Source organism: Pelodiscus sinensis, chromosome 2 (assembly GCF_052426305.1).
Source record: "Pelodiscus sinensis isolate ZL-2025 chromosome 2, ASM5242630v1, whole genome shotgun sequence".
NCBI classification, from domain to species: domain Eukaryota; kingdom Metazoa; phylum Chordata; order Testudines; family Trionychidae; genus Pelodiscus; species Pelodiscus sinensis.
In genome coordinates, this window is record NC_143053.1 from 204,035,802 (window position 1) to 204,107,890 (window position 72,089).

At 40.3% G+C, this 72,089-nt stretch overlaps 1 long non-coding RNA gene across 1 annotated transcript; it reads left to right on the forward strand.

Annotated features, from left to right (window-relative positions):
* The first annotated feature begins 32,547 nt into the window (after window positions 1-32,547).
* On the forward strand, window positions 32,548-41,919 carry LOC142826832 (uncharacterized). Its single transcript, XR_012901092.2, has 3 exons — window positions 32,548-32,685; window positions 41,137-41,237; window positions 41,345-41,919. It is a non-coding gene; the product is annotated as an uncharacterized LOC142826832 (long non-coding RNA).
* Window positions 41,920-72,089: the final 30,170 nt, after the last annotated feature.

The following is a 72,089-nucleotide window of genomic DNA, read 5'->3' on the forward strand; positions in this document are numbered from 1 at the left end:
AAATTTCAGGAAAGCATGCCTTGTAGAGAATATTGTTTTCTTTCACACAGTACCACATGGTGGAGTATTGCTTCATCTATAAAACCTTTTCACCTTGTGGGTTACTAAAGAGCTCAAGTATGCCTCTTGGACTTAAATGATCAGATGAAGTTTCTGGTAGGCAGAGAAAGATTGCAGTATATTATATTTCAATCTTTACAACACTAAACAATTATTGCTGCAACATTCACATGTGAGCAATTTTGATGATTGACATAGTCATCATTGAAAGCATGGGACATTTTGATCCAGAAGGGACACTTATGCACGTTGTAAGGCTTAAAACCTGTTGAGTATTATTATTCCAAAGTCTCAACTAAAAGAATAATTGCTTTTCTAAATTAACATTGTTTTAATAGTCTCCTATAATTGGACATTTCCCCCTCACCTCTTGGTACATACAAGCCCCCTTGCCTATGGCAGCTTAGCATTTTTACTGGAAAATTATTCATTTAGATAAATAATGAACTAAACTAAAAACCAGCACCTCTCTCATAGGCTCTGCAACAATGGAAAAGACTATTGAACCAATTGAAAGAGGACTATAGAAGTGATTTCTGTACCACAAGATTCAAACAGACTTTAGACTCCTTTTTACTTAAAGAGCAAAATCTAAATACCTTGCCAGGTTATTCTGATAATTTTAGTATAATTTGGTTGTCCAGTTATTAAAATATTAAAACCAATCTTTAGTTAATATATATTATTCAAGTTTACGATCTGTATATGATCACTATTTACATTTTTGCTTTCCATTCTGTCTTATCTTTTACGTAGGATGATATATATATACATATTGTGGCAGGGTGTTGCCCTGCTCTGGCCCTTTAAGGGGCTGAGACCTGGAGTCAGGGGGAAGCCCATCTGAGGCAAATAAGGAGGGCCATAAGTCTGTAAGGCAGGGTTGTAGGCGGCAACTGGGCAGGCAGAGTGGGAGAAGAACTGGGGGTCCTAGGGAGAAGGGAGAACCCTGGAGGAAGAACAGTGACTTCTCCCCGGAAGGGGGCATATATCTTTTTCAGGCAATTCTCTGGTATTTCTTCTGATCTTGATATAAGGGTTTTTTTAAAATTTATTTAACCACAATATTTGAGGTCTCTACTTTCATAAACATGTCCATACAACTTTCAGCATCTTTGCAAGAAAGCATTAGGTTCAGTTGATTTCAATATGTTTCTAAGCACTTAAAATGTGCTTTTTGTCACTCATTAGACTCAGTTCATTTTGATTATCAGCACCACAGAAGCACTCAAACTTCCCAGGTCTTGCTTTTTAATCTAAAGATAGTGGGAAAGTTTTTGTTACATAATTCATACTCTTCCAGTAGGCTTTACTCAGTGGAGTGGATTTACTTCTATTTTGCTTTTCCACATTCCCCTGCTGTATTTTAAAGTTCCTTAGGATTTCCTTGGTTAAATACATTTTCATTTTATACTTTTGCCTTCCACAGCTGACATTTACAAGTTTTGAGATGGATAGCAGGTTACTGTCTTCTCTGGACATTTATGCAAATATGAAGATGCTTGAAGAAGTCTACAGCCATTCTCCTGAAATTCATATGTATGATAACTAATACTTTTTAGAGAACATCATTTTTCAAAAGCAGGGAAATAGAACAAATCCCACCCTCAGTGTCTTATCCTACGAACCCTTGCTCAGAAGCATAATCCTCATTTATGCATCTTTTCTAATTGACTTAATGGAGACTACTTAAATGCTAAGGGTACGTCTACACTAGCCCCCTAGATCGATCTAGGGAGGCTAATGAGGGCGACCGGAATTGCAAATCAAGCCCAGGATTTAAATATCCTGCGCTTGATTTGCATGTTCCCGGCCAGTCGCCATTTTAGAAATTGACTAGCCCAAAGTAACTGCCCACGTCTACATGCGGCAGTGAAACGGGATTTCAGAATAAAGCCCTAAATTGAATTAGGTGGTATTCCTTGTGGAATGAGGTTTACCACCTAATTCGATTTAGGGGCTTTATTCCGGATTCCCGTTTCACTGCCGCGTGTCAACGCGGGCAGTTACTTCAGGCTAGTCAATTTCTAAAATGGCGACTGGCCGAGAACATGCAAATCAAGCGTGGGATATTTAAATCCCGGGCTTGGTTTGCAATTCCAGTTGCTCTCATTAGCCTCCCTAGATCGATCTGGGGGGCTAGTGTAGACGTACCCTTAGGCTACGTCTACACTGGCCCCTCTTCCGGAAGGGGCATGTAAATTTCAGCAGTCGTCGTAGGGAAATCCGCGGGGGATTTAAATATCCCCCGCGGCATTTAAATAAAAATGTCCGCCGCTTTTTTCCGGCTTTTAAAAAAGCCGGAAAAGAGCGTCTAGACTGGCCCCGATCCTCCGGAAAAAGTGCCCTTTTCCGGAGGCTCTTATTCTTACTTTGAAGTAAGAATAAGAGCCTCCGGAAAAGGGCACTTTTTCCGGAGGATCGGGGCCAGTCTAGACGCTCTTTTCCGGCTTTTTTAAAAGCCGGAAAAAAGCGGCGGACATTTTTATTTAAATGCCGCGGGGGATATTTAAATCCCCCGCGGATTTCCCTACGACGACTGCTGAAATTTACATGCCCCTTCCGGAAGAGGGGCCAGTGTAGACGTAGCCCACGAGTTTAGTCCATTGCATAAGAATTTGCAGAATTGGAACCTATCTGGAAGGGGGTAAAAGGAATTTTTACACAAAGACTAAGAACAGAATATGGTCCAAAGTGCCAACTACAATTAATAAGTTTAGGAAATAGGAGTTATCATCATGCTCCAGATTCTGTCACTCCTGTTTGCACTGAGGTGTACCTTACATTACAACTGCGTTCTGTAGCCATGTCTGCAGCCATTCTCCACTCCTCTCTTATCTGCTGGGGAAGAAGGAGAGTAACAGGCATATACTGTCCAGCTATCTCTGACTGTTAGACCTGACCCACTTTACAAGAAACCCATACAGGGACATAAAGGGGAAGAAGTCTTTCAACTGAGAATAAAATCTAGTCCATTGAAGTTAGTGTGACTACTCAGAGTAAAGCTCTCTTCGTTGTGAATGAGGTTGGTAGAACATGGAGCTCTATTTCTGGTATGGCCAACAATGTGCTAGATGCTGTACAAATGTGAATGATCTCTGCTCTGAAGAGGTTAAGGATGCCTATACTCTACATGTGTTTTGTAAATCAAGTATTTATAGTTTAATACCTGGCCTTTATCTAAATAAGGGCTGCAGGATGAAGTCCTCATTGAGTCATTAAGTTAGAGACTACAGGATTTGGACCCTATCAGCAAAGTTAAATGCAAATTGGAGTTCAAATGGGATTATTTAGCTTCTGAACTATAACAACTATAATTTGCAGCCTTATTGATAAAATTAACACAATGAAAAAGACAATTAATGGGAAATAGTGAACTTTTACTATTCTTCTAATTCATGGAAGATATCAACACTGTATTGTAATAAATAATGAAGTTGGGATAGGACTCAGTCTAAAAAAATTGGTTTATCTTTGGTATTTGTGTTCATTCAGCTGCACTTATTAAAACTATAGGAAAGCAATTCCAAATTTCTCACAGATATAATTCCCAAAGCCTTTAATCCATTTTTTTCTTCTTAAACGATGCTTCACAACTACCTCACATTGTTACATCTTCTGTCACTACTGACACTTAACAAATAAGATCAGAGTATTTTGCTATAAGAAAATGCACTTTTTAAAAGGACATTTGGAAGTATGCTTATTAATATATAGACTTGATATGCCTTATTCTAACCCCCTTATCACTTTTCCTTTTGTGCCATTTTGCCAAAAGTTAGTCCTGAGAAAACTTCAAAAACAAGTTTAAGAAGTAGCTAAGTTGCACACTGGTTTAACATACTAATATTTCTCCTGAGACCAGTGCTAAAATATTGTTTAAGTGATCAGATAAGCTCAGGTTTCATTTCTTTGTGTGTACATAAAACTACTACATTATTTGAAGCATTGTAGCACAATTGGTAGTATTTACACTAGGCCCAGGATGAGACTAGCAAAAGGTTTGGTTAAGGGCTGAAGTAAGGTAGCCAATGCTCTGTATCTAGAAAAGGAATGTAAAGGAAAAAGCTGTGATTTTTTTTTTTAATCTTCATGGTTTAGCCTGTTGAACTTTCACTGACTAAAAATAACTGATTTTGTGACTATTTTGTGTTTTTCCTACTATTTTAGACTGTGTCCCCTATATGTTGCTATGGTATTTGTGATGGGCTGTAGTAGGCCCTCTGAGGTCCCCTGATGAAATCACGGTGATTCTACTACACCCTGTTCCAGGAAAGGAGCTGTTACTCTGAATCCTCCAAGCCTAATTAGACAGACTGCAGGGAAGCAGCCAATCAGAGCTCAGCAGACTCAGCTAAAAGGCACTGCCAGGCCTGAACAGGTCAGCTGATGTCTGGGACCAGAAGGGTGGAGGAGTCAAAGGCTGTGAAACTCCACAGATAAAGTGACTGGGGAGAAATCCTGCTCCAGCAGGGACAGGATTATGAAGCTCTCCCAGCAGAGAATTCTGGGAAAGTGAACCTTGACTAAAGGGAACCAGTCTGTTATAAGCTCTCCAGGCAAAGAAGTGTGAGAGAAGATATTGAGAAATGAGGACAGAAACTGAGACACTCTCGAGGTAAGGAGGCCTGGGAGACACTCTACTCAAACAGGAGCAGACAGAGAGCTCAGTAAGTGATGGAACAGAATAGAAAGAAGCCCAGACAATGCAACAGCAGCAGCTAATAAAGAAAGCAGCACGTGGCTGCTATTTGTAGGGTCCTTCTATCGGGACAGGACTAATGGGTAGGCCTAGATCCCTCCACTGGCCACTGGGGAAGTGGTCTGAGTCCTAAGAAGGGAATAAGACTCAGTACTAAAAGCTGGAGAAAGCAACTAAAATGTAAATAGGATCAGAGATGGGACCAGAGATGGGACTGATGACTCCAGAGAGGAACAACCATTTGGTGAACTGCATGACTTGGCTTCATGCATTTAGACTCTGTGACTTGGCTGGACAGCTGAGTCACTGAAGACTTGAGCCACTGACGGACCCACCTGGCAAGAGCAACAGCCAAGAGAGGGCTCCAGGAACAGAGAAAGAAAAGCATGCATGATCACACCTAGCAGACAAGAGAGGGGCTCATAAGCAAAGAGTGTGCCCTATCACGGTATTGTATTAAAATCATACAGTCTGATTGCTGTCTCCTGAGCTGGCTAGAAAATGAGAGGTATCTCTCCCCAGTGTGCCAAAACTTTAAATAACTAATTCATGCATTCACAGACAGATGATACCAGTTAATGTAGGCTTTCAAGTGCCATTAGCTGAGAGAGAACTGACAAAATGGGCTGCATTGTAAAAGTGAGGACTTCGGAAATAATTGGTCCAATGGAAAAAATCTGCTTGTTGATCTGGAAACATAATTGGGTAAGAAATAACGAGCAAACTTTAAATACTTGAAAAAAGTTTAGAGAAATCCAAAAATTATCTTGGATAAAAATGTGGCTCACTTCTTACCTACCTCTTAAGCAAGCATTGCTAGACAGTTCTAAACTGGTGAAAGAGGAACAAAATCCTTCTCCTTGTCTTCTGCTTCCATATATTATAATCTACCTCCCAAGCCATTAGCTGCAAATATCAGAAATAATGTATAGTAAACAGTTACCAATGATTATATGCAAATTATAAGTACTTTATAGGACTCGTGGCATTGTTTCCCCCCCGCCAACACAACAGCAATCCTCTCTTGCCTTTGGAACACCAATTCCCTACTTTAAAAAGGAGCCTGGAGCCTCCTTCTTAGTTGCTTGGTGGAGTCAGGGGCACACCAAATTATGATTCTGTCTTGGGCTAAAAGTCCATTTTTTAAGGTAAGGGGAAATACTGCAAGCTGTGGGTTTGGGATATGGTAGCAGGGAGGATGTCTGTAAAGAGAGTGAAGGGATGAAGAATCCCAGAAGCAGAAACCTCAGTGATAAATAGTCCTACCTTTATTCACTTTAGTGACAAGCACACAGCCAGAATAGAACTGTGTTGGAGGTTATTGTTACCAGGGCAGAGGAGAATCTGATAGTGTGAAGAGGTTAGAAAATGCTTAGAGGTATGGGAGTGTTTTGTCAGCTCAGGGGATTGGATTAAGAGTCCTTTCACTTGGTGCATCCATTCCACTCCTCCTCTTCCCTATATTTATCATACACTGCTGTTTCAGCTGGTAGACCCATCATCTACTTATTTCTAGCTATCACCCCACTCTTGACTCTACCTTGGGCAAAGCTCAACACCCCTATTTTGGCCCAGAAAGAAAACCTATGAGCTCTTCCACCTAGTAAAGCAACCTTTCTCTCAGTTGAACCCCCAAGCACTTAGTAATAGAATATTTCTGACTAAATGTCATCACTTTCAGAGAAAAAAACCAGCTTGATGTGTTTTCCATACTCATAGGGTCTCAGCCATTTGGCTCAGTAATAAGTATCCAGAAATCTTATGTCACTGCTTGTTTGGCTTCAGCGATAATGAAATATTGAAAACCAAAAAGAAAAACATACATCTTTTGTGAAATGTATTTGGAATCCTCATGTGACGTATACCTGGCTCATCAGACTTATCTCACCTAACTGAAGTGATGCATTCAGTCTTAGTCATGTCTAGTTTATCTTGTCATGGTTTGAAACAGAAGAAACTTTTCATCACAATACTTCAAAAAATTGTAGCCAGACTGATAAATCAATTTGTTTTTCCTTTAAATGAACCACGGTTTCCATAACAGAGGCTGATTTCATACATGTTGATAAATGGAAAGTCTCTCATCACAGGCCTTTATGGACATATTGCCAAGAATCTTACTTTGTGAATTCTTTAACCTTTTAGTCCTCCCAGTACCTGAAAACTTGCAGCTGAAAGCTGTCTTGGTCATTTTACGAAAGTGCTTACTTTGTTAGCTAAAAATGGATCCCGAAGAATGATGAACACTATGTGGGGGTTAATGACATGAGTCTGTGAAAGTGTGCCCGATTTACAGCTTTACCTGCAAGAATGTTACAGCCATACTGTTGTTTTAACATGGTAACATAGAACACAATGTAACAGACATAAAATCTTCAGATAGAAGCCACTCAAAAGGGCCTGCAGTATGCTTACAAGCTTGTTGCCAGAAAAATGCTCTAGGCAAGAGTTAGGATAAGTGAAAAATATTAACAATAGACTTCAAACAATCTTAGGACAATCTTCCTTGTGTGTTCCGAGTACTCTGAGTGACAACATTGAGGTTTACCCTAAGGGGGAAATATTCCTCCCTGCTCTTTTGATTAGACGTTACTGAGTAATGTATAGACACAACAGTATTGCCCCTTTAAGTCAGTAACCAGAGGAGGCATGGTGATATGCAATGGTACAAATATAAACTTGATCCAGACTTTGTTGAAAATAATGAGTCTTTCTGCTGTATTTTGACAAGCACTCTGTGATAATGATGCACAATGTTGCATGTTTATCGAAACGATGAGGTCAAAATGCTCAAAGTTGTGTTCCCTGTAATTTAGATGCCTATGTTCTCAGCAAATGGTCTGACATTCAGAAATGTTCAGCACCCAACAGCTCTCAGGTGCTCAGAAGTTCTGAAAATCAGGCCACTTATTTAGAGGCCTAATTATGGGTTTAGGCCCTAGGGCCTGGTTTAAGAATGTAAGCAGTCTCACTGACGTCACTTTCAGCAGGACCACTCATATGTAGTTAAAGTTAAGCATGTGCCTAAGTGCTTTGCTGGCTTGGGGCCAGTTTTTTTAAGGTATTTTGGTGAGAAGATATATCCCTTTTGGGATTTCTAAAGAACCTACACACCATTAGATTCACAAAGGTATTTAGGATTGACTTCAATAGGAGTACATTGACTTTAATGGGAGGTAGGCACCTAAATATATTTGTGAATCTCAATTCTACTTACCATAGGAGGTAGGTATCTAGACAGTTTTGCAAATTCCCACTACCTGCTCATGTGCATCTGTAAATACCTAAAATGCCTTTAAAATTTGACCCTAGGTGGCATCATTTGAGCTCCCCTCCTCAGGTGCCAAAATGTTGTGGGCCGGCCCTGTTTGAATGCATCCGCTATTGCGAAATATAGAGGACACGCTGTTTTAGCATTCCTTTAAACCTCATTGAACAAGGGATAAGGGATATCTTGAAATAGTGTGTTGTTTTGAAATTTGGCACTGTGTAGAAGAGCCAAATTTCAAAATAGCCTATTTAGAAAAAGAATTGAAATAAGTTGCACAATTTGCATAGCTTATTCGAGCTAAGGATGCAGTGTAGACACACCCTAGTTGAGCAATTAACTTTTTATAGGAGTCAACTGACATTTATGAGCTCTCTTTTCCTGTTGGATCCATGAAGCTCTTCAGATTAGAGGAAACGGGCTTTCATGGCCTTTTTGCCATATTGTATTGGTGTGCATGGTAATGAGCCCTTTTCCCACCATGAGCGTACTTTTCCTCCATTCTTCAGATAGTATGATACCTGGGTTATGAGCCTCTTAGAAATACCTATTAAAAATACTAAGATTCCATGATCTAGTGATCTTTTCTGTTGCATAGATCATCAAGCATGCCTCCAAGTGGAGATGTTCCCTCTAAGCTGCGCAGCAGCACAGCCCTGCAACTTCTTAATGAGCCCAGCCCAGGCAGGGGCTCAGGACTTGCACACGGAGCTGCCTGGTGAGGGGAGAGGCACTTCTTTCTCAGCGACAGCAGCAGCTCCCTGCTGAGGGCAGAACAGTGATCTTTGCCAGCCAGTATGGCAGCTCCATGCGTGAGACCTGAGCCCCTGGTCATCCTCATTCTATATACTTATATCTATATAGATATAGATAGATATAAACTGATTTAAGCAAAACTTTGTTTGAAAATCACCTTCCAAGACCTCCCAAGATAGGATTTTTCATGCCATATTTTGTTTACAACAATTTTAATAATAAAATCATATCCTAAAACCAGGGCTTTTACAATAGACTTCTTATGCCATTTTCAATACTGTTATTGAATAGAACCATTAATACCATTTTCAATAGAACAGAGACTGAAGTGCAGAGAGAATGAAAATATCTTTCCTTTCAATGGTAAAGAATGTTAATGTGATGTATTATATACATTTATCTATAATTTAAATCATGCTACTCTATCTGTATCTCAGAGTCCTACAAAATAAAACTGACACCAAAAATTATTGTGATTGCTTACTAGGTTGGCAAAAAAAAAAAATCATTAGGAAGGAGAAAGTAAAAAAGAAATAATTTGCTGTATATTATTGTGAAAAATAATTAGTAAATACCAGGTAAACCTTGATATTTGCTTTTAAACTATTGATTTAAAATTTCACATACATTTTGCCCCCAAGCAAGAGTTTTCAGATAACTCAGACTTGGTGGAGGTGCTTCAATTACTTTGTTTTTAATTAAAAGATGAGTTACTGGAATTGGAGACTTTACTAGGCCTTCTGTGACCAAAGGCTTTCAGTTCAGTTAAAATCTTGCTGAAACTGGATGGTGGTTTTGCTTAGGGATTCAGATGAATAGCATATAGTTGACTTGACTGATTCAAAAGAAAATTTCATTTTACTTATAGTCAATGACAGATATGAATCCAGGTTTTCAAAGTGGAAACTATTAATGTTCCTATTTATTTAGTATCATTTCTGAAGATTAAGAATAGATTACATTGGACACCACAAAATTTGTCCATAGGATTTTAAACTCTCTTTTCTATCTTGTTTTTTTTGTTTTAAGTTTTATTTAATAACAAGGTGGAGTCCAGGACACCTTAAAAATATTATAGGTGTAAAAGCATATTGGTTTCTTTGTATCAGAATATGAAAGTAAAAAAAATGATATTAAAATATTGAATATGAATTTTAAGTTGACTGTACCATTTTCAAATAAGTACTTCTATGGGTTTATTGTGCAGAGATAACATATGACATCTTTTTATACACAGAAGTTCAAGTTATTCACATATTTCCTCATTATGCTATGCATCATGTAGCATCTCTGAATCCTAAAGAACCATTCCTATTTTTTATTTATTTGTATTTTCCACAAAATAAAAAATCCAAAATATAAGGATAAAGCAGTTCATCCCTTCAACGCTACTCCATAAAATGTAAAACCACCCATATGCATATACAGGAAATACTTTCTAAACATGTTGTGAGATTAGTTTGATAATCTGCTGTAAGGTTACCATAGTGTTTCCTGGACATTTCCTCTTTTTTGATCTTCTGCCCTCCGTCTGGGAAGATTTTTCAAATAAGAGAAGTGTCTGGGGTTCTGTGGAGCAGACATTGCAGTTCAGAAAGAGCTGGCTCCCAATCCTTATTTGTCCCTCTTCTGCAGCTGCCAAATCCTACTCACCCAAGGCCTGGCTCACAGGCCTGGGGAAGGGTAGAGGTAGGGAATCACTGACAAATGGCTGATGCTGTGCCCTGGGTCTGCTCCAGCCACCCTGTCACCATGACAGGGAATGACAGTGCTCTCCCACCTTGAGAGTGAGGCTACAGATCCCCTCCAATATCCTCCCAGGTATCTCTTCCTGGTGGGATGTGTGTTTCTGGCCTAACTCTCAAGGTGGGGGGTGGGGGAGCAGTGTTGCTCCTTGTCATGGTGGAACGGTAGCTGGCGCAGACCAGGGGAACCTCTACAGCATCCTCCAAATACCTCCTCGAACAACTCTCTATACCCCCTCCCCATAGTACACACACACTCCTCCAGCACCCCCAACTTCACTCCACACCTAGTTCCTCCCCCCGCTTCAGCAGGGTCCCCTTTTTTGGGAGCCCTAATCTGGCATTATCATTCATTTCATTTCTGATTCATAGGGTACCCTGCTCTGCCCTCCCCCATCTTTGAGTGTTTTGCTGGTACTTCTATCAAATCTCACTGTAATCCCTCCTTAAAAAAACACTTGTTCTGTGATAGCTACAAAAGAGACTATTACAATTATGAGTGGAGGTAAAAATGTGAATTTCTAAATCTTCGCCACTGATATATTTTCCAGTGTTCTCTCTTTTCTTTCAGACTGTAAGTAGTACAGGCCGCACACTCTACTTCAGTCTGTTTCCAGAACCAAACACTTCGTTGGCACTAACCAAGTACATAATATCATGAGATTGTCCTGCTTTGGTGGGAGGCACTATAACAACCAATAGAGCAGCAGTGATACTCACACTGCAGCTCACAAGCCAAGTGGCTTTTTAATGTGCAGAATTTATTAAAATGCTGTGACAATCATTAACCAAACAGGATGCTTTTATTATGTTGTTAACCAATTAAGTCATCAACTTGCATTAAATTAATTTTTTTGCTATGAGAATATTATATACATAATGTTACCCCGTCGTACTGTTTAAATATGAATAGTACTGTAGTAAAAAAACCCAGTGAATTAATGCTATTGTGGTCCTTTTGAGTAATGCTGATTGCTAATTTGGCTCTTGAACAACCTATGCCTGAGTATCACAGCATTAGATAGATTTTTACAACAACTGCAGAGACTCTGCAATGATCCAGTCAAGAAATGACCAACTTTTTTGGATAAATGTCCATACCTGTCCAGTAGAAAGAAACAGTCTATCCAGAAATTTGTAGAATATTAATTTTTGTACATTTCTTCTAATTTTGTACTTCTTTCAGTTCAGGATTCCTAAGCATCTAATAATTCAGTGTAAATTAGCAAGCTTTGTGCCAAATTCTCTGCTGACTTATTTCATGAAATTGGACTGGATTACATAAAATGTAAGTCAAAGATGAATGTGGCTTTCCGTCTTTAAAATAGTGCATACTTTGTGATGTGTTAGGTTTAATGTTCCAGCTCCTGTTTCTGAGTGGGACCCATGAAGGGCCTTAGGTTTTGCAATGCTAAGCACCACAGAACCTAACCTTTAGACAACTAGAAAAATCACAGAATTAATAGTGATGGCCACAAAGTCTGCCTTAGGTACCTAGGCACCCTATGCAATTAATGGGGACAGATATGCACCCAAGAATGTGATCCACACAAGCCAGCATCCTAAGTGCAAAGATGCCTAAACTAGCCAACAGCAGGTGTTGTACTAAGCCTCATCCTTCTCTGAGAGAGGTACTTAAGTGGGAATGTATTGCTCCACACGAAATAGCTGTGGAAGGAGCCTCTGCCAGGCACCTCATGACTTTTAGACCAGAGATTAGAACACTAACCTGGTAGATAGGAGATCAGGTTCAATTCCCCCCATTCTCTGAGAGATGGAGAGAAATAATTTGAACAGGAGGCATTACCTGGAGTTATCTGAACCCAAAGCTAAAGTAACTGGTCTCTGTTTCCCAAGCAGTGTCAAGAAATACATCAGTGGGGGACATACCACCTCTGTCTGATAAATGATCGGTACACACAAGAGAGCTTCCACCCAAAAATCCTTGTTTTTACTGAGTGCAAAGCACACATCTAAAATTACAATCTAAAAATCACACCCCATATAGATATCCAAAGTCTGAGATGGTGTTGAGTGGTCAGCAGCAGGTTGTAGTGGCCAGCCTTCCTCCCAGCTGGTAGGAAGTCAGATGTCAGTCTCCTAAATCATTGAAATCCTTTCTCTAAAAATACATACACTACCTCACTTCTTTTACAGATGACTCAAAAAAAAAGCGTAACTCAATTACTCAATTTCTCTCGTAACTGCAAAGAACTTATAATTTCTACTTAACAGTAAACCAACTCCTAGAAAGATACTTACAGACACCCAGATTCAAGGTCAGCTATTAATACTCCATCTAGTCTCATGAATCTGTCACTTTACTGTATCTCCTCTTGCAAGTAATACTGCAGCTGGGCAGCTGTTTTTGTCTGCCTAAGAAAAGCCAAATTCTTCTTGACTACAAATTCTTGTTTCCAGCTTATGGTGGTAAAAACACAAAATGGTTGTGGTTATGTCAACTCCAGATCTTCAATAACAAAGGGTTAAGAGAAAATAATAGTCCTTACAAGAAAATAACTCCCCACAAAAAGTCTTTGGATACAGAATTCCATCCACTAACTAAATGACAGAGTTCATGGTATTCCATGAGTCAGCCATAAAGTACTGACATATACTACTACCAGATATGTTATGAACTACCTCAGAGTAGCCACTTATGAGCCAAAAGATCAAGGAGAACTGTTAGGTCCCGTTTTATAAGGGATTCCGTTGGACCTAATTAAGACAGAGTAATAGAAAGACTTGGTTCTCCTAAGTGCTAATAGGGCTCTGCCTGTAATTATAAAGGCCTCATTTATGAACTCAGCAAGAGCTTGTAGGTTTGTGAAGGGTATACTCTCAAGGTTATTTTCCTCTGTTTTTTTCTGAACAAAAGTTTTATCTAGAGGACAATTCCACAAAAGCATTTTCCTTTGCTGGGGTGGTGTTTACAGTGGTATTTCCTAGAAGTCTTTTTTTCTTAGTAAATTAATTTATTTATAGCATATTTTAATGACTTTCTCATGAAATAAAAACTTCTGGACAGAGAAGTTGTAACTATGGATTTTCTGTGTCATGTCCTGACTTAAGCTATGTCTAGACTGCAGGCTTCTTTCGAAAGAGCCTCTTTCGAAAGCATCTTTCGAAAGAGCCTCTTTCGAAAGATCGCGTCTAGACTGCAGGCGGATCTTTCGAAAGAGCAATCCGCTTTTTCGAAAGAGAGCACCCAGCGAGTCTGGATGCTCTCTTTCGAGGAAGCCCTATTTACATTGAAGAACGCCTTCTTTCGAAAGAGGAACTTTCGAAAGAAGGCGTTCTTCCTCGTGAAACGAGGTTTACCGTCATCGAAAGAAAAGCCGCGTTCTTTCGAAATAATTTTGAAAGAATGCGGCTTGAGTCTGGACGCAGGGGAAGTTTTTTCGGGAAAAGGCTACTTTTCCCGAAAAACCCCCTGAGTCTGGACACAGCTTTAGGGTCTGAGCTGCTGAATAATCAATGCTTTTAGGGAGAATTTATTGGATGTTACACTTTTTATCTATACCTTTCTTTGGGTTGTTGCCATTGCTGTTTTTTTTGGGCAAAGTGTTATTCATCTTCTTCTGAGCATCCTACACTGCTTTGATTAGTTTTGAGTCCACTAGCTGCATTTTAATTAATTTATATTTTTTTAAATAATTAATTTAAGTTAGAGCTGGATGAGATATGGTTTTTGTGTCTTGTGAAAATTTGTAAAGATATCCGAAAAATATCTGTCCTGAACAAGACCAATCCCCTCAAACTGTCAAAAGCATTTTTTGCTATAACTATCTTAAATTTCTATATGTCATTTTAATTGAACTGTAGTTTTTCATTTAAAAAATATTGAAATAAACCTTCTCAACACTTTTTTTTTGAGTTGAGAAACTTGTTAAAACCATTATTTTCCTGCAAAAAGTTTTGGGTTTTGACAAATCAGTGGTGAAGAAAAAAAATATTCCACACCAGCTATAAATCTACTATATATTTCAGAGGCTATGTCTAGACTGCAGGCTTCTTTCAGAAGAACATTTTTTCGGAAGAGATCCACACACACAAGCGCATTGAAAAAGAGATCTGCTTTTTTGAAAGATAGAGTCCACACTGAATGGACACTATATCACATTTAAGCTGTGATTACAGGGCACCTGTGCTTTTTCCTCTTTCCTCTTCTTTCGAAAGAACTCCCTCTTCCCCATCCACACACGCCGTTTTCCGAAAGAGATTTTTCAGAAAAAGGCTTCTTCCTCATAGAAAGAGGATTACCAACACTGGAAAAACCCTTCTGTTCTTTCGATTTACTTTTGGAAGAATGCAATTGCTGTGTGGAGGTAACTCAGTTTCATCGGAAAAATGGCTGTTTTTCCGACAAAACTCTGTAGTGTAGACATACTCAGAGTATTTGTTTATTTGATCAAGAACTCCTCCTAAACAGTAAGAGCTAGGACTACCACATTTATTATACAGCTTCCTCTAATCATAATGTAACGCAATGTATGGATTTGGTTGTGCCAGGAAAATGGAATGTGCCTGGAATGGGATTGCATCTCATAAAACCAAACAGAAAAGAGACAGAATCACCACATCAAGTTCAATCCCCAAAATTGACATCACTGAGGCTGTGTCTACGTTGGCATCCCTTTCCGGAAAAGGGATGCTAATGAGACACTTCGGAATTGCAAATCCGCGGGGGATTTAAATATCCCCCGCGGCATTTGCATTTACATGGCTGCCGCTTTTTTCCGGCTCGGGGTTTTTGCCGGAGAAAAGCGCCAGTCTAGACGCGATTCTCCGGAAAATAAGCCCTTTTCAGGAGGATCTCTTATTCCTACTTTCAAATACTTGAAAGTAGGAATAAGGGATCCTCCGGAAAAGGGCTTATTTTCCGGAGAATCGCGTCTAGACTGGCGCTTTTCTCCGGCTTATCCCCAAGCCGGAAAAAAGCGACAGCCATGTAAATGCAAATGCCGCGGGGGATATTTAAATCCCCCGCATATTTGCAATTCCAAAGTGTCTCATTAGCATCCCTTTCCGGAAAGGGATTCCAATGTAGACACAGCCTGAGTGAATGATGAAAGATTGAACCAGGATGAGGCAAACAAATAGGAGGAATCTGGAATCTCAATAAAACATACAGAAAAGAGATAAATCAGAAATTTGGAGTAATGCTCTGTTTTGGTACAGCTAATTCAATGCTTAACGTTTGAAAACAAGAAGGAAATGCTATTGGAAACCAAATTGACTGTAGCTCTTTTTTGTTAAAACATAGTGAATGATAAGAGTTTAGAGGGATGAAGAAAAAATACACCTGCATTCCCATTTTAAAAAATTTACTAAAAAAGTTAAATGGATACATTTTAACAATCTCGTTATAAAAGAAATCTGAAATAAAAATTAACTTCATAAAATATCAATATTTTTGAAAAATACAATCATTTAAATAAAGCATATATATTTCCATTTATTTAAAAAAATAATTGAATTATGGACCTGAGCAACATCGGGTAAATCTGCTAGTTAATATATATTTAGTAACTTCCACCCAAGAATTTTCAAGTATGTTGCAAATGCTAATTTTCAAACTTCATGGTTTCCCTGTGAGAGAGGCAAATATTATTGTCTCTCATTTGAGTCAGAGCAAGGCTAAGTAATTTGTCTAAATCATTGGCCTTGCTGGAATCAGAATCCAAGTATTTCTGCCCTAACTTCAAACCACAATACCAAAGGAAGCAGTGAAAATTTTAGATGTTTGTCAGAAGTGTCCTATAGGGACTAAAAGGACATTACCAGCTTATCTAGTCCACTCCATCCCCTTCTCCACGCTGAGACAGGAATATACGTAGACCATCCATGACAATTCATCTTTGTAGCACACTCTGTTTATACCAAATACAGTTAAATATGTATTTTCTTTTGTACTAGCTAAATTTCACTCCTGTCACAAGGTGTATTTTCAGCATTATGGATAAGAAAAAAAGAGGAGGATTTTCAGCTGCATATTTCAACAAACAGGCAGCAAAAAATCAGTCAATTACAGCTGTCTTTTCAAAGTCATCTTGTAGGACTGATATTACTGTTACCCACCTAAGTATAATTCAGCCAACTATTCGTTTAACATGCTATAATTTAAAAATCTTCTTTATCCTTAAGACTTTCAGTAAAATTAAAACACTGACGAAGCAATAGTACATAGTTCTGAAGTCACATCAGTACCACAGTGAAAAAACTGTTAGCTTTGAATATTAAAAAGATGTATTTTTCACTATTATCACAATATTTTATATACATAAATCTTACTTGTATTATATTTGCAGATCTAAGTCAGTTACGCATATGTATGTCCCATATGCAAGACACAATCACTATTGGTTTATTCACCACTAAGCCCTGGTCTACACTAGGACTTTATTTTGAGATACTCCCACACTCCTGTGGAATTTATAAGTGGAGCATCCACACAACCAAGTACGTTATTTTGAAATAACAGGACACAGAATTTGAAACCTGTACTCCTGCTTTTCATCAGGAGTAGTGCTAATTCCAAAACAGTTATTTCAATATAACGGTGGTGTGGATGCTCCAGTACCGTTATGTCGAAATAATTACTCTCCAAAGTAATTCAAACTAATTACTCCCCAGTGTTTCCTGGGGCTCTAAGTCTGAGGGAATGCACCCACATTAATGGAGCCTGACTCAGACTAATTTCAAGGCTTCCCTGTGGTGTGGAATTGCTAGTTTGAATTTTTTAAATCGGGAGTTAAGTTTAATTTAGTAACTTTGAAATACTTTCCTAGTGTAGATATGTCTTAAGTGTCCCTTCCCTGAACATGAAAATATAGTAGTACGTGTATCTCTGAACAAGTCTGTTACTGCTTTGGCAGACTGAATTTTCTCACAGTGCACCCATTTTCTCCTTTGCTTGTAGATTTTTTAAAAAAGCCATTGTTCTGGGAAGGTGCAGTTGCAGTTTTTCCGACAATTCTGGGTTCCTAATTGCTTAAACACATGCAGTCCTTCAGGTTTGTGACAAATGTAACTGACTAGCAACCTTTTGCATGTATATAAAACTCACCAGGTTTGAAGTTGGTATAAAGTGAGAAAAACTAATTGGCTGAAGGGAAGCATAATAAATTCTGAGAAAAAAACATAGCTGATCCCATCATAAAACAAACTGAATAAGAATGTGCTACATAATAAACGGAGTGTTACTATTTTCTACAATCACTCAGGCACTACATTTTGATTAATTGCAGATTCTGAATTACTGAGAAAATGGCAATTAATTACTTCTTACACCTTTGCAGGAACAGTTTTGAGGAGACTATGAAATTAGCACTCTGATGTCTGAGTTAAAAAATTAGTTTAATGGAATTTAATAATTTTGTAATTGAAATTTATGTTTCACAAAACTAATAACTTTTAATACTGAAATACTTTATTTGATCTATTCCATATATTATGTACAATGACTTTTACTGATTTCTTCTGAAATAACCCTCACTTCTAGAAGCTAAACTAGGAATATGTATTTTAGCTCTTGTATTATTCATAAACCAGCACTCATAATCCTGGTCTTATGTATGTATCTTGATATTTTGTCTGTTTTTTTGCCCTGTACTTTGCTTTCCTAAATGGTCATTCCTGGTTCTAAGGCTCAGCACTAAAACATGCTTGGTAGGAGGCAATAGAGAGATGCCTCACCCATGTCAGAGCTGCCAGAATAATTGCGTAAGGCCTCAAGCTTGCAAATTGTTCTGCACAGTTGGATTCCTACATCCATGCAGCGTCCCATTGGTTTCAGGGGTTCACTCACATGAAGCTGTTTTCAGGTCTGTGGTTTAACCTTATACTTTTATTACAAGTGTATTATAATAAATTTGAAATTTTGTTTATAGAGCAACAAAATCCAGTAAGTAGTCAAAGAAAGATTAAGTAACCTGGTTTGTTCCAGGATGTGTTTGTGATAGACTGGGAATTAAAGCAGGAGGTGGATGATCTCATGGAGATGTGTGGCAACTTTTGATTCACTAGAATGATTTGTTTACTTTTAACAAAACTCACAGGTTGGTGCTAGTAAGTATGCAGCTACAAAAACCTGATCACTCAATACTCACTCCAATTCACTTTAACACTGCATATTACTCACTAAGTTGAAATTGGCATGGGCATCTTAGAGTGGAAAAATAGAACTCAATTTCCACTCAATGCATCAAATTGCACAGTGAAAATTATAAATGGAATAACTACAGTAATACAAAACATATGAGTAAATATTAAATATGGCAACAAACTAAACAATGGGAGAACCCTAGGTAGTCAGGTTGTCTTTAAAATGTCAGACTAGATTTTATACTTAGGGAAAACTATATAGATCTCCTGTCAACAACCATTATTGTACGTGTATTGCAGCATCATCCACAAATTCTAATCTAGGTTGCATTATTATGTGCTGCACAAATATACTGGATGATACCATCCCTGTTTACATCAAGATGTCAGTAGTTTTTGAGGAGTGATCTGAAGGACAGATCCATGATATTTCAGAATCATTCATTTTCCAACCCTAAATTCAATATCATTTTGAAAATTTAAAATAAAATCTTATTGTGTTTTTAAGTCTTTTTATGTAATCCAGTGGACAAGGCTGGGTTTAGATTAACATATTTCATAATGAGTATTAAATAATTGTATATGTTCATGCAAGTTTGAAAATGGCATAATTAACAAAAAGAAATCTTACTGTATAGGAATAATTTATTCAATTTAAAAACATATGGCAGAAATGAGTAGAGGCTAACGACCACCAATGAACATTTAGAATATTGTTATGTGGCAGAACATTTACTCAAAGAAAATGCAAAGTCTAGGATTATTTAGCAGCAAAGTTAGAGGGGTCTGGAGGAATTAATATTATGAAGGGTGTAATTAATCACTCTTTTCCTGTTCTATAATATATGAACACGGGGATGCAGAGAACCCTAGTTATCTGAAGGTTACAGGCAGGACTCAACATCTTCAGATAAATAGGGGATTGTTTGATCAGGGAGCACTGTATTTTTTGGAGTGCTCCAGGGTTATGGGACTCAGATTGCAGTCTCTTCTATATTGCCAGGTAGCATTTGGCCCTGCCACTTTTCTTGTTCAGCTGGTTAAGAGGTGGGGAAGAGAAGGTGTCTTCACAAAAAGACTCTTCACAAAAAGACCTCTCAACCTGCTAATGCTAAAATGTGGGAAACAACATAGACAAAGTTCCAAAATGAGGATCACCTATAAAAAATTCATGTAGGTTACTAGGGGTATATCTACACTAGGAAGCTATTTTGAAATAACTAAAATCGATATAATAATGCCTGAAATAACAAAATCAAAATAGCATGTCCGCACTATGGGAAAACCTCAAAATTAGTCCAAGGCAGGCTCCATTAATGTGGATATGTTATCTTGACTTAGAGTCTCAGGAAACACTGGGGAGTACAGGCAGTCCCCGAGTTACGCGGATCCGACTTATGTCGGATCCGCAGTTACGAACGGGGCCCTTCCTCTCCCTGGTCTCCAGCAGACCAGGGAGAGGAAGCAAAGCGGCGGAACACGCGGGCAGCGGACAGGGCTGTCCGCTGCCCACGTGCTCCGTGGCTTGGCTCTGCTTTGCTCTGCTTTGCTCTGCTTTGCCCCCCCCTTTACCCCCCTTCCCCCCTCCGACCAGGGGGACGGGGGGGCAAAGCAGAGCAAAGCCGCGGAGCACGCGGGCAGCGGACAGCCCAGACGTGTCTGGGCTGTCCGCTGCCCGCGTGTTCCGCCGCTTTGCTCCCCGTCCCACTGGTCTGCAGACCAGGGGGACGGGGAGCAAAGCAGAGCAAAGCCACGGAGCCCGAGGGCAGCAGGACAGCCACGGCGCGTCTAGGCTGTCAGGCTGCCCCTGTGCTCCGCGGCTTTGCTCCGGACACCTGTGGTACAGCAGCTTGGGCGCTGCCAGTTGGTCCCATAGCGCCGCTCTGGGCGCTACTGGACCAACCGGGCAGCACCCCAGCTGCTCTGCCCCAGGCGTCCTGATTCAGCCACTGCTGGTCAGTTTCAGCAGCGGCTGAATCAGGACGCCTGGGGCAGAGCAGCGTGGGTGCTGCTGGGTTGGTCCAGTAGCGCTGAGGAGCGGTGGCGCTACTGGACCAACCCAGCAGCACCCCAGCTGCTCTGCCCCAGGCGTCCCCAAGTCAGCCGCTGCTGAAACTGACCAGTGGCTGACTATAGGAAGCCCCTGCCCCGGGCTTCCTGGAATCAGCCGCTGATCAGTTTCAGCAGCAGCTGACTTGGGGATGCCTGGGGTTCTTAAGTTGAATCTGTATGTAAGTCAGAACTGGCGTCCAGATTCAGCCGCTGTTAAAACTGATCAGTTTCAGCAGCGGCTGAATCTGGATGCCAGTTCCGACTTACATACAGATTCAACTTAAGAACAAACCTACAGTCCCTATCTTGTACGTAACCCGGGGACTGCCTGTAATTCGTTTCAATAACTCTGGAAAGTAGTTATTTTGAAATAGTGGCATCTACACTACCGCTATTTCAAAATAACTATTTCAAAATTAGTGATATTCCTCGAGGAAAGCAGGAGTACAGATTTCAAAATAAGCTACCTGTTATTTCAAAATAGGAGGCTTGGTAGTGTGGATGCTTTGCTTATTAATTTGACCTAAGGGGGGTTATTTTGAAATAAAGCCCTACTGTAGACCAGGGTGAGATGTTCTCAAATTCATTCTTTTACTGTGAGTACTTTTCATAAACTCTCATGAATATAACCCTTATAAGTTTTCAACAATTAAAAGGCACCAGATTTGTATGACATGTAGGTAACTTTGGGACTAAAATGAGACATTTGAGAGGTATGCTTACAATATTAAGAGTTAGGCAGAGCAGATTTTCCCCCACAACACTGATTCTATTTGGTCTCTCTCTCTCTGTCTCTCCATATCTGTTCATTGTACTATAGTGATGGGCCCCAGAGCAGTTTGGGTACTCCTGCTAGGTTATTCCTAGAGAGCAATGAAGATCTGCAGGACAGCCACCCACAGATCCTGTAGAAACCAGACAGATGGCTAGCCTTGGAAAGTCTTGTTAGTTGCTCTCACTTAGCTCTGGGTTATACAAAAGAATGGTCTTGATTTTCATGCTTAGGATCAGTGTCATACAACAGGTAAGATTCTGTGGTGTTTAATTCTTTAGAAGAACATTGGCAGACTCTTGCATGACAGATTCTTATTTTCAGTTCTTGCCTCCAAACGGTTATTTTAAATGCACATTTTACTGCCAGAAACAAATGAGTCATGGCCTTTAAACCTCTTGTACTGAGACTAGAAATTCTTGTGTATTGTTAAATGGACCACTTGCTATCCTGAAATATTGTTTCCTGTTTTGTCCTCAAGTGTCAACCTTAACATAGCTACAGACTGTTCATGTCTTATGAATTTTCATCGCAGGATATGGCCCTTCAGGTGATTAGTGAAGAAGCCATTGTGTAGCAAAGGGAGGCCTAGCCTTCAAAATATATACATGTGAACAATCACTCTCTAAGTATGGAATCTTTCATGCCTCTCTGGGATGTGGTAGAGGAATACCAATTCTGGACTTAAGCTTCTGAGCCTTTGGAGTAACTAAGTTTGTCTAGTAAGTCTATTGAAAGGCGAAACTTCACACAGCTGTAACCAAAAAAGACTGCTGATGAAGGACTCCAGACAAATTTTCCTCTGAAGTGAATTTGATATGCTCTCTAATTCCCCCACACGCGTTTCGTCCATCAGAGCTCCAGTTCGCTGGCCTTCTGGGCATACTAAGTCCTGGTCTACATTAGAGAGTTATTTCAAAATAACAAGCAGAGTGTCCACACTACCAAGCCCGTTATTTCAAAATAATATTTTAAAATCTGTACTCCTCCTTTCCTTGGGAAATAACGCTTATTTTGAAACAGGTATTTTCAAATAAAGGTAGTATGGACATTCCACTGTTGCTATTTCAAAATAACTACTCCCCAGAGAAATGTGAAGTAATTACTCCCCAGTGCTTCTTGGGGCTCTAAGTTGAGGTAACATGTCCACAATAATGGAGCCTTCCTCGGACTAATTTCAAGGCTCCCACATAATGAGGACACGCTATTTTAATTTTGTTATTTCGGGAGTTATTTCAAATTTAGTTATTTCAAATAATTTCCTAGTGTATACATGCCCTCAGTTACACTGCACACAGATACCCTGACAGCAGGTTCAAAGCCTGTTTTAGCTGGTAGAGAACTGGTCAAGTTTTTGTTCAGATACATATTTTTATAGGACCATTTCAGGCTTCCTTGACTTCAGAATTTGGCCCTTAACCATTATTAACTGAGACACGCTTTTCTGTAAATATAATAGCACTTATTAAAAACAGCAGCAGTATTTTTATAGGTAGGTCTAATTGCTTTTAGGTTCTTAATTCTTAGCTAACACATACCATTTCATGTTCTCATCACTGTTACCTTTTTCCTCTCCTTTCCCTGTCCCTTAAATTCTGCTCCCACCTGTTGTGTTTTATTCTTAATTATACCAAAACTCTTCAGGGAGAATAGATTATTTTTTATTTTTTAGCTTGTACAGCACACACAGCACAGAGGGGGTTTATAGTAAACTACAATCCCTTCCCTTAAAATCTAACAAGGTACTACACTATATTGTACTAAGGCCATGATTAAAACAATAAGCCACATTACATATACATGTAAAGATTAATTTGGTCCATACACTCATTATTTTAAAATAATACACATCTGTTTATTTCCATCAGATGACATCAGGAGCAGATGCATCTTCTGTAATTTCCCCTTAAATGGTTGTCTAAGTGAGTTGATAGTTTCTCCCCACAAAAATGAGCTCATAAAGCATCTTATGAGAATGGGAACAGTGGCAAAATAGAATTTAAAGGCATCATAGTATGACAGTAGTACATGCTGTTCTGCTGATCATGTAAAAATTGCCATGTATGGCCTTCAACAAACTCCATTTTTCTTACCCCTTAATTTGATTTTTAAAAACCTCCTACATTTTATATAAAACTAAAAATTACCATTTTACCTGATGATATGGTAAGGACACAAATGAAGATCTTGGACCCAGAAAAGAACCTCATGATAAGAAAGTCTCCTCAATATGTTAGAAAAACAACATAAATGAGCAGTTGGTAAAGCAATCAGCCCTTCATATTGGAGCATACAGCAAACATATGCAATGACCTTAGCCTTTCTACTTTGATTTACAGCAGTGTTGGAAAGTAACTTAACAAGGTGGCATGGAGCTTCAAGAGCAGTTGAAGTCAATTTATTGTCTAAGTTGTTATGGATGTTAATTAGATTAGGAATTTGCAGAAAGAAGAATATGTTTTCTTTTAAACTAAATTTTTGTGGTGTAAAAACACAGGAAAAAAGAAACCCTACACTCAAGGAAATTGTAGGGTCCCAATGAATTCCACAAATCTGTAAAATTTCCAGCAATAACAACAGTTATGAAAGAGCTAAAAAAGTATGACCATTAAAAAAAGAATATACCCCAACTATTCTTGCACTATTGGTACAGTCATGACATCAAATAGAGGATAAGGGGTAAAGGGCATTCCTCCTGGTATTTTCTATGTAGTGCCATCTAGTAGTGGCTGGAGTGACTATGTAGTGTCAAATAAGAAATGTGCATTAAAGAAAAAATAAAACTTGTCTAAGGGTTTTATACTATTACCCATCACCACAATATCTGAGTCTTCCACATAAATCTATAGCGACATCCCCTGCAGACTTCATGGAGTCTTTGGCACTTCTCCCTGTTCTAGAAAAACAAGAGGATCTTTTTAATCCTGCAAATTAATGTCCTATTGCATGTCTTTTAAAAATACCATAATTCAGTGCTTTAACAGGGCAATAGGGATTTGTTAGACACTTTCCCCATAACATAACTCTTTTGCAGGATTCTAATTCAAAGAACTATAGTCTCTTTGAAGCCATTCACCAAAAAGGTACACCTGGAGCCTCCAAATTAAAATAGGAGAAAGAATGTTGTGCCTAACTGCAGCTGAGATAAGAATTTCGATATTCAGTATTCAGGAAGGTACTTAAACATGAACCTAAGTTTAAGCACCTGACTTGTTCTATTGAAATGAATGAAATTATTCAGGTGCTTGAAGTTAAATATCTTGCTGAACAGGGACTATAGAGAAAATAGAGATAAGTACTGAATTATCAGTTCCTCTTCTTGCAGCCTTCTTCTGATGTTTGTTTGTTTGTTTTGAAGATCTTCCATCCAAGAATTGACTAGATCTGAAAAGAGCCTTATGAGAGGTTGATAGAAAGGCTACAACACTCCGACTGTGTAAATAGGCTATTCCAGAAGCTGGAATCTCATACTAGGTATTCTCTGGAAACATCTGTCCTATTTTACTGAAAAATATGGTAAAGTTAATCCTAGAGTTACATGTAGAGTTGTGCAAATAGCTGAGTTTTTCATTTATTTGTTTGGAGGTATGAGGGAGTGAGAGGAGGGCATGGCACTTCTAGGACTAAACAAGCCTTCTTGCCCTACTAGCCCCTCCCCACTTTCCCTACAGCCAATGCCAGGCCTGAAGGGAGGATAAAAGAAAGGAGCCTGACTCAGTTAGGAGCAGACCAGTGAGGAGTCAGGAACTGGCTCTGCTATTTGCAGGACCTGAGCCAGAACCCATCTACTTTGTCAGCCACAGGAGCACATAAGCCTCCACCCTGCCCTAGTGCAAAGTGGGGAAACCTATGAGGAACCCTCACAAAGGAGGAGGAAATTTGGGCTCTTGGGGCTACATCCCAAACTTTAGAAATATATTCAGATAATAGGCGAGAGTTCCTAGGGTCGGGGCAACAGTGGCAGGGGTCTGCACCCCTTTCCTGCCAGCTCAGTTTGGGACCTAACAACTAGGCCACCCTGATGCCAGAGAGACCTGGCTACAGAGGCGTTTTTTTGGTTTGTTTGTTTTTTGGTTTGCTGACTGAATCAAAAGTTGAACACTTTGTTGTAGGGTGAGCTTGCCATTTAGTTCAACAAAAATGTTTTGTTTCAGATTTGTAACACTGTAAATAAAAATTGAAGTAAAACCTCAAAATAGCTATTTCATTTGGAATATTTGGAAGCAAAACTTTTTTCCCCAGATTTTTTTTAAGTGGGGTGAGCCCCCCTCCCCAGCAAATGTGTCACAAATTTACAAGATGGCTTTTGTCAACCTGAGTCTGGATTTGTCAATGGAAAAAGGTTTCAGGTGAAAAACTTCACCCAACTCTAGCTACAAGAGTGAGAAAACACTCTAATTGCTCTAACAGAAAACATAGGCATGGATCTTTGGCTGATGCAAGTCAGGGTAACTCTATAGAAATCAATGCATCGAAGCCAATTTGCGGTGGCTGGGGAGCCGGCTCATAATTTATCAGCTGTCACTAGTCTCCAAAGCCAGTAGAATGTTGAGCAGTGAGAATGAGTGGAATGTTATAGGGGAAGGATGTGTGCAGTTTGTATGTCTAGCTTAGTATTTTATTTTGTGCTGGTCTTTCACTTATTCTCCCCAAGGCCCTCTTGGAAGCAGACTACAAGGGGCTTTGCTCCATTCAGCTATACACCACTAAGTAATGTTCTTGTAAATGAAGTTTTGGAATCCATATTACCATCATCTCTTGATCCTTCCTCCACAGTCAGCCCCTACATCTCTTCTGACACACATGACTGCAGTTTCAAATGTGCTCACCAAACATATATGCAAACACAGAGAGTGCATCTAGACTGTCAAGATTTTGCACAAAACTTGCCAGCTGTCTACACTGGCATCTTGAATTTGCGCAAGAACACTGACTTTGTAATGTACAAAATCAGTGCTTCTTGCGCAAATACTTTCATGCTTTTGCTCGGGAAAAAGCCCTCTTACGCAAGAGGGCCAGTGTAGACAGGGAAGAACTGTTTTAAGCAAAAAAGCCCCAATGGCTAAAATGGCGATCGGGGCTTTCTTGCGCAAAATCGCATCTAGACTGGCCACATGGCGTCTAGACTGGCCAATCTAGATGCGCTTTTGCGGAAATACTTTTAACGGAAAAACTTTTCTGTTAAAAGTATTTCCACAAAATCATGCCAGTCTAGATGTAGCCAGTGTATTTATAATCAGTATCCTTCAATCCATACAGTTATTGAGAACACAGATGCAAACAACACTGTGCATTGCTATTGTGCCTTTCATCTGATGTTAAAATCTGTAATTTGTGTTGTTTATTCCTTACACAGATGCCTAGTTGTGGCCCCAGAAAGGTGGCTTTTTCACGTGCAGCGGGAGTATGTACATGTAACACAGGTACAGTTTAGGAAATAATGTTTGAAAGATTGCCCTAGGCTGTCTTCCTAGAAGATCAGTGCATACAAAACACTGGAAAGAGTAACAGTCACATAGTAATACCATCAAAGTTGGTTCCAACAGCAGAAAATATCATTACTGCACTTCTGCCAGTTCTGACTGCTGTAAAGCTTATGGAAAGCTTAGTGTTGGCATTTTCTCATCAGCTTGGATGAGAGTGCAGCATCGTTATGGCTTAGACTCAATTTGCATCTGTACCAGTAGAAAAATGTTCATGTAATAAAAAATGCCCACCCCAGGGGGAACCCCCTATAGTATCTTAAAAGTCAGTGGGAGTTAGTACTGTTAATTCTGTACTTCTCCATTATAATTTATGTATTACTATCCAGCACTCAGCTTCACCCATGGCGGGGGGGGGGGGGGGGGGTGTATTTACATATACTCTGCTAAGTGCAGCCAGTTATAAGGTTTGGGCCAGATTCTGCAATTACAGCTGTACAACCCTATTGAAGTCACTGGAATTGCATGGATGTAACAGGGTAGAACTTGCTGTTACAGATCATTCTGACATGTAACCCAAAACAAAGGATGGGTCAACATTCATTCAGCCCTGTGGAGTCTGCTAACTACAAACTGATCTACATCACCACTTTATCTTATTTTCTTAGAAACAGCTGTGGGTTTCCCCCCATTCAGCCTCCCCGCCTCTCCTTCCAAACAGGGAGCTGGCTCTCTAACAGTTACATGCTGAAATAACTATGCACTGCATCTGCCAAGCTGTATGAATGCTAGTATCAGTGATCTAGCTGCAGAGCACATACACACAACAGAATTAGGAATCCTTTTTTCCTTCCATTGTTCTCATTTCATTAATCTCTCAGAATACATTTCTGCCACTTCTTTCCACCCTTCTCCCCACCACAGGTGTATTGTATATTGATGATATAATACAGGGTGGACGGGGTTGTTGTTTTTTGGTAGCCACTGTCCAGCTCACACTGTTTCAGGCATTATATGGAACATGAATCTGGATCATGAACAAATAATCAAGCAGAGAGTGATGAAGGGGGAATGTATGTATGTCCCGGAGAGCATACGTCAGTGTTTGTCTACTGATAAATTTTAACTTAAACCTCTAAGTATTTGTGTAGATGCATTTATAGCCAACTGGTGTAAATCAGTGTAGCTCTGATTTCAGTTGAGCTATTCCAATTTATACCAGCTCAGAATATAACCGTGTGGGATTTTGTATGAATACATTTTGCCACATCTCAAATCAATAGGACTAGCATCTAAGCATCAGTACGTGCTAACTGTGTGGTATTTAAGATATAAAGAATTTTAAAGTCTAAAATAATTTTTAAGCCTGAGGTTTCTTCTGTGTCCATTTGTGTGGTTTTTTTTTTTAAAAAAAAATCCATTAATAGATTTCCTATCCCCCTTAATGTATTGTCTTGGGGGAGGGGAGAGCACAGAGAGAACTATTAATGGAACAATTATTTTGAAAAGCTAAGCAAGTATAATTACAGATCCTGTAAATCAAATAATTTCTGTCTGTGTGTTTGCCAAATGAGACCTGTGGTTCCTATAAAAGAAAAACAACAAGGAAGTATTTAAACTGGTTAAAAATAACCTTTGCTTTGAATTTTTTTAAAGCCATGTGTGTGGGAGTGTTAACTAGAGGGTTTAATGGATTTTTGGTTTTTTGCTAATGGTGAAGGAATTTAATCAGTGAATTTTGTATGAAAGGTGTTTTTGGCTACAAAGATTAATAGTTTGGATGTTTCATGACATCAGTCACTTTATTTTGAAGAGCTGTTAAGTGTAAATTTCTGAACTTGGAAGAGCTTGTTAAATAGCTGTTTTTTCAGGTTGACCTTTGAATTTCTGTTCTCCATAAGAATGTGAATATAGATTTATTGAGATACTTTATACTCACCCTCTCCCCATTATAAGACTGGCTGGCTGGTGGCAAGTAAGTATTTAGTAATTGGACCATCCCAAAAATGGGAGACCCAAAAGAAATAGAAGATAGAAAAGTTCAGGACATTTCAAATCCATGTATACCCTCCGAACTGGCAAGATGTAACAAAAGTCATTCATTTTGACTATAGTCTGTAACATTGTAGCATTTTGTTATTGTTTAGTATGACACAAAGTGATAGGAGGTAATCTTCAGCACATCCAATATCTCAGAGGGTGCTGCAATTTGTGAGCTGGATTTACATACACAATCTGACCTATAAAGAGGCGATGCAGAGGTGCACAGCCTCAGAAGCACAATTCATGTTCTGCCCCTCTGTTTTACTCCTAGGGGATAGCGATTTGCTACTTGGCCTGCTCAGCAGCCAATGAAAATCCACCTACTCCTGCCTATGTCCGTTCAGCTGCCATGACATAATGCACCCAGAGAAGCAGCACCAAGCTTCCAACCATTCTCTGTCCATTGGCTTAAAGGGAGGAATGTAGCTGGTGCACAGTGCCCTGCTTACTTTATACATTTGCATCCTCCAGGTCTGGGGAGGCCACGGAGGACCATGTGATGGCGGGAGGGGAGATGGTATGAAGCATGGGGACTTCTAAAAAAATATTCTTGACATGTAGCTCCTCCCCTCTCTGGATGTGATTGTCCAATGGATGCCAAGTTTCCTTGCTAAGAGAAAAGATGCTCACTTCATACCACACCATTTACAGCCACTCCACATTTTCCCGTCTACACAGCATCAGGCACAAGAATACAGACTGCTCCAGAAAGCACTCAAAGTGCCATAAATGTCAGCAAAAAAAAGTGGAAAGGGGGCTAGGGCATGGCATTAAGCATCTTTGGTAAAGGTTTGTTTAACATTTCAAAGTGTGCGACTAGATTTGCAATCAAAGTGGCAGGGGCCTCTTACAGCCCACCAGATGATTCTTATGAAAACCTCTTGTATGTCTGAACAGGAAGAAATTTGTCCTCCCAAGCAGGAAGCCTACTGCGGAGCTTACATCATGATATGTTTTCAGTCATGTGGCCAGGACAATAAAGATGTATCTTTTGAGCCAGATGGCATTAGTGCATTAGTTGTGGTTTTGTGCAGGGGTGGAATCAGATGCAAATTCATCAGAAGGGAGTCTGCACATTCTAAATTCATCAAGTTGAGACCAGGGGATTTCAAATAAAAGTCTAAAGAACCCTAAAAATATCCAGCTAGCATGATGGCTTAAGTCCTAATGTCAAATGTTGTATGAAACATTTTTGTGCTATGATCTATAAACTAAATATCTTTTGAAAATATAAATGTATCTACACTCTCTCTGGTTCATATTATGTGAATTAATTCAGAAATATCTGTCCTGGGATGATTTAGGGGGCTGGATAGAATTTTAAAACTTAATTTTAAATAATCTCCTATGAATTCTCTAGTGCTCAAATTGAGATACTATCCTCGGGGTATTCCTTATATCTCCTTGCCTTAGAATATTATCCAGCTAATGACAGTGGAACATTATTTCATAAACCACCTCTGTTTACAAATCAAAGTGACTAGCTTAAGCACAGTTTGCTGAACTGCAGAGCTGTTATTAGGAAATGTGAGTGAGCTGAAGTGGGGATCCCTGTAGAGTTAACTTGGCAGCATTTGCAATCCTGGCTCAACCTGATATTAAAAGTGAGTCATCAGTTTACCCACACAGCAGGCCCTCACTTTGTACTTCTCACTGTGAGCAACTCAGCAGAGGGTCAGAAGATTCAGAGTTAGCTTCTATAATTAATAACCCACTAAAAGGAACTCCTTGTTAAGGGAGGCTTGTTCCACTCTTGTATTTTTGTCCTTCAGTATTAGCCACTGATAAATAACAAAAGCACATGTCAAATCCACCATCCGGAAGGTTCGTTTACAATACTTGTTAGTCATCTGATTCAGACTGCTTCATTTCTACTCCCGGTCTAAGGCTTTGGAACTATACTAGTTCATGCAAAAGCTATATTTATGCCTGCTAAGAACTGCTTGCAATGCAAACCTTTCATTTTCATCAGCTCTGTGCTGTCTTGTTTTCCCAAGAAAATCTGTGACTTGTACTAATCTCATATGAGGCCTCTATCAGGAAAAACGTTGGCATTCACCACTCTTTGGTAAGGCATGCGGGTGCGTCCACATTGCCCCCTTAGCTCGAAATAAGCGACACAATTTGAGCTACACAAATTGTGTCGCTTTTTTCAAGTGTATTTTGAAATAGCTTATTTTGTAATTTAGCGCTGTCTACACAGCGCTAAATTTAAAAATAAACCTCTATTCTGAGATGTCCCTTAATCCTCATGGAACAAGGTTTACAGGGATGATGGAATAGTGTGCCTGTTATTTTGAAATATATTTTCATGTTGTCATTTGCATGTTGTCAAGACACAGAATAGCTATTTTGGGATACCAGAAGTATCCCGAAATAGCATGGCAATGTAGACGTACCCTAAGGGAATAGCAGCCATCTGGACTTATACCTTTGCCATTCAGGGAAACTCTGTATATCTTGGTTGTTGCCAAATTAACATCTAGCCCTTGTAGTATCGAATCACTATGCAGATCATTACACGGGTTTAACGCTTTAAAGGATGAGGCAGTTTTCTCATACTGACTCTAAATGTTCCCTTCCTTAACATCCTCTAGTACCCTTTTGTACTATTGTAGGAATCTCTTCTGCCTCTTTTATGGTCTAAAAATTTGTATATGATTTCTGTATTCCTTAGTCTTGATTTATCCAAGATACTGGGTACCTATTTTGTTCTGTTTGCTTCAAAGCCATTCCCTGCCCCCCAAACCCTTATTTTTTAGCCTCAGTGGCCCTGATTTGCAAAAAGAAAATAAACACATGCTTGCGTTACATTGACTTCAGTACATGTGCTTAAGCGCCCTTCCTGAATAGGATGCTTTCCTGAATTAGAAACTGTATTTCCACTATGATTTTACAACAATTTTGTTTGCTCTGAGGAGGCCAGAACTGAATAGAATATTTCAGCTATGATTTTATTGGATCCATGCTACAGTACTGGGAAAACAGAATTAGTTACAGGACCTACCACCAAGCTTATGAAATCTAGCATGGGGAACATGCTTTTCACTCTATTCCTTTGCAAAAATTTAGCCCCCCCCCCCCAAAAAAACCCCTCTCTTGATTTGTGTAGAGATTTATCAGTTTTACTAAGCCTTCTCAGTATGTTATCCTATACGTGTGTGTGTTTAACACTCTAGTTTATGTTGCATAAAAAAGCCTCCGCCTGAGCTTACTTGATTTTACATGTGCATTTTCTGAAACTACACTAAACTGTAAGGTCTAAGGTTTTAAACTGCAACTCATTGTGATCTTTGTCAAACTTTGTAACACTCAAATTTACTGTAATCTGCAACTTTATAACCTTTGTAACTCTCAGCCAATTTGTAACTTGCTCTAAACTGCATTCTCCCGTGTGTGTGTGTGTGTGTGTGTGTGTTTGTGTTTTGTGTTTGTTTTGTGTTTTGTGTTTTTTGTTTGAAGTTGCAGTGCTAAGACTGGAGCACATGGGGATGAGTCATCACAGATTGCTGCTTTTGCTGGATAAAGGGAGGTTGGGCATGCTCCCTGATGAGGAGGTGAATGAGTCAGAGAAGCTATTCAAACACTATATAAGGAGAGGGAGCACATGTGAGACTCCTCTTTTTCTTCCCCTACTCCTGGGAAACTCCTCTCTACAGGCAGTGTCTCTCCTCCTGACCAGCTTCCCCAGCCATGATGAGCAGACAGACCCTCCAGGATCCACATTCCTTGGCTCCTTCTGCAACCCATATGCCCGTGTGAGTGCCTGAGGGCAGGAATGAATGTGTGTGAATGAATGAAGGTGTGTGTGTGCTTGTTTGTTTGTGTGTGTGTGTGTGTGTGTGTATGTGCGAGAGATAGCTCTGTATCTTCTTTAGTTTATATCTTTAGAGGCAGCTCTATCTTCTTTGGTTTAACCTTGCAGTGCAAATAGTGGAGTGCTAATTCCTCAAACAATAAACCCATACTAGTGTAATCCTGGGTGGTCTCCGGTGAGAATATTTTTGGAGTAACAGTTTTCAGTTCTTCAGTGCAGTACTGTTAGAGTATGGCTAGACCACATCCCTCTGTCGCCAGAGGGATGTAATTAGACAAACCGACATTGCAAATGAAGCAGGGATTTAAATCTCCCGTGCATCACTTGAATAAAAATGTCCGCCACGTATTGCCGAATCAGCAGTTTGTCAGCAAAAAGCGGCTATCAAGACAGGGATCGGGTGACAAAGAAAGCCTTTGTCGGCTGATCCTGTAAACCTCGTTTTACGAGGCATAAGGGATCGGCTGACAAAGGCTTTCTTTGTCGCCCGATCCCCGTCTTCACAGCCGCTTTTTGCTGACAAACTTCTGCCTTGACAAAATGTGGTGGCCATTTTTATTCAAATAAAGCACGGGAGATTTAAATCCCCGCTTCATTTGCAATGTTAGTATGTCTAATTTACATCTCTGTGGCAAAAGAGGGATGTAATCTAGACATACCCTTCATTACAACATATAGCCTCCCTTTCTTGCGACATCATAATAGTTACTCTAAATGTACACCACTTAGTCACATGCATTCTCTGAATTTCAGTTTTGTAGGTGTTCAAAGTATTCATTTCCCCAATAAAAACAAAACACAAATATAGAGGAGAAGAGACTGAAAAATATACAAAAAGTGTAGAAAATATAGCTATGAGAGGCAGGAATTGAATGAAAAAATTAAGCCACTCTGAGCAATGCATGATAGATGGCTAAATAAGTTATATTATGAAAAGGAGAATGGCTTATGTCAAGTGCCTCTTCACCCGCTAACGATACTGTGAAATATGATCACTTATCTTGAATAGTCTTTGTCCTAACAGCTACATTCTTGAACTTATAAACACTATTAATTTTGTCAAACATGGAATTTGAGTCCAGCAGCCTCCTTTCTACATTTTAACTGAATGAGTCTCATAAATTGCTGGTGTAAAATCTACTGGAAACAGTGGAGTTATATGTCAGGCAGGAATTTAGTGCAGTATTTAAAAATTGCAGTAATGAAGATTTTTGCCTATAAAAAATATTGGATTATTTATGCCTGCAAGGATCCTTATAACTCTTGTATTCTTCCTGTGTGTGAATCTCCTTTGTCTGGACTCTTCCTTCTAGCCTCCATTTTATGCATTTTGGACCGGACTCTGACTGACTGTACTGGTAGCACAAGGGCATGGCACAATGCAGCTGCGGAATGCAAACATACTGGGTGAGATTTGGAAAGACAAAGCAAGGCTGAATCCCTGGTATCCATTTCCCACTTTGGACAGCAGAGTGAACTTTTCCAAAGCCTGGTCCTAATTGGTGCTGAACTGTGTGCCTCTCCATTACTAATCACTGGGACTTTTGCTGGCAAAGGACAAGGTGGGATGGTTGGACTCTGTTTTCTGAAGGGTATTTGTCAAGGGGAAAGTCCCAGTCTGAACAACTTAACTGGGCCCTGGGGAATTTCGCCAAGAGCCTTGGAAGAGGGAAGCGTTCCCCCATCCAAGTTATAGAGTAGCAGTAAAAATGCAGAGCTATGGCTGCTAGTCCTAGTGATAGGAATAGCCCTTGGCTCTATCTCACTCCCTCTGCCATGATATGGAAAATTGTGTATTCTGAGCAATAGCCTAACATCTTCCATGCCAGCCCATCCCTGCATTGTCCTTACTCTCTTTAATGAAAGCAGGCAGGAGGCACCTTGCAGAGCTAGATCCTTCTGCATGCAGAGCAGATTTTCCTTTCCTAGCAGAACCCTCCGAGGCTCCACTGCCTGAAAGCTCCTACAACTCAGAAGGAGGCGGCAGGATTATCCTCCATGGTGCTAATTGTGATACAATGCTCCAAGTGGGGAGAACAGCACAAAGTGAATCCTAAAACTGATCCTTCCCGCATGAACTGAAGAAGGGAACAGGCCAGGGACCCAAACTGACACTGTCTGATGCCAAAAAGTCCCATGTGTTTTGGTTTGGGATTTATGCACAATGCATGAGGGAGGGGAATGTAGTTCAGATGGAAGAGATGTGCAAGGGACCAGGACAGGAGCCATTTTACCTGAATAAGCTGGAATATGCATACGTTGTGAGAGCATTTATTAAGCTGCAGCCTAAGCATCTGGGATATACACTGGGGTTCTCCCAGGTAGGGTGTCCTCCCCAAATACCCATGCTTCTCTGTGTAAGGCGATTCATGAGTCAAGTGCCCCTCCAGCAGCCAGCAAAGGCAGGGAAAGGAATAGGTGGGGCCAGAGAAATAAGAGGGGCTAGAGCCTCTTCCAATCTTGCTGCCTGGAATGCTGCCCAGTGCAGCACAGTGGCTGACTGGGAGAGCGCCGGGCTGCAACTCAGCAAGCTGCTCCTCCCAAGGCTTGGCTTCTGGGAACGGTGAGGCAGAGACATGCCCCCCCCCCCCCCATCCCTCCAGCATGTTCCGAGTCCACTTTTGTCATGAGAAATTGCGTTTGGGCAGGGGTTGAGCTGTGGCTGCCTCCTTGCCAACCAGTATCTCTTGTAGCCAGCTACTGCTGCACACTGAGCATGCCAGAAAAGGAAGGGGGCGGGTGAAGAGGTGGAAGGGAGTTTGATTCACTCAGCCTCTGTCCCAGAACGTACAGGAGGCAGCCCATTGCTGCTGCAACCAGGCACTCTCCCAGGCAGCTGCTTTGCTGCACCAGGCAGCATCTAGGAGTGGCTCCAAGGCCACCAAACATGCCAGGGGGAACTGGTGCAGCAAAAGGACAGAGACCTTCAGCAGCATGTGGTGAGAAGGGGGTGGGAAAATACAGGGGCCATGGGCTGGGGGAAGGTCAGAGAGGAATCATGTGGGCAGGTCAAGTGGCCTCCCCTTTAGCTGGCAACCTCCTCCACTTCCCAGAGTTGAAGGACACTAGTCATCTTGTATATAACCTCCTAGCCCACTTCTCCCTGCCTCTCAAATTTCCTGTGCACTGAGTTGCTGAGAATTCCCATGGGTCAAGCCAAGAACTGTACAGATTGCTAAGACTCCAGAAGACCTTGGAGGGGTGATGGATATCTCTGTATCTTGGAACAGATCACACTAAAATAATAAGCCCTTATATAGTGCTCTATATAATACTATTCATAGGCCAAAATGATGATCAGACAACTTTAATACAAATGAATTTTGTTTTTGAAAAGTACCAGTACCAAATAGTGCATAAAACATGAGTGCAAATTAGTGGTCAGCTAAAAGCAAATAGATAAAATTATAGACATTATTAGATTTCCAGAACTTCTGAAAGACAACTGTAGGTAAGTTTATTTGTGTATAAAGTTAATGTGGCAAATGGAAGCCAATTATTGTGAAGATTCTGATACCTTTGTGCATATTCAGCAGTATTTTAATTTTCAAACAATACTGTTGAAATGAATGAGACTACCCACATGCTACTCTTTGGGTACATCTAGACTAGTTTACCCGGCATAGTCAATGAAGCGGGGATTTAAATAATTCCCGCTTCATTAAAATAAAAATGGCTGCCGTACTGTGTCAATGATCAGCTGATCCGACTCAGCGTGGCAATCTAGACGCGATGCAGTCGACAAGGGAAGCCTTTGTCGACCGCACCGCATCTAGACTGCCGCATTGTGCCGGATCAGCTGATCGTCAGCATAGCACAACGGCCATGTTTATTTTAATGAAGCAGGGATTATTTAAATCCTCGCTTCACTGACTATGCAGGGTAAACTAGTTAACATGGCCCCGACGACAGAGCCATGTACTCTGGATGTCCCCAAAGAGTAGCATGTGGGTAGTCTCATTCATTTCAACAGTACTGTTTGAAAATTAAAATACTGCTGAATATGCATAAAGATGTCAGAATCTTCACAATAACTGGCTTCCATTTGCCACATTAACTTTATGCACAAATAAACTTACCTACAGTTGTCTTTCAGAAGTTCTGGAAATCTAATAAATCTTAATTGTGCGTAAGGCTAATACAATCTATCCCAAAGTAAACATGCCTCTCATATACAGTGATTTCAACAATCCTTTATCTCTAAAGTTATTCAGAAAAGAAGATAGAGTTATCTGAGACACATGTGGGCTGCATCTAGACTGGCATGATTTTGCGGAAATACTTTTAATGGAAAAGTTTTTCCATTAAAAGTATTTCCGCAAAAGCACATCTAGATTGGCATGGATGCTTTTGCGCAAACAGTGTTTTTGCACAAAAGTATCCGTGGCCAGTCTAGATGCAATTTTGCACAAGAAAGCCCCGATCACCATTTTAGCCATTGGGGCTTTTTTGCGCAAAACCGTTCTTCCCTATCTACATTGGCCCTCTTGCGCAAGTATTCTTGCGCAAGAGGGCTTTTTCCTGAGCGGCAGCATGAAAGTATTTGCGCAAGAAGCACTGATTTTCTACATTACAAAGTCAGTGCTCTTGCACAAATTCAAGCAGCCAGTGTAGACAGCTGGCAAGTTTTTGTGCAAAAGCGTGTGCTTTTGCGCAAAATCTTACCAGTCTAGACACACCCGTTAAGAATGAAACCAGTGTCTGCTAAGGAACATGTGAAAAGAGCCAACCAAAAGAATCCCTCCATCAGATGCTACTTAGAGAGGGAAAACATATGTGATTTATTAACATAGACATGCAAAGAGCAGCTTAGCCTATACAGAGAAGTTGGAGTTTGCCTCTACCCTAACTGATATCTGATTGTGTGGGAAGAATTCAGATATATAATAAATATCTGTAGGAGTAAAACATTAAGATAAAAACATATTATATGGGAAAAGAAAAGCAAGATAACATGCAAACGGGGAGGGAGACCTAGAATAGGGAAACTCCAACATATTGAATAATGCAAAAATGAAAGCAGTGGAAGAGATGGAATTATAGAGTGCAGTAGATGTTCTCCCAAGATAGAAACAGCTCATAGAAGAATAATTCACAAATCAATAGGCTATTGAGAGATTATCCAATTTCTGTCTTCAGGACAGCACTTATGAGCGTGCTTCAAAATAAACACAGGATTAGGAGATTAGGGACATGCAAACATAGTAAAATCAGTAGATTTACATCAGGTCACAGTAGAATAGGAACAGGTGAAACAGAGGCTCTGTCTACATTTGAGCTGGAAAGTCTGATTCCAAGTTTCTGTAGGCATATCTGTGCTAGCTCTGCGTGGGCTAATACAGCAGAGCCGGTGTAGTGGCTCACTATAGCCACCTGTGTACTTACCCATCAGATCCAGGCATATATTTGGGCAGCAGTCCTAAGCTGCTGCCTGAGCTACATTCCTATTTTTAGAATGCTAGCTTGATCATGTCTAACATGAACTGGAAATGACACCTCCTATTTCAAATGTAGACCTAGCCAAAGTGGCAAGGGAATGAAATAGACTAACCAGAACACCAGGCTGTGGCAGAACAAAAACCAGAATTGTTTGATAGTTCTGAATTTGAAATCCTGGTTCTCATAAGGAGAAATAGTCAATCACCTTTTTTCTTTAAAAGCATGAACAGATGGGAAACTGTCCTATAAGCCGAAGAATAATGTTTTTTGAGAGTAAGTCTAGAGCATTCTGTAGAATAAAACACTCTTTCTGTTTGTTTGTAACAGTTTTAGTTTCAGAGTTCTGACATAAACATACAGTACTTATTAGCTGTTATACCCTGAAAACATTGTAACAGGAATTGTGGATACGGAAGTCCAGAGCCTGAAGCCAAGCCTTAGGTTTTCCTCAATTGACTTTAACCAGAGTAAAGATGCCAAGATTTGGCCCTCTGAGTTCAACATAAAAATCAAAAGTTTGTTTTCTCCTTTTTTTTCTTTTCAACTTCCGGTCAACTTACTTCATATTCAAAAGTTTGTTACTGGATTAGGCAGAAAGATATGTTCCCCTGGCTGCACTGTAGCTAGGAATTCTGGGATGAAATCCTGGCCTCACTGAAGTCAAAAGTTAACTGGACTATAAAAGCCAAGATAAAAGCAAAGACCGAGCAGTTTAAGCTGGGTCATCAGCAATGAATATACTCACTGCTCTAGATCTTATAATGGACAGGAGGATCTTGTTGTTATTATTTACTTTTTACTGCCCCACACTCTGTTTAAATGTGTAAAGTCTGTTTCTGAACAGTAGCATGGGTCACAATTCTCCATTTCCGCTGTACCTGTCAAACCTCTTCTCCTTCAGACCCGCTCTCAAAATTCACTTATTTCTTGTAAGCTTTCTGTCTGTTCTCACCTCTGGTGCTGTCCATCTACTTTTTCATGCCTGGCTCTATTAAAATCAAATGTTTCCACAGGATTTCTTATCACTTCTCCTTAATCCATTTACTTTTCATGGTAGTAAGGCCAGCAACTTTGGCACTTACTTAAAAGTACCTGGTTACTTATGAAAGTGTGTAAATGGCTTTGCACCAATCAGTGTGAAGAGCAGAACACAATTCAGAACTAAGTTGAGTTAAGCCCCATTTTTTTAAAAGGCATCAACATCCCCAGATGTAAGTTGATCTATGACCATTTATATGTAAAGATTCATTGCACGCTTGGGGCTAAATTCTCAGCTGGCGTAATTTGGAACCACTCCATTGATGTCAATGAAACTATGCTGCTTTATATTGAGTGAGGCATTTTAGAAGGCATGTAATTTCTTTTACACACTTAAGGGGTATGTCTACACCGAATTCCTTTTTCGAGAGAGGAACGCAAATGCAGCTGAGCAAAATTGCAAATGAAGCATGGATTTGAATTTCCCGCACTTCATTTGCATAATGGCATCCGTCCACTTTTTCGAAATAGCCTATTTCGAAAAAAGAAATGCTGCGTAGATGCAGTTATTTTGAAAGAAAACCTTTCTTTCAAAATTACCCTTATTCCTTATAAAATGAGGTTTGAGGGTTATTTAGAAAGAAGGGTTATCTTTTGAAATAACCGTGTCTACACAGCATTTCTTTTTTCAAAATACTCTATTTCGAAAAAGCAGCCGGACACCATTATGCAAATGAAGCACGGGAAGTTCAAATCCGCGCTTCATTTGCAATTTTGTTCAGCTGCATTTGCATTCCTCTCTCGAAAGAGGAATGTAGTGTAAACATACCCCCAGGAAGTCACTGTTTAGTCTTACAGGATGTATGTATGAGATAAAAGTGACATGAAAGCAAATGGAGACTATTTGGAAGCTGTGTCTGTTCTCGTCCTTCAAGGATTTTTTAAAATAAGTTTTAAAGCAATGTTAGGGAGATGTGATGCCAATGTAGTTTTAATATTATGAAGACTAGTGCTTCGCCCTCACCATCAATGATGGTGTGGTACTTTATAAAGATAGATCCGACCCAGCAACTCAAATCAGTTATCCGTGGTTATGAGACATAATTTCAGGGGCATTGGTAGGACGGGGTGGGGGAACTGGGGCTCCAGTATGGGATCCTGAATGGGCAGGGTCTCTGGAAAGTTTAGGGATTCCAGGAGCATGAAGCTGGTGGGAGGAGCATAGGCTCTGGGATGGTGAGACTGGGAGGCAGGGGCTGGGTTCTGGGAGGTCAGGCTATTGGAGGGACTTGGCTCAGCCTACTTTTGCAGTTTTTCTGGCACCTGTGGCAGTAGCTATTCTCTTTGTGCTAAATGTCTAGACATCTCATTGTCTCGTTATTAGGAATCAGAAGATTGTCCTTCTATCTGTGCTGCTGTTACCCAGGTTTCCTCTGGATCCTTCCCATCTTCTATGCCTTCAGACTGTAGGCAGGAGTGTGTGTTGCTGTGTATACAGACTGTTCTATGAACTATATCAGTGTTATTGAATTTTAATGTATTTTAACTCAGCACATCAGATCAGAATCTGCCTAAGAGGCTTTCAGATCTAGAAAGTTATCAAAGATGTTCCAAACACGTATATTTCTGATCATTTGCTGGAGGTTCCTCTGTTATAGCTAAGATAGAAGATATATACAAAACAATGTTACATCTTGATTTATAGCATGTTGCTGTAACTTCAAAGGTCAGAGTTCCATTTACTTCAGTAATTGTAGCCAAAGGATTGGCGCCTATCATTAGAAATTAATGTGTAGTCAGACATTAGATTTGATATTGCTTGAAATACAAAAAGAAAATCAAAATAAAAAAGATTTTCGCTACAAAATAGTTCATTCAAACCATTCTAAGACTGAGTTTACCCTGAGGATTCCTGTAGGTAAAAATTTTAGTTTGTGATTGAATTTCCTCCTTTGTTGGATGCTGTCTCTTGCAGGTATTCTACAAAGGGGACAAAACTCCTTTATTTTTCTGCCACATTCCAGACTCAGTATATAGTAAAATCCTTCTCTGCAGACTTCAGTTTTCTTTTGCAGGGTAAGTTATCAATTTTATGCAGGATACTTGAATATTTTCATGTTTGACAAGCCGCAGGTTAAGATGTGTTTTAACTGAATCTGGCTAACTCTCCATTCTCTATCAAGCTTTCCAGACCTGCAGAGCTTTGAACTTGACACTTGAAAGGAGGAGGTGTTTATTGGAATCTGTAGTGGCCCTCTTCTCATCTGAAGATATCACTTCTATTCCACTTCATAAAATAATGAACAGTGGAACTGTCTTGTGTGAATTAGACCAGCAGTCTTGCCCAATTTTCCTGGTAAAAGTAATAAAATGTAAGTGTTCCAGCAGTGAGACCAGCCCTGTGGCAGTCTTCAAAGGACTTCCTTCTATCTTGGCTTCAAAACTAGGATATAAGAATATCAAAAGCTTAACATAGAACAAGGCCTAGTTTTAACTATCTTTCTATGTTAAAGAAGTTGACTAAACATTTATTGAGAGTTTAAGATGTTCCAGATTCTTTATTGTGATATGAATAATATTTATAGAAACTGTTTGTAAAAGGAGTTTAGACTGTATAGTTTTTCATTTTCATTCTTTGCTGTATTTGCCATAGTATGCGGGCTTTCCCTGTCTGCTAATCCACTGAAACCTTCATCAGACTTCATCTGAAACTTATTTTACATACATTTTCATGAAAGAGTTTACAATAAACTTTATCATATTTTTGACATCAAATAATAATTGTAGAAGAGTTGTCCTTTCCAGACAGGTTAACTAGCTATTTTTCTAAGTCACTCACCCATTCCACATATGATTCCACTATCTTGGTTGGCATCATGCTTTCAGTCTTCTGATCTGATTGTCAGATTTTATAAAAGTAGTTTTGCATCTGGTTAACATTGGGTGTGAGAAGTTCTATAAGGAAAACTCAAGGTGTGGCAAGAAGTCACATTGATTCATTCAATCCTGATTGAATTTTGAACCAGTCTCACAGCATGGTGATACAAGGCACTGTGCTACATTTCATATTAGATAAGATGTAATCCTAAATCCCATTAATGTTCTATAAATAACCAAGACAGATCATCAGCTGGTGGAAATTGGTAGCGCGCTACTAAAGTTATAGAGTTATGCTGATATACATCAGCTGAGGGTCTGACCAACAAAATTCAAAGTAGTTTTTTGCAAGACAATGGCTATTAATCTGTCCGGCCCTGATTCAAATTTAGATAAATAAGTGTTGTGCATATGATTTTCAATTGATAATTTATCAGACTAATTTAGTTGATAAATATCCTTCTTTTTCTGTTGGCAGAGTATCCACAAGCAGATCATGATATCCACATACATATGGGTATTTATTAAAACAGAATAATTTCAAATATTTTAAACTCTGTCAATTGATCATGAACCATTCTTTGCAAGTATTTGTTGTTTGCTCCTTAGGCTGCTTTATTTCATTGTGATTGGTCAGACTGGTCACATGGTATTGCATCTGATCTCAAGTAGGATGAACGGGTAAGCACTTTGGGGGGAAATGTACAGTTTGACTTATGAGAATATTAATGCTTAGTTTCTCAGGTTCTACTGGCACAAGCATCTAGGGAAAGTAAATTCCAATTGCACAAATTTGTGCAGAAAGTAATTACAAATAAGGGGCGTATCACTAAAGGTAAAACACTTAAAAGTCAAGCAGATATTAACAGTAGTCATCTAGCTCCACTAAGTACATTTTGCTTGCCTAAAATCTCCTTTTGGTTTCAAAAGGATTTGTTAGTTTTCTCTTCCTGTCACAATCTGTTATACAATATTATTGTTTGCTCTTAAATTGTTGCCACATTCCATCTTAGACATTTCTGAACCAAGTTAGAGAAATAGTAGGCAAGGCCCCATGGAAAGATGAGTTAGGAAGAAAAGGACTGGCAGTTCCTAAAAGCTGTAATTCTAGAGGCTATGTCTAGACTGCAGAGTTTTATTGGAAAAAGATACCCGAATTGTGAATCACAATCTTTTTCCGCTTTTTTTTTCGGAAGAGGCTTTTCCGAAATTTGGCCTGTCTACACGGGGCCAAATTTTGGAAAAAAAATCCTCTTTCAGAACATCTCTCATTCATCTCACTGAGAGATATACAGGGATGCCAAAAGAACATGCCCTCTTTTTCGGAAACTGTTCTGAAAAAGTGGACCCATTCTCTGGATGTAGCAGAGCTTTTCCAGGACACTTCCAGTATCCCAGAAAAATTCTGCAGTCTAGACATAGCCAGAGGCTCAACAAACAAGCTGTTCCTATGTAGAGGAACGATAAGAAGGGACACAGGTGGCCAATGTGGTTGCACAATGAGCTTTTTAGCTATCTAAAAACCAAAAGGGTTACATTCAGGAAATAGGAGGGACATGTCACCAATGAAGTATACATGGGAATAGTGTGAGTATGTAGGGACAAAAATGTTAGAGGCATTAAGAGGGGAGAAGGTAGGCAAGAAATTGAAGATGATAAGAAGGCAGATCTGCTCAATAGCAACTTTGCTTCAGTCTTTACCCCCAAATAATATGTGACCAGATGACTAGCAACATTATCATGGACAATAAAGGAGAAGGGATGAAGATCAGGATAAGTAAAGAACACATCAGGGTTCCTCTGACTAATTTGGACTAATTCAGGTCAGTGAGGCCTGATGCTATTCATCTTCAGCACTGTTGGGAATTATCAGAAGAAATCTCATATCTACTGGCAAATTTATGGATGACAGGTGAGGTCCCAGAAGACTGGGGAGGAGCTAATATAGTTCCGATCTTTGAAAAGGAGGAGCTGGGGAAGTATTGATCAGTCAGCTCAATTTCAATATCTGTGGAACTTGGAGGTTGCGTCTAGACTGGCATGATTTTGTGCAAATACTTTTAAAGGAAAAGTTTTTCCGTTAAAAGTATTTGCACAAGCGAGCGTCTATATTGGCATGTGCCTTTGCGCAAAAGATTTGCTTTTGCACAAAAGCATCCATGCCAGGGTAGATGCTCTCTTGAGCAAGAAATCAACTTGGCTGTCTACACTGACCCTCTTGCGCAAGTATTCTTGCTTGAAGAATACTTGCGCTAGAGGGTTTATCCCTGAGCTGGAGCGTCGGAGTATTTGCACAAGAACCACTGATTTTGTACAATACAAAGTCAGTGTTCTTGCGCAAATACTCGCAGCCAGTGTAGACAGGCAGCAAGATTTTGTGCAAAAGCAATTGCTTTTGCGCAAAATCTTGCCAGTCTAGACTCAGCCCTAGAGTTTTACATTCAGTTTGTGAATACCAGGAGGATGAAGGACTATTCACAAGCCACCAGCATGGATTTACTAAGAATAAATCATGCCACCTGGAATTGATTTCCTTCTTTGACAAGGTAACTGGTTTGGTGGGTGAGGCAACATAGTTTACTTGGACTTTCACGGGGCTTTTAAGACAGCTCCATATGCCATTCTGATGAATAAGTTGGGGAAATGAAGGCTCAGTGAAACTACCATTAAGTGGAAGCATAACTGGTTAAACAACCATAAAGAAAGAGTAATTATTAATGGAATTACATCAGATTGGAGGGAGGTCTCAGGCAGGGTTCCAAAAGGAATCGGTTCTGGGTTCGGTCTTATTTAACATCTTTATTAATGGCCTAGGTGAAGGAATAGAGAAAATCCTGATCAAATTTGCAAATGGCTCAAAGCTAGGAATGGTTGCAAACACTTTGGAGAATAGACCTAAAATTCAAAAGGATCTTGATAAATTGGAGAACTGGGCTATAGACAACTAAATTAAATTCTGCAAAGACAAATGTAAGGTACAACACCTCAGGGAAGAAAAAACAAATGTGCACATACAGAAGGGGGTTAACTGACTTGGCAGCAGCACTGCTGAGAAGGATCTGGGAGTTGTGGTGTATCACAACCATAATGCAATGTCATGCTGTTGCAAAAAAAAACCCCAACAAATGTAATTTTAAGTTGCATTAACAAAGGCATAGCCTGCCAGTCATGGGAGGTGATTATACTGCTCTGCTTGGTGCTGGTTAGTCCTCAGTTGGAGTATTGTGTCCAGTTTTGGTCACCAATGTCTAGACAGGATGTAAAGAAATTGGAAAGGATCCAGAGACAAGTGACACAGATGATCAGAGGGATGGAATGCAAGCATATGAACAAAGGCGAAAGGAATTGGGTATGTTTAGTTTGGAAAAGAGGAGATTAAAAGGGACACGATAACGGTCTTCAAATACTTCAACAACTACCATAAAACAGATAGAAAAAAGTTGTTCTCTCTTGCTACAGAGCGCAGGACATCAGGCAGTGGGTTCAAACCACAATATAGCAGATTTAGATTAAATCTCAGGAAAAACTTCCTAATTGTAAGAAAAGTGGAATAATCGAATAAACAGCTGAGAGAAATCATGGCAGCTTCTTCACTGGAGGTTTTCAATAAAAGACTGGTCAGCCATTTGTCTTGGATGGTTTAGACACAACAAATCCTGCATCTTAGCAGGGGGGCCAGATTAGATGGCCCTGGAAGGCCCTCCTAACCCTACAGTTATATGATTCTGTGATTCACTGATAGATGCAGTGACTTGACTCTCTATGAGCACAGGGGGAGCACTGCCCCTGTAATACTCTTTCATATTACTGCAATTCCCTATTTTCTGTGAATTGTTTATTTCAGTTGGGAAGCTAGTCTTGAATGAATAAATTTTGACTAGTTCTAGCCCTCCAACAACCAGCAGAGCCCCCAAAATGTAGTCATCATTGGCTGGGAAGGATGTCTGACTAGAACAGCAGGAGGGGATACACTGATTCAGCGCCTTCCCACAACACCCAGCACGATCCTCGTGGAGTCCCAAACAGATATTAAAGCTGCTCTTGATTTCTCTTTTATTAAGGAAAGCCTAGATCCTGTGGAAAATGGACTAAGTGCTTGTGATGACAAATACTTATACACATTTTCCACTGCACTGAGACTTTAGCTCCCCTTTCTCACATTAATTTGTTTAGTTTGATCATATGATACAATAAAAGAGGTTTACTCTTCAAAAACACCAGAAAATACTGAAAGTAATACGCAATCCACAACTCAGTATCTTTCCATAATTACCAAAGTAGTAGGCAAGACTACAATTAATGTCACATTTGATTTGTCTTGCGTTTTGCTGTCCTTATTATACCGAACATTTTTATTTTCCATCTAATCTAATCTAAGGCTCTTGTAATGGCATTTATCATCCCCCACTTTCTTCCCTCTTTTATATCACTCTTTTATTCCTTATTTTTGCCCCAGTATTACATTATTCTGAATTTTTTTTCTATGCTACCTCCCACACTTCTATCTCAGTATCACTTATTCCACCCTAGTTTCCTTGTATCCTCTGATGGTGGTTTATGGGGAAAGTGTTCAGAAGAGTGGTGCTGGAGGATGCTTGCTGGTTTGTTTGTGAGGTGTCTACACCATGTCTGCTTGAACCACTTGATAGAGATTATTTTACAGTCCTACTGGTTTGGCAGAGCTAATATATACTTTGGAATCATCTTACTTGGAATGTTGATCTGCTTTTCTAGTCTGCTCTGTAGCATTCAAAGTTGACTTACTACCAACATTAAAAAGTATATTGGTTACATCAGGCAAAAGACTGTGACCTTAAGTAAGACTAAACACTGCAAATTAATACTTCAGGACACACATAAAACAAATAAAACATGAAATCTAAATACTTTCTATTCCTGACTTTACTGTAATCTGAAATGAGAATGATAGTTTGAATTTAGTTACAAATAAATTTTGTTGTCTGATCTCAGGATATTTTCTCCAACCCTATTTTGGTCTGTTGGCTCTTCTCCAAAAACAAAATAAAAAATATTTCTGAATCAGGGTTTCACAATTACTCTGAATATTTTCAGTTTATTATTGTGGCTGATATTTTTTGTCAGGTTGGCATTCTCTCTGCCCTTAAAACATTTGTTTTTCCTTCCCACTGAAAAACCAAGATAATAATTTAGAATCTTAATAACTATGCTGCAGACTTGTCACTGATGTTAAGATTACAGTTTTACTGCTACATAAACAGAAACCCACATTTAAGGAAAAGTGCTGTATGCTAGAGTATTTGTGCTGTTATAAAAGCTGGTGGCTAGAGGGAGCTCCTTTCCTTCTTGCAAATGATGACTCTTGGAAGATAATGAATCTTTTGTTAAAGAAAAGCAATCCATTAAAAAAAAAGACAGGAAAATTACAGAGATGACACATTAACTTGGACTGTGCATCACTCAGAGAGGAATGGGGTTGGCAGAGATTAGGATTAAATTTACCATTTCTATAAAAATAAAAAAAAATCAGCTGTCCCAAAGTCAGAGTCATTTGTTTCAGATGGCTAACTGCTGTCTTGGTAGCCAGTTCACTGGCAGCTTAGACTAGTTATACCAATTTGGGTTACCTGGTTCTTATACTGCATCTTTTTGTTCCAATTACTCAAGAACTGAAGGTGTATACTACAAAAAAGAGCAGTAACTTTACAGAACAGTGGTAGGTGAGGGACTTAACTAATTGTTTTATACTTTTAGGCCCCTGTCCAGCAAAGCACTTAACCACATGCTTAGCTTTAAACATGAAAGTCTTCCCATTGACTTAAGTTGAACTAATTGCATGCTTAACGTTAGCATGTGCTTAAGTGTTGGATCAGGGCCTTGCAGCATATGTATCCAATGTGCCCAATTCACAACATCCCATAGTTCATTTGTTGGACTCTCCCAGGCTCACATAACATGATGTAATATTCTATAGCTGAGAAGATTGGGTGAGGGAGACAAAAGCAAAGACAAAGGAAGGCTAGAGGAGGAAATAACATTTAGTAGTGCTAGTAATTAGCACAAAAATCTAAATGTATAACTCAGTACTGCATTACAGCAATTTTATGCCAGTACAACTCAGATCAATGGAGTTATATTCATGTAAAACATGGTGCATCCTTCTGCACCATTTAGGTCATCAGGCAAGTTTGAATCCGACACCTTAAGGGATAAACCAAAAGCCTTGACTACTGCATAATAGGCTTTTAGTATACCAGCCACTAGAAGAGGACAAAGACCCATAGTGTTCTGGTGTGGATTACAGATGCAATGGTGAATAGTATCTAGTTGGTTTAATAATATCCAATTCAGTAAGGCTATGTTTTCCGTTAAAAGCATTTTCAGAACAGCGCGTCTAGATTGGCATGGATGCTCTTCCGCATAAGCACTTTTTGCAGAAAATCGTTCGTGCCAATCTAGACGCGCTTTTGCGCAAAAAAGCCCCCATCACGCCCAAGCGCCATTTTCACGAGCGGGGCTTTTTTGCAGAAAACAAATCTGAGCTGTCTACACTGGCCCTTTTGCGCAAAAGTTTTGCGCAAAAGGACTTTTGCCTGAATGAGAGCAGCATAGTATTTCCACAAGAAGCACTGATTTCTTACAATAGGAAGTCAGTGCTTTTGCAGAAATTCAAGCGGCCAGTGTAGACAGCTGGCAAGTTTTTCCAGAAAAGTGTCTGATTTTCCGGAAAAACTGGCCAGCCTAGACACAGCCTAAGTGTACTTGCTATAGACTACTAGAAGCCTAAATTAGTCATATAAAGACTCAATAATGAAAGGGGTTATCTTTCTTGAACATATTCACTTTGTCTGGTCTCCTACAATAAACTTTGCCTAAAACTCTCAAAAATGTATAGTCTTGCATTTAATGGGTCTCATGAAACCACAAATGAGTTCTTTCCAAAGTCTTGGCAGATTGTGGAGAGAATCTTTTCACAACTGTATGTTGTTTTCCACTTACTTCAGTGGGACTTTTCAAGTGCTTATCATATACCTCTCTACCTTCTAAGTTTCCATTGTGTGATATTATGAAAATGTGCAACAAATGATTAAAATGCAGAAAACAGTGTTTTGTTGTGACTCATGCCGTAAGTGACACATTATATAGCTTTTCTGAAAAGTATACAGCCCCTTTAAGGAGTCTTTTCACTGTGTAAAGCAAATAAACATTTTTTAATGACATATGTTTGAATCAAGCATCATCTGACTCCAGGCACAGACCTCTACCATTTGAACTAAAGGAGTGACTGTTATCTCTTGTGAGCCAGCCACTACAAGGGAAAGTGATACACTGCTTTTCCCAGGAGGTTATGTAGGTGTTGGACAGCAATAGAGTGTTGGAGATTAGGATTCCTGAGTCCTCTTCCTGGTTCTAGAGAGGCGCATATTTGAGTGTCCTGAACAATGTTTTACGAACAGGATAAACAAGCCCATGGACTCGTTCACTCTGGGTGTGTCTACACTTCCCAGCTATTTTGAGATAACTAGCATTATTTTGAAATAACAATGTGAGGGCTCGTCTACATTGGCCCCTTTTCCGGAAGGGGCATGTTAATTTCACAGGTCGTAATAGGGAAATCTGTGGGGGATTTAAATATCCCCCGCGGCATTTAAATAAAAATGTCCGCCGCTTTTTTCTGGCTTTTAGAAAAGCCGGAAAAGAGCATCTACACTGGCCCCGATCCTCCGGAAAAAAAGCCCTTTTCCGGAGGATCTTATTCCTACTTTGAAGTGTGGAATAAGATCCTTTGAAGTAGGAATAAGATCCTCCGGAAAAGGGCTTTTTTTCCGGAGGATCGGGGCCAGTGTAGATGCTCTTTTCCGGCTTTTCTAAAAGCCAGAAAAAAGCGGCGGACATTTTTATTTAAATGTCGCAGGGGATATTTAAATCCCCCGCGGATTTCCCTATTACGACCTGTGAAATTAACATGCCCCTTCCGGAAAAGGGGCCAGTGTAGACGTAGCCTGAGCGTCTACACAGCCACTCCATTATTTCAAAATAATTTAGAAATAATCAATGGTTTATTGAAAAATCTGCAAATACAAGGAATAATGCCTATTCTGAAAGAGCTATTTCAAAATAAGGCATGTGTAGACTTCCACTGCTGCTATTTTGAAATAGCCCCTCACCAGGGCCATTTTAAGTTATTCCTCAGTGCCTCCTGGGGCTCTAAATCAAGATAGCATGTTTACATTAGGGAAGTCTGCCTTGGAATAATTTTGAAGCTTCCCTGCAGTGTAGATGTGCTATTTCAGAATAACTATTCCAAAATAGCTTATTTCGAAGTAAGCATGCAGTGTAGATGTACCCTAAGAGAAGCAGTGCACTTGAGTATAGAAGACTTAGATCTGTCTGTCATAATACAGACCGGCTGTGTCTAGACTGGCAAGTTTTTCTGCAAAAGTAGTTGCTTTTGCGGAAAAACTTGCCAGCTGTCTACACTGGCCGCTTGAATTTCCGCAAGTACACTGACGATCTCATGTAAGAAATCAGTGCTTCTTGCAGAAATACTATGCTGCTCCCGTTCGGGCAAAACTCCTTTTGCGCAAAAGCTTTTGCGCAAAAGGGCCAGTGTAGAAAGCTCAGATTTATTTTGTGCAAAAAATCCCCGATCGCGAAAATGGCGATCAGGGCTTTTTTGCGCAAAAGCGTGTCTAGATTGGCACAGATGCTTTTCTGCAAAAAGTGCTTTTGCGGAAAAGCGTCCGTGCCAATCTAGACACTCTTTTCCGCAAATGCTTTTAACGGAAAACTTTTCCATTAAAAGCATTTGCGGAAAATCATGCCAGTCTAGACGTAGCCACCGAGTTTCCAGAAATGGCTAGTAGAACTTCTTAATTGTGAAATGGGGCAATTACAGTGAACTGCCGTGTAAGGTAAAAGAAAAGGGCTTGTTCAAAAAATAGGACTCTGAAGTGCACAGAAATATAAACAGCAGGCAGTAGAGTTGAAACCAGAATTCCTAGTAAACAGACTTCCAGCTTAGTACTTTGAGAGTCTGCATTTTTTATAAATGCCTGTGAAGCGTTCCCTTACTTGACTGCACAATGGATGAGGCATCTCAAGGCAACTGAAATGAGAACTATCCCATGAAACTTGGTATACCACAGCTCCGTGTTAAAGTTAAGCGCATCTGAATGTGTCTGCAGGTTCAGGACCTAAATCCCTCCTACAGACCTGGAGTAGTCAGCAGCAGCGGAATTACTCCACAAGAAGGCATAAGGTTGGAAGGACAATTCCTACCTTTCGCCTTTGTTTTTTTTAAATGATATTTAAGGTCATATCCTTAATTTATGAAGACAATTGAAGTATTCTTGCCAAACAATGAATAGTGAAACAGATTTTAACTATAGATGTTGAGCTTGGTTTAACATAATTTGTTTTCTGTCATTCTTAACGTTGTACATCCTAAGGTGATCTAGGGGGTACTTGGTAGAAATATGAGTTTCAAGACATCAGGAAAGTGTACATAGCAATTGTGTAAATAGAGGGGAGTCTTTTATCCCCTAGAGCTGTCTGGTGTTCATGAGCTTTAGAGGATTGATCCCCAGGTGAGTGTTTTCATCATCCAGAAAGTGTTTTAAATATTTTTAGGCTTAACATAGGGGAAGGGAATTGAAATATTTGTGCCGAGATTTTCAGAAGATGCATTGCCAAAAATGTCTGTACAGGGAGCGCAAAAAAATTTTTTTAATTAAGGGCATTTAGTTCCTTAAATACAAATTTCAACTCTTGTAAGCCTTGTTACCTCATTTCATTCACAAAATCAAACAGGTTAAAACAATATATTAATACTCATGCACAATACACACAACCCTCTTATATTTATCTGATCCAGAAGGTTTACTCTAGTTTTTATACTACGTGGCTGTTGATATTATAAACTTAGAGAGGGTTCTTCTGGAATCTGTTTTGGTTCTTCTGGAATCTGTTTTTCTTCTACATACTTTCCCTTTATAACTTCTCTCTTGTTTTTTTTCCACTTTAAAACTGCATGAGGCATCTTAGAAGATTAGACTTTTTAAATCTCTTCTGAAAACATATACACTTCCTTTCCTAAGCTTTTAGCATTCTTACTCTTGCTATTATTCAACATGGTGAAATCTTTTTGGATACATTTTGCAAAAAAGACAATAAAAGATTTGTAAACATCAAATTACTATTGGCAAGAAAAGAACAAAAGAATTTCAAAATAAAGGTCTTATTAATGCATATTTTGCTGTAACATATCTTGTTTACATGGGATTTAAATATTCCCACCTAGTGTTTGCAACCCAAAACGTTATACTTATTGATAACTCATGAGGATCATTAAGTAAATCTGAGTAGAAACTTATTAGAGAAAGTGATGTTATTTTCACTACCACGAATATGTACCAATCGTATAAATATAAGCAATAAATTGGATATTACATCTCTTTCAGTTTTAATAATATAAGAGCTTGCACTTACCCTTATTTAGTTACAATTAAGTTAATGGGTCAGCTCTACTTTCATAAGGACTATGTAAATGAATCGAGTATATGTGGGATCAGTCTGTAAACTGTTTTTTGTAAGAACCATATTTCTTCTTTATATTTCACTGATCTGAAGAAAGGAAAGAGCAAGGAACACACACGGAGGAGGAAATCCAGGAAACCTGTGCAGCCTGTGGGTGTTCTAGCTTGGATTTGTGGTGTGCATGTGAGACCGGCTCTATCTCCATAACCTGGGGCGAAAAACAGGGCTTCAGTGTAACCCTTCTATAGCTGCCACTCCAAGTAAGGACTAGGACTGCATTCATAGATACTGAGCCCTCTCGTTACAGGGGAAACTACTCACTGGATTTCCATAAGTATGGATCCAACCCCAAGCCCACCACATCCTCTCCTACTGCTCACACAATCAGATATCCTACAAATACATACCCTCTGCTCTCACACTGGCAGAATCCTTGGACTGTAAAGTAACAATTCTCCATTTGCCAGAACAACGATGACACTAGTACCTGGAGACTTTTGTGTATTTCTATTGATTCTCCACCTCCTTTTAAAAAAAATTGTGCTGCACATATCACAGAAACTCAGACAAAACCTCTAATTAGATTTTATTAGGGTGCATTTTCCTCTTTTTTACAAAAATAAATACATGAATAATAATTCTCAACCTATTCTGATGGTATATGTTTATTTGAATTGCCTTTACCAATTAATAATGTTCTTTTAAACTACAACAGTTATTATTTTAGGCTATGCTGCATGAGTTACAAAAGTTAAACCTTGCTAAAAATCACTCTTTACATTAAAATAGGTTATTGAACTGGACAATGTGTGTTATTAAAATCCTGTGTATGTCAAATGAAATATGTGTGAACAGATTTCAAGTTTAACCAAATGACTTAAAAACACAGATTCAAATAGCTTAAGTGGTTAGAAATCAACCAGGAAACAATCATACTCTATTTCTAATGATCAAGACCGGGGAATTTATTTTGAATGACTCACTTCTTTTTAAATTAAATGGCAGGCATCCTTAAACTGTAATTTACCAGCACGGCTGAATTCCCAAAGGTGACAAAGCAAATTCAAATACTGTATCGTGGAATGCTCCACAACCTTCTACCACGGGACACCAACAAGTCTATAGTGTCTCAGAAGTGTGCAGACTCAGGAGGAGAGATGTGGTAAAGCGTCCACTGGAACTATAAACAGAGAGAGAAGAAAACTCCCTCTCCCAAGCACTTTAATGTACTGGTATTTGCCTGGTAATATCACTCAAAAGCAAATGGGATTTTTTAGTTTGCTAGCAGTTCTGAAAAAGAAGTTTTTAAACTTGTTAAACCACAACAATTTTTTTAAATGCAGCAAATTGAAAAAAAAATGTTTCAGGTCAAATGAATAGAATTTATCTACACAGCAAGTGGCAGCATGCAACAAGCAATCTGAAAGCCCCAACCAACAGACTTAGGTGTGTGGGGCTCATATTACAGCTCTGAAAAAATATCTGTGTAGATGTTCCAATTCTGAAGCATGGGGGAGAGGGGGCTGGTCCAAACCTGTTTGCAGCATGGGCTTGAGTCTATTGATGCAGACTTTTGAACTCATTTCTGTGCACTTGCTCCTGTTATATTCTGCTGTCACTGTCCTCTTCATTTGTTCATGTTCCTTTTAGGATATGTCTACACTAGAGCTGAAAGGTGTAAATTCCAGTTCAAGGCAACATGACTGCACTAACTCTGATCTAGCTAACAAGCTAAAAATAGAAGTGAAACTACCACAGCAGGGGGAGGGGCTAACTACCCCCAAGTATATGCTTATGAACTGGGATTGGCTCATACTTGGGCAGATAGCCCCTCCTGATATTCATATTGCTGTGGCCATGTTTCTACTTTTAGCATGCATCCTCAACCAGAGCTAGAGGGTATATCTACACTTGCTCCTCATCTTGAGATAGGGATGCAAATGTAGTGTACCGTAATTGCTAATGAAGCACGGGTTTTAAATATCCCATGCTTAATTAGCATAATCGTGTCTGGGCACCATTTTGAAATCGCATACAGGTATGAGGGCATTTTATGAGGAGTAGCAGTTATTTCGAGAGAAGGGTTTTCTCTCAAAATAACGCTGTTACAAGGGGCGTTTTATTTTGCAATAACATAATTTCAAAATGGCGCCTGGATGCGATTATGCTAATTAAGCGTGGGATATTTAAATCCTGCGCTTCATTAGCAATTTCAGTATACTACATTTGCATCCCTATCTCAAGATAGGGATGCAAGTGTAGATGTACTCAGAGTGAATGCGTCTCCTTGAGATGAAATTTATACTTTTCAGCTTTTAGTGTAGTCAGATACCCATATATATTTTGGACCCCCCTGGTCCAGCACCCTCAGGGCCTGACCAGTCCTGGATGAGAGATTTTGCTGGACTAGGGAAGGTCATATTTGGCACCCTTGCCACTGGCCCCTCAGCCCTTGACTGGTTGCCAGTCTCTCAGATGGCTCCCCACACTGTTACCGGTCCCACTGCCCTGTTGATTCCCTCCCCCTTTCCTGCTATACCGGTCACCCCAGATGGGTCATGCCAGGCAGCCCCATGGCAGCCGGGCTGTTGGGAGCCCAGCCCCCAGCCCTCCACTATGTCATTCTGGTCCTGGAGCATGCATGGTCCAGCAGGACCAGCTACCCAGTTTACAGAGATTCAACCTGTATTTGGAATTGTCTCTCTGCTCCAATGTACCAAAGGTCTGACACAAAGCCCACTGATGTCAAATGAAAATATTCCCATTAACTTCAGTAGGTTTTGGATTAGGCCCCAAGCTAATTTATTCTCTTCCATAAAACTCTCTTTGATAAAACACTGGGTTTTAATAAAGCCATCATCCTGGGTAAGAAGATCTGTCTGCTTTGAGTTTCTCTGTCTCCTTGAGTGTTATATGCCTCTATACTCTAATTTTAATCTGTTTCAGAATGAGACTGTAGGCTTTAAGGGAGCAAGTAGGACTCTGTCCTGTTTGTACAGCACTGAAAACATCAGCAGTGTCCATTACAATTATAATGAAAACTATGGTATGCTTGGATGAACAAATTCAGACAACTTAGCTCTTTTTCGATTCATGAATTGTCCACTAAGATACAATTTATGAATTTGCTCTTACTTCCAAACAGGGTGGTGAACATTTTTTGTCAATACATGTTGGCCTGTGGATTGTTCATGAACTATTTGCTGTGGCTAATCCTTCAGGAATTTGGTGTTCAGGATTCAATAGCCAGATTGTATGATTGGTCACATGGTATTGTTTTGTCTTCTTGAGTGGATGAACTAAGTTTTATAAATAGCTTCTGTGTCATAAAGTAATTTATTTTGATAATAAAATTAATGTTTTCAGTGATTAAACAAATATCTGCTAGGAGGGTGGGGATTTGCTTTTGCACAAATATTTCTAAAAACTTAACAAAACAAACAATCTATTTAGAAACCACAAAATTGTTTGTAAATTATTTTCTTGCTATTCACCCAGTCCTAAAACAGGAACCAGAATACTGCATTCTGGTAAAGAAATTCTTGACAATCAAATTCAACTGTTGCATAGGCTAGCATTGAACTTATCAGGGAGTGGGGACATAGGTGACTGGTGCTTGTGAGGGCTTGGTGGCAGGGAGAGCCACTAAGAAGAACAGGGTGGGGGAAGACACAAGGAGGCACCCCATTTAGCAATTAAAATTTTGATGTGGCACAGGGAGGTGGTACACCTCCTGAGTGCTACTATGAGTCACCTTTGGGGGGAAAAATGGAAAGAAGGTTAGTATATATAATTGGCAAGATGCTGAAGGCAGTACTTGCAAGTTCTATTTGATCTAAAAGAGTTGTAGAGAAAGATGGTCTGACTCTCATTTACACGCAACTTATAAAGGACTTTTAAGTCAAGAGTAAATGTTACACCTATTCTCAGGCCTCTTTATCTTGCCAGAGCAGCATTAAAGGGCCTTAGCTAATATCTTCGCTATGGGGAAGATTGACACTGCTGTGATCAATCTTCTGGAGTTTGATTTAATGGGTCCAGTAAAGACCCACTAAATCAAACTCAGAGGGTGCCCCTGTCGACAGCAATACTCCTGCTCCTCACGAAGAGTAAGGGAAGCCAATGGGAGTGCTTGCTCCCACGACCTCCTGCTGTGGAGATGGCACAGAAACTCAAATTAAGGTACATGGATTCCAGCTTTGTAATTAATGTAGGTGGAGTTGTGTATCTTAATTTGATGTTCCCCTGTAGTGTAGACCTGGCCTAAGAGTAAAGGAGAAATAGGCAAAGGTCACTTAAAAGAGTGTTTTGATTTCAAGCATAAGCAGACATGCAGTACCAAAAAGAAGATTGCCAGACGGGATGGATCAAGGGATAAGAGTTCACAATGCAAGCCCCACAAATAAGTTGTTTCTTAATTTAAATTCTTCATATATTGCAAATCCCAAAAGACCAACTTTTAAATGCTCAATTTTTTCATTGACTTTAATTAAGATTTTCCTTGGCTTATGATCTTAGTGAACTTGGAGAACTTTAATTACTACTAGTAATAATTAATAATAAAAAATCACTTTTCTCACCAGATTGTTTTCCCTTGCAAATCTTGAGCTTTCCAACACACTTTGTAAGATACTTTTGTCTACATGTTTGACTGAAGATGGAGGCATTCCACAAATCCCTGAGCAGAGATCATTTTTATTAGCAAGTTTGTGCACTGTATATACAGGAGAATATGAGATTATTTGTTAAGTAATTTACTGCCCAAAAATTTATGGCAGTAATATAAACTCACAAGTGTCTCTTTCTGCTGAGGGGGAGTCCAGTCGGTAGCTGCATGACTGATGAGGTGACAAAGTGTGATAGTGAGGGCAGCTGCTAGAACAAAAAATAATAATTTCTGAAAGACGTAGATGAAACAGGAAAAATTTTTAAAGTGGAAATCTTATGTTTAATTAATCCCCACAATTTTACAGTTTTCCAAAAGTATGAAAAGGGGTTTCTCTGTTCATATTTTTCAATTAGATTCAAAGTAAAGAGGTTACTTCTCTTAAACTGAAGTCTCACTCCTTCAGTATATTTCCCCCCACTTTTTGAGGTACCACAGACTTCTGTGGTTATTGTTTGATATCTGAAGGTTCTATCCCGGGTTTTTTGTAAGACCATTAGTTACCTAAGGAAATCCTGCTGACAAGTTTCTCCTTTTAAATGAGGCAGGCATCCTTTGTTTTTACTACAATCCATTTTGGGTTTCTTCTGGCACCTTCTCTTGCCTTTGTTTCCTCTGTTACTCATCTCTCCTTCCCTACCCACCCCCCCAAAAAATGTGAACTTCAGTTTTGTACTTGAACTGTGCAAGTGGACCCTTTTTTCTAAAAATAGGCTGAATCAAAACTCCAGATGTGCACAGTCCTTGGTTTGTATGTTAATAGTTTCTATCTGTTTATACAGAGTCTTGTACAATGGGACTTATATCTAATTCAGGTGTCTGGGCTCTGTTGCAATCTAAATATTTTGATCTTTTTAATGAGGGCTACAGGTGCTTCTCCTTGATGATAGTGTCTGAAAGTGATATTACTAGCCCTTCTATACCAATCAGCTAATTAAAACTTGGCTAAATAAAGAGTAGTTCTTGTTAATATTAGAAATATCCCAATTTGCTTGCCCAATCTCCTTTGAGTATAAAATTAACCACTAATTATGCATAAGAATTTGAGTCAGGAAGCAAGTACTCATGTTCTTTTTTTATTTTTGTAAATAAAAATATACCTATGACACCTGTTAAAAGAAACTCTCCATATTTTATAATCAGTAGCACTGTGCTGCCACATAAGGGGGGAGGGCATCCTCCGACCCATCATTTAAAATAATGTTATGTATTGATTATCCTGAAGAGCTCCTGAACTCACTATCACAGAAAGTTGGCAAGGAAGGGATTTCTTGTCTGAACAAGGTAAATAGTCGAAGATGTGAAACATCATGTTCTATTACATGTACCTTGTAAATTCCTGGGGCAAGATTTCTTCTAGGGCAGGATTTTTCTCCATATAATGAAGCTAGAAAAAGACAAATTGGAAATGAGATGCAACTTTTTAGCAGTGAGTGTAAGTAGCCATTGTAACATCATTACTTAAGTCCATACATTGTGAACTACAGCTTTGCTGTAGTTCAGCTGCAGGTTACTGGGCTAGATTGTGTTCAGCTAAATAGGAGAGATTATTTCCTTCCACTGTAGTGAATGCTAAGTGAAATGGCCTGTATGGAGGAAGTTAGACTTGATGATTGTTATAATGGTCCATTCTGGTCTCAAAATCTCTTTATGTATTAGCACATTCACTTTGCTAATGTTTATGTTAGGCCTAGTATTAAAGTTCTCCATGTGCAGAACTCTTATTTTGTTGCTAAATGGACATATACTATATGAGCCAGCTTGGAATCATTCTTCTCTGACAGTCACCTAATGCCATAAACCATCAGAGAAATTATTTTCCTTTTTCTAGTTTAACCTTCCCTATTTTATCAAGAGCTTTCCTAGCAGGACATAGGGCAAAACTACAGTGAGCATGCAAACAGTTGCTGCTGTTTGATACGAAGTACTGTGGTAAAGGAAACATTGTTGAAATAACTGCAGCAATGTTGCAAAACCATCCAGTGATTGCTGCAAGAAGAGAAAAGGAGACATTGCTGCAAAGAAGCAGGTACAGAGGAGTAGGGATAGGGAAAGGAACAGAGACAGGAATTTTGGCAAATTGGTTGAAACCACAGTAAAGATCGGAATTGTCAGACACGTAGATTAACATAATTTGTTGGGGGAAAGTTTACTAAATAAGAAAGAAGTAAGACTTAAAATTATCTAAAGGAATCAAATACTTACAATAATTGCAAAGTTCTTGGTTCCAGTTTGAAGCAGGGTTGACATAAACCACTGTCTTGTTCAATCTCTGGGTACTTCCAAATGATAGGAAGCACCTCAATCATTTGGTTAGAATGCTCCCTTTAGTATAAATCCATAGTCCAGAGATCACAGAAGGAGAGAGTCAAAAAGATGATATTGCCAGAACCTTTTATAGCTTCTGCCATGTGCAGGGAAAATCATTGTTCCTAACAAAGCCCTCAGCTCAGTTTGTGGGAAAGTATAGGCACAAGATGGCGTTCAGTAGCATATGATCTAGTTGCATGACTTCAATGAGTCATAGTAGAACCATTTCCCATATTCTAGCTAGAACATCCACAGGAATGTCCATTAGATGTAGATAAGTGTCTACCATGGCCATTGTGTACATTGATGGACCACCAACTTGAATGGTCAATTTAACTGGATGCAAACTGTGTGGTTGGTATTGCCACAGGAGCAAACAAACATATATATATATATATATATATATATATATATACACACACACATAGTCAATTTTCATAACTTCAGATACAAAAACAATACTTGCATACAAATTGGATAATCATATTCAGCAAATTACAGCTTTTCTGATGATACCTTATCTGATACACTTTCTACAAGATTTGTTGTAATTATAACAACAATAAGCTACGTGGTCATATTTTAATTATATAATGTCACAGAGATATTGAAGGATCTACCCTGGTCTGGGAAGAAATCTGAGTATGTATGGATCTGAAGATCAATATGTATCTCGAAGAGCAGGGCACAATGTTCAAGTTTCACTTATTGTAAATAAAACTTGACCTGAAAGCAGAGTTTCAGAATGCAGCTAATTTGTATTGTAGAACACAGATTTTCATCAGTTTTGCCTTCGGCCAGATGGCTAAGAAGATTTTTTGCTTGTGAAAATTGATCTATTCTATAGTCTCTTTTTTGTATTTTTTTTTCTTTCTTTGTTTGTTTAAATTGGGAAATATGAGTTTTCTTTTTCATCCAAGTAGGAAATACTTGATTTTTTTTCACATGCTCTTTCTTCCAGTCAGGGTTGGATGATGACCCAGAAATAACAAGTATAACTCATCATATCTAGGGGTATATCTACACTACAGCGCTAATTCGAACTAACTTAGTTCGAATTAGTTAATTCGAACTAAGCTAATTCGAACTAACACATCCAGACTAAAAAACTAGTTCGAATTAGCGTTTTGCTAATTCGAACTAGCATGTCCACATTGAGTGGACCCTGAACCGGGGTTAAGGATGGCCAGAAGCAGTGCCGGCAGGGCATCAGAGTAGGACTTAGAGCTTGGAGATGCTGTCTCAGGCTAGCTGAGGGCTGTGCTTAAAGGGACCCGACCCCCACCCCGGACAGACTGCAAGCGGGGCACCCCTGAGAACTAAGCAGTCCTGGCTTGGATTGCCCGGAGTACCCACACTGGGCACATCACAGCACTCGGCCATCAGACCGGCTGCACTTGTCGCAGGCTGCCATCTGGGAGAGGGAGCAATTGGGGGGCTGCAGGAGAGGTTCCACCCCCAGAAGCCCGCAGAGCCAGCCCAGTCCTCCCCATCGGGGGCTCGTACCCCATTCCTCCCTCACCGCCTTCCACTTACCTCTCCCTAGCCCCCCTTCCTGATGTACAAAATAAAGGACAATTGTGTTCAAAAATAGAATCTCTCTTTATTGAACAAAACTTGGGGAGACTGGGAAAAGGAGGTTGGAGAGGGGAAGAGAGAGGGTGGGAGAGGGGAGGGCAACTACAATGATGAGGGGTTTGGAACAGGTCCCATATGAAGAGAGGCTAAAGAGACTGGAACTTTTCAGCTTAGAAAAGAGGAGACGGGGGGAGGGGGGGATAGGATAGAGGTCTATAAAAGCATGAGTGGGCTGGAGAGGGTGCATACAGAAAAGTTCTTCATTAGTTCCCATAATAGAAGGACTAGAGGACACCAAAGGAAAGGAATGGGTAGAAGGCTTCAAACTAGTAACAGAAAGTTGTTCTTCACAAAGCAAAGAGTCAACCTGTGGAACTCCTTGCTGCAGGAGGCTGTGAAGGCTAGAACTACAACAGAGTTTAAAGAGAAGTGAGATAAAATCATGGAGGTTGGGTCCATGGAGTGGTATTAGCCAGGGGGTAGGAGTGGTGTCCCTGCCCAAAGTTTGTGGAAGGCTGGAGAGGGATGGCACGAGACAAATGGCTTGGTCACTGTCGTCGGTCCATCCCCTCCAGGGTCCCTAGGGTTGGCCGCTGTCGGCAGACAGGCTACTGGGCTAGATGGACCTTTGGTCTGACCCAGTACGGCCATTCTAAGCTCAGGGCTCAGGGTCGGGGGTCTCAGTGGACCACCTTGATTTTCATGCACACCTGCTCCTGAGTGGCCAGGCTGGCAGCTATCCTGCCCTAGACGGCCACTTTCCTGTGCCTAGTGCAGAGGTCGTGGACGAGGTCCACGATGTCCGCACTAGACCAGGCGGGTGCCCGCCTCTTGCAGTCCCGGGCAAGCTCCCGGGAGCCGCCAGCCTGGTCCCGGGAAGAGTGGGAGGGCTGGGGGGCATCAGGTGGCTGGCTCGATCCGTGCCAGGTGCAGGGTCTGCTGGCTGGGTGCTGGCAGGCTTGCACCTGGCACGGGCACCGTAGCCAGCCCGTGCCCCTTAAAAGGGTCTGGGGCCGGGAGGGGGGCAGACGAGTTTCCCTGGTGTTGGCCAGAGTGGCCACCAGGGAAACCTGGGGAGGGCTAGCCTCCCACTAGTTCGAATTAAGGGGCTACACACCCCTTAATTCGAACTATTAAGTTCGAACTAGGCTTAATCCTCGTAAAATGAGGTTTTCCTAGTTCGAACTAAGCACTCCGCTAGTTCGATTCAAATTCGAACTAGCGGAGCGCTAGTGTAGCGCCTATGAATGTTAGTTCGAACTAACATCCGTTAGTTCGAATTAACTTTGTAGTGTAGACATACCCTAGTAGACTTGTCAGTTTCAATTGTCATTTGAAATCTGTAAGGATATCTATTTGGTTCAATAGTCCTTTTGTGTGTAATGTAACCTACTGCGTCACAACACTCATATAGGCCTATTCCTTCTAAGACTTGTGCACATCAGTACCTCCATTTAAGTCAATGGGACTGATTTCATGTGTAACATTAAACATATGTCGGAGTAGGATCAGGGTCTTAGTTTGAGTCTAACTGAAATAGGCTACCAATGTACTAGAATCAGAGTTAAAACTAATAAAACTTTGAAAATTGTGTTGAAATACTATGCAACTGATTTTGTAGTCCTGACTCAGGCAAAACTATCATTTATTTCAGGTAGGAATATTCATAGCGACATTTTTGCTGGGCTATATAATAAGCAAGCTGTTGAAAATACCCAGAAAACATTTCAGTGCACAATAAGGGCACCTGTATTTCGCATAGTCCTTCCATTGAAATCCAGACTAGTGAGTGATAGTGGAATTATATAATTGTTTGGGGTATTTTTTTTTGTAGGACTGGGTATTGTATGTATGTAAAGATTTCTGTATAAACTGTTTTGCAACATGGGTGGAAGAAATAAAGGGAGGATGGATAGCATTTTAGAAATAAAATATTAGAACAAAAATGCCTGACATTGTTGGAAATGGTGAGGGGTTGTGGTTTCCCCACAACCCTCCCCTTCCTTTCTTTCTGTTCTGGCTGTTTTAAGCAAGGTATTGTATCCCATTTCACAGCCAGTTTGTAAGTGCATGCACTATTTGTATTCTCTAGGCAGGGATTACTTATTTCATACGTCATTTAGATTTAACCGTAATGATTCCACAAAGTCAGTGCATACCATGAACACGAGGTCAAGAGGAATAGATTTTGTTTTGCAGTTCTCTGGTATCTGTCTAAAGGAAGTATTTCATTCTGCTTTACCACCACAAGTCAGTGTACAATATTCTAGACAGTTCTATGTTGTGTCTTTGAAATATAATTATTTACCAAATTGCCACAGTACACACACTCATGCCTTGTTACTGCAAACTGGGTCAGATAGCCATTATAAAGCCAGGTCAGAAGAAAACTTTAAGAATAATCCCGAGTATGCTTGAGGAGTGAAAACTCATATCCTAAAAGTGTAGATGGTATCATGAGCTTTCCTGGGCACAACCCACTTCTTCAACCGAATGGAGCAAAAGTGGGTTGTGCCCACAAAAGCTAATGATACCATCTACATTTATTGTTAGTCTCTAAGGTGCTGCAAGACTATCCTTTTTTTTTCCAGTTACAGACTAATATGGCTCCCCCTCTGAAGCTCATATCCACACATTCCAATCAGTGTGATAAAACTTCCTGTTCAGGGATGTACATGATACTCCCCCTCTTCCCAGGGCAGATTAAGAACAGCCCACTTCTTGTGGGCTTCCCTGTCATGAAGAGAAACTGAATCATGCCTCCCTGTCCCTTCACTGTTCAAGGGTTCCATATTCTTCCCTTCCAGCAAAGCGGAAGATTGCCTCTAGTATTTAAACTCAGATTCCTGAAAATGTTACTTTTAGTTTGCATCAAGCTAAAACTGTTCCTTTAAAGATCACTAGAGACTTTATTGTGGAGGATTACAGGCCATTTTTCAGAACACACAACAAATTGAGAGAGATATTTGGCTAGATCAACCTTGATAATGTTAATTAATGAGAACTTCTTCACTTTAAAAATAATTCAGCAGAAAGTACAAGTAAATGCAGCTTTAAAAAAGAATTAACTGTGTTATGATTGTGACTAGCAGTTTAATTATAATTGTAGCTTCACAGAGTCATTATTTCAGTATAGGATATAATGCTTTAATATGTTTTATCAGTTCTTAATTGAGCAAAAGCGATCCCGTTTGTTCCATTTTCCTCTCACTTTGTAGACTTCAAGTAATCTAATATTACATTAAACTGTGTGCAAAAGACCTAATACCATTTTCCAAGGTCTGATTACAATAATTTTCCATTTCTATTTGGCTTTGATTTCATAATTGGAAACACTAACAGATGGATCATCCCAAAATATGGATTATGCATCATATTTCATGGTGAGTGAAACAAGCCAGTCAGGATATTTTGATACCTTTCTGTATATCAGGACCAGTGGAAAACTGCAGTCAAACAGTCTGAAATACCGTAGACAATATTAGTAAAATTGTACAGAGTTTTCCTAGTTTTTGCAGGGATGTTTTGATTACATTGCCATAATGCTGTCTAATAACCCCTTGTGACCAGTTAGGCAAGTTGGCTTGTTATCCCTTTCTCCACACAGTTTCTATGTTCCCTCCACCCCACCCTGAGTCCTTGTGCCCCCCAGCCTTGTCCCTTTTGCCAGTTTTGGAACGCAGCAGGCGGGAGTCAGATCCGGCGCTGCGGCCGATGTGACGACTAACAGTCTAGTCTCGAGCCGACCCTCTGGTCAAACCGTGGGGTGAAGGGGTTCTGGGTCCGCACCCTCTCACGGGCCCCAGCCCAGGGCCCTAAGGACACAGACTTGGCTGTAGTCCTGTCCAGCTGGCAGGGCTTTCTGCAGTAACATGCCAGCCCTCGAGCGGTGTTCTTTGCCTGCCCTGGGCCACTTCCTCTCCCTGCTTCCAACCTGCTAGCAAGAGCACTGTCCCCAGTTCGGGTTCCCCTCACCCTTGGGATCAGGAGAGGCAGTGGCCGCACCCCGTGCCGAGCTTTTCCGCCTTCTTCCCCCCCACCACCACTGACCACGTGGCTTCTCGGGCCTTAAAGCTCCCTGCCAGGTGTCAGCATCTACGCCAGGGCTCCACCTCCTCCCCCATGTGCTTGGCCTCCACCCCTTGTTGGCGTGCCGACATCAGCGATGTCAGCCCACACCCAACCGCCGCTCGCTCCTCTCCCTGGTGGCTGCGGCTCCCGGGCGGCTGACCGTGGTGAACTTGCTCAGCGGCAGCTGAACAGCCAGCGCACCACTGATATCCCACCCCCGGATTGCCACACAGGCGGCAATTGGCGGGTCTACAGTGCAGGGCGGTTCTGCCCTGTCACACTCCTCAACTTCTTTGCTCGTTGTCATCTGAATCATGTCATTTACCCATTTGTGCTGATAGATAGTAGACCTCCACTGGCCTTTTCTCTCTCCAAGTCATCCATTAATAAATGTTTCTGATACAGCGCTTTTCTTTACATGACTAGAGATATAGCACTTTACCATCAGGGACTGGTACATGGACAGTTGGCCTTATTGGTCAGAGCTAGTGTCAATAGCCAGGAATTGGAGCCCAGATCAGAGGGTCGTGAGGGCCGAGATTAGAGGTCAGGAATCAGCACTGTGGGTCAGACCTGGACAACCTGGTGTGAGGTAAGGCAGGGCTGGATTTGAGATGGAACGGATGAGGAGCAAGGTTGGAAATAAGACACAGGAGCTATGGTAACCGGGGGCAAATGCTTTGAGCAGCCAGTGAACTGTGCTCATGAGACTGTGAGGAGCCTGGGTAGGTTGCAGGGCATTATTCCTGGTGGTTACTATGTATAATTATTCCCATTTTACAGATGGGTAACTTCAGGGGTAAAGTAATTTGTTCAACATCACCTACCAAGCCATTGCGTAGCCAAGAATGGACCCCAAGTCTTCTGAATCTCACACCTGTGCTTTAACCACTAGGCAAGCCATCTCTCCTCTACTAAGCATCTCTGTGCAGCAAAATGAATGAGATCCTAACCTAAGGGCCAGACAGTCTCTGGACCTTACCTGTGTGTCAGATGAAGGAATATACCAGGGGTCTACCACTCCTTTGGCAAGCGCCAGTCTGTACAACTGCAATCCCTGTGCAAACAGGGAAGGAGGAAATGTGAATATAGTCCTGTCCCCACAATAAAGATTCTTACATGCAGTGTATAGAAAACCAATATTAAAATATGTTACTAAGGTTGCAAAGGTACACAGAAGTTGGGGGAAAGCCAGAATCCAGGTTGTATATACAACCTTAGTTCTGCTCTTTTGTGTGTCTTCATTATGATAGCCAGTCATCGATTGTATGCTCATTCTCTGGTATGGCAGTATCTGTGGTCCAGCATAATTTTAGTTTGCTGGATATCCACTTATCATGGGTGTGGACAATTTTCCCGTGGTCCCATAAAGTTTGTTTACAGAAACCAATCCTGACTCAGTGTCCTGTGCTGTTATGTAGCTCTAATTCACCCCTAAATGTCTTCTAAGAGCCCAGTAAGCAGTGGAAGTGTTGGTAATGCTGCTAGACAATACTGACCTCCCATGGTTTGGTAAATTCTCTGGTTCACACTAGTCAGGACCCAAAGGTGTCTGACTAGAGTATATAATACTCTTAAAAATTCATTGCAAATATTTATCAAAACATGCTTTGGAATTAGATAAGTAATATTATTCAATTTTTATTGATGTATAAAGTGAGGCACTGAAAGGTCAAATGACTCTTCTAAGCCACATGGCAAGTTAGTGGCAGAACTGAAATAGACTACAAGGCAATTAGCTCCCAGTCTTTCTCTCTACTCAGTGAACTAGCTGAATTTCCCTACTTTACAGTGATAGTATCTCAGCATTCCCCTGGATCTCCAGTAGGGAATTCCATTGTACTTTCATCACTTCTGGCATTACAGTAACAAACATTGTTTCTTAAAAGGAGCATATCGGAGCAGAGTTACTGGCTGGCGATTACAATGTAAGCATGCGATTTATAAATAGCTGAGAAAGTTTATCTCTTTGGATTTATGGAAACATGTTGTCATGAAAACAGATTGCTTCTATTGTAAATATGCATGACATAGATGAGGCTGCTGATGAAATTGTCCTGTGATTATCTATGTATCTAACTTATATGGGCCCCATCTCTGGAGTATCTTAGCTCCTCCAAGTATTTATAAATTGAAATAAATAAAAGATTGCAAGCACAATTGTTTAGTGTGGGTACTGTATACTTTCACTAGTTTCAGTGGTGTTATGAGTCTTCTGCATTCTGCTTTATTGTCATGAAAACTTTGGTAACTAGTCTCTTCCCATTTCGGCTATAGGATACAATTAGTTCATGTGAAATTGCATACCAAAAGGGCATGTTTTGATGGCTTCTCATATATAATCTTATATTGTGTTGGCTTTGAAATTTCTACTTCCCACACCCACTTAGGGTAATGTGGATAGCACTGATTTTCATCACAGGATAAATAATAGAAACAGCATTGTAAAGCCATGGAAATCAGAACCAGAAAATTCAGTTTTAAAGTCATGGTGTCACTTTGCCATAAAAGGGAAAATTACATCTACTTTAAGAATTACTTTGTTCAATACAAGGACGAGTCTAGTTTATCTCCTTGATGTCTACAGCACCATCTTTGCAAACTATGGAAAAGGCAAGTGGAAGTGGGGCGAGGATCTCACCCATTAATATTTTGATCCATAAGTGGAATTACGCCCTATATTTCTAGTGGCTCCATCCAACATTCTAATGAGGGAGGAGTGAATTCGTGTGAACTTGGGAGAACTCAAGGTCAGTTCCTTGCCTCCTGGTAAATGGAATCTCCTAAAAACAGCAATCCTGCATTCATGTCTGACCTGACTGCAAAATAGAATGGCAAGAGCATCTGAAATTCATAGCATTTGCACTACATTTGGCCTCTTTCTTAATTAGCAAATACTCAGAAAGGCTGAGTGATTTCTTTCTTTGGTCATAGCCAGGCCCAGGAGAAGGGCAAGTCAAGGTTTCCTCTTCACACTGAGTCTGAAGGCAAAAGCGAGTAGTCTCAGTGCAGTCTTGGGGTATGTCTAGACTACATGGCTCTGTTGACAGAACCATTTAAACTAGTTTATCCAGCATAGGCAAAGAAGCGGGGATTTAAATAATCCATGCTTCATTAAAAATAAACATGTCCGCTGCGTCGTGCCAATGATCAGCTGATCTGGCACAGCGTGGCAGTGTAGATGCGGATCTGTCAGCTGGGGCAGCCTTTGCCGACCGATCCCTTATGCCTGTGAAACAAGATTTACAGGATCGGTCAGCAAAAGCTTCCCCAGCCGACAGATCCGTGTCTAGACTCCCGCGCTGTTCCCAATCAGCTGATCGTCGGCACAGCGCAGCAGCCATGTTTATTTTAATGACGCAGAGATTATTTAAATCCCTGCGTCTTTGCCTATGCCGTTAACGGAGCCATGTAGTCTAGACATACTCTTGTTTTACTAATAACAGATATTCTGACTGGATAGGGGAGTTGAGAACTCAATGTCTCTTTGCTAGCTTGTCTCCTGATTAAAGAGTTCTAGAATGTGGTTTTGCTCTATTCTATTATCTTCTAACAGGTGTTGGCTCAAATTCAGTTTAAAAAAAATTACTTCACCAAAAGCAGAGCTTAATCAGAACCAGAATCCCTTCTGATTCTTTCATTGCTAATTTACACAGTAGTAAAGAATACTGCCTTTAATTAGGTGCAATCATCATTTATATCATATCATTTACAATTGAGTTAAGTTATTAGAAATAATGGATTACAGAATGAACTTTACAATGGAATAAATGTCTCTCCACATGCAAAGGTGCAGAGGTCAAGCTGAAGCCTTTGGTGCAAGCAAATGCCAAACAGCTTATTGGAGAAGAGAGGAAATACTGATTCCACCTGCACGTTCATTGTATGAACAGAAGATATTTCTGAAAAAGAGATGTCAGACCACTGGGACATTTGAGATATCAGCTTTTCCTAACTGCCCAACTAACACTTTCTTGCTCTCCATGTTGTCCAGTCAGGTGAAACATTTTTATAGCCATTAACTATTAAGTCAATTAATTTTTTTCCTTTTGCTATAGATTTAATAAAATAGTGCCCTTTGGAGATTTGCTCTAACACCGTGTGAAGCTGTATCATGTTTCCAGTTCATTTAAAAAATCTTTTTGTAATATGTGTTCTTGAAGAATGCACATACTCTGGTTTTTGGTTCAGTCCCTCCTGCAGCATCCTGGCTGTTTCCTCCTGCTCCATGGGGTTCCCATCCCTGTCTCCTGCTCCAATCTCCAGCTGGTGGCAGAAGTTGTCTTTGAACAGGGGATGGAGGTGTAGAGAGAAATCTAAATGCACTAAGCACCATACTCAGCATGGGGAAGGGGGAGGATCAGGAAATTGGGATGAGTAAGGAGTTAGGGCAGAAGGGTCTGGGTTGGATGTCAGGGATACGAAAGAGTGGGGGGGGGGGGTGCTCTGTATAAAGAGCAAACAGAGATTCTGAGATTTCATGGGAGGGTAGGGGAAGGGAACCAGCTCCAGGCTGACAAAGGGGATCCAGGTGGTTCACATCTGTCTTGCTGGGGTTGCTATTTCTGGACTCAGCTCAATCACAGAGGTTCTTGCCTGCCCCCAGACTATCCCTGGCTCCTCGACAGTCACTCTAGTCCCATAGGCTACATCTACACCACAAGGTTTTTTGCGCAAAAACCTGTGGCACGTCCACACCTCAAATGAGTTCTTGCACAATGAAATGGGCAGTTAAACGGCAGAACAGAGGACTTCATCCGCCGCAGGTAAACCTCCTTTTCTGAGGCATAACTGCTTTTAGCGCTACAGCTATTGTGCAAGAAGGCAAGTGTCGATGCTCCAGAAGGGTTTCTTGCGCAAGAAACCCCTATGGGAAAAAGCACAGGTGCTCTGATGGCCATTCACGGAATGGCCATCAGAGCTTTCTTGTGCAAGGGCGTCCATGAAGCGTGGATGCTCTCTTGCCCAAATGCACATCGCTTTTGCGATGTGCTTTGAGGTGTGGATGTGCTCTTGCACAAGAAGTTTTTCTGCAAAAACTCTTGCGCAAAAGGCTTCTTGTGCAAGAAGCATGTAGTATAGATATAGCCGTAAGGTACATCTAAACGACATCCCTTTTTTGATAAAGGGATGTAAATTAGACATATCAAAATTATAAATGAAGCTGGGATTTGAATTTCCCGTGCTTAATTTACATAATGGCGACTGCGGCTTTTTTTAGAAAAGACGCTTTTTGGGGAAAAAAAAACCCCACAGTCAAGATCCTCAGGGTTACAGGATCTTTAGAAATGGGGCATTTCTGTCGAACAATCTCCGTCTTGACCACAGGTTTTTTTCAAAAAGCAGCTTTTCGAAAAAAAAAGCCGTGGCCGCCATTATGTAAATGAAGTGTGGGAAATTCAAATCCTGGCTTCAATTCCAATTTTGATATGTCTAATTTACATCCCTTTATCAAAAAAGGGATGTCATTTAGATGTACCCTTAGGGTCCACTCTCATCTCTGCCCCCAACAGCCATGGGTTCCAGCCCGGCCTGAGCTGGCAAAACAACTTGCTTAAGAACAACACAATGGGACTGAAACCATTGTGTGGGGCACTAGCCGCAGTTATGCCACCCAGGCCTGTGTGGTGGGCCTGCCTCCACACTGCTTGCTGGAGCATCCAGAGGTGCTAAGAGGCAGTCATGTCTGTGCTCTCCAGATCGGGGGACTGCAAATGTGCCTGTCTCTTGCATGGGATCTCAAGGGGGAGAAGCAAGGCAATCTGACATTGACCTATTCATCAGTGTAACCAGGTTTAGCAGACAATGTTGCCCATAAGAGTTTTCAGGGCACAGGCAATATTTAAAGCCTGATCCTAAACCCTGATTCTAACCTTTGCAGTGCAAACAAGGCCTTCCAGTGGGTGGCAATACATTTTGCTCCCACCTTAAGATCCCTTTACATTGGCTGTGTTTGTGCAAAGGAACCTTAATGAAGATGAAAATCAGGCCTTCCATTTATTGGGTTATGTGAAATAATTTCAGTTTCAGTCTCATGCATCGTGTTCATTGAATGGAAAGGAAGGCAGGAAGGGTGGGTAGGTGGTCTCATATTGGCTGGCCATTGGTAATGTGCCCTCTAAAAGTGAAAATGTGTTATTGCTACACTGAGTGTGTTTCCTCAGTTTCCTCCAGCACCTCGTAATCCTCACTCAGCCCTCACTAGCAAATCATTCTCGTCTCAACCAAGCCGATGCTTGCTTTGTGTTTGGAGTTCCAGGAACACTAATGCTTTGGAACTTTGCCACACGGTTTCAAGGAGCTTAAAAAAATAAGAACTGTTTCCACAGTGTAGTTGAGGATGTTTACTATTCAAGCAGGTGGTAATACCACTAAAAAGATTTAGGCAACTAACCTGAGTCCTGTATCTCTCCAGACTCCTAGCACTATTTGATTCTTTATTTGGTTTTATCCCTCTATAAGGGGCACTTCTGAGAATACAGTCCTTGTACACAAGTGAGGTGTATGTATGAACTGGTACAACCAGAAGGTAGAATAAGTCCTTTGAGATCCTCCACTTTGGCTAAAGGTGGGTGAGCATCTGGCATTCCCGTGTCTGCCAGCTTCCAGGCAGGGATGACCTTCAAGTCCAATAAAGCCTGCCTTTTGGGAGGCTAGAAAAGCAGAGAAGAATCTCAGCTTTCATCAGAAAAGTAAGTTTCTTAACTTTTTCCTTGCAATGGTCTCATGGAAAATGTAGACTAATGTGTTGCAAAGTGGCGTGAACCAGTCATGAGGGATGGAAGAAAGAAGTAGCTGGGCTTCCCTGGGAGGGATTCACTAGTCTATCTGTAGTGCAGGAGGGAAGGGACAGGAGCTGCTTTCAATGACAAGGGGAGCGGAGGCGGGAGGAGGAAGGGGGTGGGATA